The 70,961-nt window shown below is 48.6% G+C and overlaps 2 protein-coding genes across 2 annotated transcripts; one reads left to right on the top strand and one right to left on the bottom strand.

The window, feature by feature from the left end:
* Window positions 1-31,084: 31,084 nt before the first annotated feature.
* On the bottom strand, window positions 31,085-49,864 carry ZDHHC19 (zinc finger DHHC-type palmitoyltransferase 19). Its single transcript, XM_063131418.1, has 8 exons — window positions 49,761-49,864; window positions 48,440-48,561; window positions 40,945-41,072; window positions 38,796-38,968; window positions 37,595-37,700; window positions 35,174-35,244; window positions 32,726-32,984; window positions 31,085-31,159 (listed from the first exon to the last, which is right to left on the bottom strand). Exons 1-8 carry the CDS (start codon window positions 49,862-49,864, stop codon window positions 31,085-31,087), a joined length of 1,038 nt encoding a protein of 345 aa, XP_062987488.1.
* Window positions 49,865-52,392: 2,528 nt separating this feature from the next.
* On the top strand, window positions 52,393-70,733 carry SLC51A (solute carrier family 51 member A). The gene is made up of 9 exons (XM_063131417.1): window positions 52,393-52,652; window positions 54,826-54,920; window positions 56,603-56,757; window positions 60,443-60,516; window positions 61,795-61,953; window positions 63,943-64,054; window positions 65,466-65,612; window positions 65,767-65,872; window positions 70,044-70,733. The coding sequence occupies exons 1-9, from the start codon at window positions 52,408-52,410 to the stop codon at window positions 70,181-70,183; spliced, it is 1,233 nt and encodes a 410-aa protein (XP_062987487.1). The 5' UTR covers window positions 52,393-52,407; the 3' UTR covers window positions 70,184-70,733.
* The last annotated feature ends 228 nt before the right edge of the window (window positions 70,734-70,961 follow it).

Genomic DNA, 70,961 nt, shown 5'->3' with positions numbered 1-70,961 from the left:
GTCACTCTAGTATAGCTCCTGCAGCTTTAACTGGTGTGATGAAAAAGGAATTTCACCAGGTTCTCCATATTGACAAATGACATCTGCTGAAATTCCCTTTTCTATGCAACTGTTAAAGATACAGGAGCCCTGTCCTCCTATTCATTTGGCCACCCTAAACCCAAGGCGGTGTACATAATCCTCCTCCTCTCCACTTTATCCTCATAACAACAACCCTGTGAGGTTGGTTGGGCTGAGCGTCTGTGACTGGCCCAAAGTCACCCAGTGGGTTTCCATGGCCGAGTGGGGACTAGAACCCGGATCTACCGTCTGACACTCTAGCCACTACACAACACTGGCTTATCTATAGGCTCTCTCCAAAGGGGGATCTGATCTGATCTTGGATCAAGATATAGTTTAGTCCTTAGTCTAATTCCCATTTAAAGCCAATCTCAGCCAGAAGGCCTCTTAGGGCACGGAATCCCATACATTCGTTCTACATTTCGTGAAAACCTGAAAAGTTTGTGCAGGTTTATGAAGTGTTTTGCAAGAGCTGTGAAGCAATGCAACGTCCTAACCATTTCCTGAACTGTTGCAGAAGGCAAAAAGGCTCTGGTGGCAGCAATTCACAGCTGAAATCGCTGGCTGGGAAGCTTTTAACAGTTTGCAGTCAAGATAATAAGCCCAACGCCTCCTTCTGCCTCCAAGCGGAGTAATTATGCCGCCATTTCTGATGCTCAGCAAGTCACGTCTCTAACGTGGGAGAGGAAATTGGCTTCTTTTTGCACCTGGGGCAACAAAGATTTACATCAACTGGGTGTTTTGGGGAACCGTGCCGAGAGAGGGCCGGGTGCAGCATGGTGATAGAAACATGATTTGGGCAAATCTTTTTTCTTTTTTTTTAAGATGGGTGTTTCTGTTGCACAGAAATCCTGAGCATCTGTAGAGTTTAGTGCTATTTCCAGAGATTCCTATAGGTTTGTTCACTGCTATTATTCTAAGGTTATAGCCAATGGTTAGACAAGGTGAAGTGACCTAACTGCAGCACCAAGAGATGCGAGAGAGGAAAGCGGAGGTTGGTGTCCGAATGGTACATCGGCAAGACTTATAGAATCATAGAATCATAGAACAGCACAGTTGGAAGGGGCCTACAAGGCCATCGAGTCCAACCCCCTGCTCAATGCAGGAATCCACCTTAAAACATCCCTGAGAGATGGTTGTCCAGCTGCCTCTTGAAGGCCTCTAGTATGGGAGAGCCCACAACCTCCCTAGGTAACTGGTTCCATTGTCGTACTGCTCTAACAGTCAGGAAGTTTTTCCTGATGTCCACCCGGAATCTGGCTTCCTGTAACTTGAGCCCGTTCTTCCGTGTCCTGCACTCTGGGAGGATCGAGAAGAGATCCTGGCCCTCCTCTGTGTGACAACCTTTTAAGTCTTTGAAGAGTGCTATCATGTGTCCCCTCAATCTTCTCTTCTCCAGGCTAAACATGCCCAGTTCTTTCAGTGTTGGCTGCAGCAGGGAAGCTGTCTCGACTGCGCTTCAAGCGGCACAATGTTTTTTTGCAGTAGCACTCAATGAAGTCGTAGAGCTTTTCTACACGAGACTCTTAATTGCTGTATCTACATTCGGCTTCATTGCAGAATTGAGATCAGAGCTCTACGCAGAGAGTTTTTCCTTTCCTGCTTTTCCAGTACATAGCCTCTAAGTGGCGCTGTGCTATAGCGGAATACTGCAATTACTTGAGTAGGAAAATGCATTTTCTTTCGCTTTCAGAAATAACGCTCCATTCTTCAACACTTAAAGAAAAAGAACCAGGAGAGGTCTCTTTAAAAGAAGAAGTGAAACTGGAGCAGCCCCGCTATTTGCGGGGAAGAAGGGACATGACCCCGGGAGCAGGTGCCACACCACCCACGGTCCTCGGGCATCTTGGGAGCGTGGAAAAACAGGAAATCTGTGGTCCCAGTTATCTCAGGGAAAGTCTGGTTGTCCCTGCTTGACCCCGGGACCCCCTGCGCGTCATTTGGACACACAGGGACGACCTAGATACAACCCCGAGATATATGCATGATGTAGACATTCCCCAAGCCTTAGCTAAATCTCTTTGCCACGAATTTGCCAATCGGCTTTAGTAGCTATCTCAGCTGGTGTGTCCTGTGGTAGTGAGTTCTGTAGGGGACATGTGCACTGTGTGAAAAAAATACTTTCTTCTCTCAAAGGCGCCAGGCTGTGAGAGCTCTACGGGCAGTGACCTGCTGGATCCCAGCCAGAACTGCTATGTCTCCTCCTGTCTCTGGCATCGTCCTTGATCCTGTTGCCTCCCAAAGATACGAGCAGGGCTCAAAACAATCCATTAATAGACCAGGCAGAAGCACAACACACAAACCAGGGGTTAGGGCAGGCTGCCAGCCATGCCTGGAAGTTCTACATTGCTTGAGTTTCTCCCATGGGTTGCTGGCTGGCCAGGCTTCTTGGTGGCCTCATCCGTTGGTTTGTGAAACCTAAACAAAGAATTGTTCTGGATCAAATCAAAGGCCCGTTCCAGGATTCTCCGACCTGGCGCTCTCCTGATGGGTTGGACTTCAACTCCCAGCATCCCCCTCTGACAAAGAAAAGCATCGGAATGGACAGTGCCCAGAGTTCACTGCAGGGTAAATTGGGCAGAATTGAGAGGAGGTGAGACTAGTTACATGGCAGAGGTTACGGCTTGAAGACCCTCCCTGAAGGAGGGGTTCGATAAAAGCCTGTGAGGTACGGTGGGAAACCATGACTGCCTTGCTTCGTCAGGCTAATTAAGCTTAGAGGATAGCTCCTGGCATTCACACTCCGTTCAGGTGTGACGAGACGTCTATTTACTGAATAGAACTTTGAGGATGAACAGCAGACCTCTTTAATGACCTGTATCTCAGCAAGAGAGTAGAAGACGGCCATGCTCTCCAAACCGTGCTTGGGTTCTTCCATCTAGTTGGCCACCGTGGAAGGCACCATGATGGCCAGGACAACCTTTCTCAACCTGGTGCCCAGGGCCAGCGCTGCCATAGAGGCAGCTACGGAGGCGGCCTAGAGCGTCAACGAAAGGAGGGCGCTGAACGGTGCCCCCAGAAGCTGCTCTCCTAGAGCGGCTTCCAGGTGCGCTGTTCCGAAGCCACCTCCCCACCCCCCAACCCCAACGTCCTGACTTCGAAGCCAGTGCCCACTCCTGGCTTCGAAGCCAGGATGCTGGGGTTGGGGGGCGGGGCGGGGGCTTCGGAACAGCGCACCTGGAAGCCGCTCTAGGAGAGCAGCTTCTGGGCGCACTGTTCGGCGCCCTCCTTTGGTTGATGCTTTAGGCCGCCTCCTTAGCTGCGCCGGCCCTGGGCACCAGGTTGGGAAGGGTTGTCCTGGCCATCATGGTGCCTTCCACGGTGGCCAACTAGATGGAAGAACCCAAGCAGGGTTTGGAGACCATGGCTGTCTTCTACTCTCTTGCTGAGATACCAACTCCCAGCATCCCCTAGCCATAGGGAGCACATTTTATCACCAGGGAATATTATTATTATTATTATTATTATTACTATTATTATTATTATTATTACTATTATTATTTATTTATTTTTTAAAGGCAAACACTTATTTAATACTCAATCATGAAGGACATTATTTTTATTCGTTTTTTTATTGAACACTGTAAACACTGATGTCGCACTCTGCGTTCAGCTTGCCGGACCGCAGGAGAGCCGTTACAGGGGGAGGGAACGAGGAGATGCTCCTGGCCTCTTTGAAGTGCAGAGCGGCTCCCAGCAGAGTGATTCCTTTTTGCTCCTGCCGCCAGGACCAACGGTGCCCTCTCAGAGGCAGAGGTTCTTCAGCATGGTGGCAGAACAGCTGGAGGGCCATTCCTGCTGAATCTGGATCCCTACTCAATGGCCCCTTCAATTTGTCTTGAGACATTAGGGTGTGCCTGGGCACACCCCGCACACGCCTTGCGCACACCTATGCCCCCAGTCAGGTAGGCACAGTCAGGCAACCCTTGAGTCCCTAACAGAGACTGGCTGATGAGACCACATCACGCCAGTCCTTTTCCAGCTTCATGGGCTGCCAGTCCAGGTCCGGCCAGATTCAAAGTGCTGCATTAACATTTAAAGCCCTAAACAGCTTGGGGCCAGGCTGTCTGAAGGAACGCCTCCTCTCGTATGTACCTGCCTGGACCCTAAGGTCATCCTCAGGGGTCCTTCTCCGTGAGCTCCTGCCAAAGGAAGTGAGGCAGGTGGCTACCAGGAGGAGGGCCTTCTCTGCTGTGGCACCCGGGCTGTGGAATGAGCTCCCTAAGGGGGTTTGCTTGGCACCTACATTATATGCTTTTAGATGCCAGGTGAAGACCTTTTTATTCTTCCAGCCTTTTAACAGTGTATAAATAAATTTTAACTCGCTGTTTTAAATTTGTAATTTTGCATTGCTGCTGTTTTTATCTGGTTGAGCTTTTATATTGTATTTTATATTATGGTTTTATACTGTTGTTTTATACTTTGAATGTTTTTAATTTTTGTGAACTGCCCAGAGAGCTCCGGCTATTGGGTGGTATAGAAATGTAATAAATATAAATAAATAAATAAATAAATAAATAAATAAATAAATCCCTATAGGGGCTGACTGACAAGACATCCCTGGAATTGCTCACCCCTCTTCACCACGGCAACCTACTTGTTCGCCTGCCTTTCGTTCGGGCCCAGACAACGGTGGTGAGAAAGAGGAAGAGGAGATGGTGCGGCCTATTTGCTCATTGGCTCTCCGCCTGTCAACAGCAAAATGGCATCAGTGTTGAGCAAGACCATGAGAATCAAGAGCAGATGGTGACAATAGTGTTGAAGAGGTAGACTCACTGAAGAGGAGGCCCATAGAGGGCATCTTGCAGAAGGGCCTTCAGAAACCTTCAGCTGATGCTGGCTGTCATGTTAAAACATTATTATTATTATTATTATTATTATTATTATTATTATTATTATTATTTCTATTCTAACCCATATGTCATGTCTAGCCCTGCCCCCCTGGGTTGGAAGAAGTTGTTTCAGGTGGTCAGTCAGAATCAGACTTTGGCCACAGCTAGACCTAAGGTTTATCCTGGGATCATCCAGGGTTCGCCCCTGCCTGAGCACTAGATCCCCTGTGTGTCACCTAGATGAACAGGTTTGACCCCTGGACGATCCAGGGATAAACCTTAGGTCTAGCTATGGCCTCTGAAGTAGAGGAGTTGGCACCAGAAACAGGCCAAACCTGTACCAATGGGGGAGGAAGCTCTCACAGGCTCTTCACCAGCTGGGACTGAACCCTCTCCAGAGCTTATCTCCTCAAGGGCAAACAATACACAGTCAGTGGGAAGCCAACATTCTTCGGAAGGGGAGAGCACAGAGAAGTTAGCCGATCCTAGAGTATGTCGCAGACTAAAACGGGCAGAGCGAAAGGAAGGCGAGAGGAAGTCAGCCCAGCTGGCATCCCGTCAGAAGCTGCCTCAGAACTAGTCTCTCTGAAATTAAAGCATTCTGGGAAAGGGCTTTCTGTTCTTCTTGAAAGGACAATTGTCTCGCTTAGTTTGCATAGTTTTGCCTAGGGGAAAGTTCCTAGAGATTAGACTCTCTTCAGGTGGGAAGAGATGTTATTGCTTGAATAAAGCTTTGTGGATTACTTAGCAGGCCTCGTTATTGTCTCCCAAGAAGGCGGGAGGTTTTTCGAGAAACACGACACCCTAGCCGAAGCTCTCTGGGTGGTTAAAAATATTAAAAGTCATTAAAATACATTGTAGTGTAAAACCATTTACATAAAACATATAAACAGACAGCACACCCACAGACAACATATATCTTAAAACGATTTTAAACAATGGACTGTAATACATATATAGAAATAGTCAAGGATACATTCTCTCAGGCTGCCAGGGGGGCGATAAAGGGCACTACACAATGTGGTAAAGTACTGGAAGCCTGAATAAGGAGGTTGTTGTTACAAACTCAAAATGGTGTGCCAGCCTGTTTATGAGACACCAGAGACAGAACATGGTGTCAGAAGTAAAAAAGAGCTAAAAGCTGAAAATAGACTAAAGATGGCCTCCAGCCTCAGCACTTATAGACTTTGATAATGGGAACATTGCTGAAAATTCGGCCCACTGGAGGTACTGGTTCCTCACGTGAGGTACTGGTTCCTCTCTGTTCGGCCCTGGTTAGGCCTCATCTAGAGTATTGCGCCAGTTCTGGGCTCCACAATTCAAGAAGGACGCAGACAAGCTGGAGCATGTTCAGAGGAGGGCAACCAGGATGATCAGGGGTCTGGAAACAAAGCCCTATGAGGAGAGACTGAAAGAACTGGGCCTGTTTAGCCTGGAGAAGAGAAGATTGAGGGCGGGGGACACATGATAGCACTCTTCAAATACTTAAAAGGTTGTCACACAGAGGAGGGCCAGGATCTCTTCTCGACCCTCCCAGAGTGCAGGACACGGAATAAGGGGCTCAAGTTAAAGGAAGCCAGATTCCAGCTGGACATCAGGAAAAACTTCCTAACTGTTAGAGCAGTACGACAATGGAACCAGTGACCTAGGGAGGTTGTGGGCTCTCCCACACTAGAGGCCTTCAAGAGGCAGCTGGACAACCATCTGTCAGGGATGCTTTAGGGTGGATTCCTGCATTGAGCAGGGGGTTGGACACGATGGCCTTGTAGGCTCCTTCTAACTCTGCTATTCTATGATTTTACGATTCTATGCGTTCATGGAACTAATATTTGCAGGCCCAGAAGCAGGCAAGTGGTCTGAAGAACAAAAGGCTGCACAGTTCCAGATCAGCATTGAGCAGAAAGGCAGAAAGATCTGAATAGCCTGGGAGGTGCTAGTGGGAAACTATTTGCATAGGATAGGAAGAAAACTACAGTACAGCCTGTGTTGTTTGAAGCATCCTGCACACCTAGGGGGTATCTTTATGGCGCTGAGTTGGAACCGCATTTCCCCCAAACCCTACGCTTTCACTCCTGTGGGGTTGTGCCCCGTTATCCCCATGCAAAGGAGAGAGCGTGGTGTTAATATGGATCGAGGACGGGGGAGCTGCTACCAACCTTCCTCTCTCCCTGTTTTTTCCCCCCTTGTGGAGATTGAAGACAGGGAAAGGAAGAACCTTCCCCCACCCCAGCGAAAGGGAGACTCTTCTCCCCACGGAAGCAGCGTAGGGGTGTTGTGGCGGTCATTCTGCTTGCCCCCTCACCCCTGCCTGGGTGGACGGCAACCAATCAGGGGTCGCTATCTGCCCGGCCATGCCTCTGATGTGACCCTAGAGCAGCAGCGACAGACAGTGATGTTCTGTCCTCGCCGCGCTCCAGACAAAAAACTTGGGGTAAATCCCCAACTTTTTGCTTCGGAACTTCGGGGAAGGCCCTGGAATGGCTGTGCGGTGGCTTCTGCAGCATATAATTAACCCCATGCCACTGTGCACCATCAGTCAGGGATGCTTTAGGGTGGATTCCTGCACTGAGCAGGGGGTTGGACTCGATGGCCTTGTAGGCCCCTTCCAACTCTACTATTCTATGATTCTATGAGTCTATGGGCCTTGCTAGACCTGCCGGCTTACGCCGGCAGGGAGGCGGGGCCGAGGCGCGCTACCGTTAGCACGCCTCCCCCAGGCTTCCACACACATGACGCGCAGGGACATCACGTCCCTGCGGCGTCCGCCATTTTGTTGTTGTTGTTTAAAGGGGCTGGGTGCGGCCCAAAGACTCCGGAGACGGTGAGCATTTTTTTAAAAAGTTTTTGTACGGGGGGGGCGAAGGATGGCAGGGTGGGTGGCATGGGGGGAGGGGGGGAGATCGCGCCACACGCCACCCAAGCAAGCAGCCGCTTGGTGCTTGCCCGGGCAATGCCTGGCATTTGCCAGGCATTGCCCGGGCAAGCGCCACTCGGCTGCTTGCTCGGGCGGCGCACGGCATGATCTCACCCCCCTCCCCCCGTGCCACCCACCCTGCCATCCTTGCCCCTCCCCTCTCTTTCCCCCCCTGCCGATGGGCACAGCGCTCCTATGAGCACTGTGCCAGGTCCGTGGCTTTTCGCGGCTCCTCGCGAGTAAGCGAGGAGCCACAAAAAGCCGCGGAAGTCTCCACACTTCCCCCAGCCCCGGCCTGAGGCCGGAGCTGGGGAAAAAGCGCGCCATAAGCGCATTCGCTTATGGCGCATTGAAGGAGGCCTCAGCGCGGCCTGCCTCCGGATTCCCCTGTGCATCATCTGGATGCACAGCAGGGAAACCGGATCAGAAGGCGCGCTAAGGCCTCGTCTAGGAAGGCCCTTTGTCTCCATCCAGCACAAACTGTTTTATGAAAGGCATAAGAACCTAAGAAGAGCCCTGATGCTGGATCAGACCGAGGGTCCATCTAGTCCAGCGCTCTGTTCACACAGTGGCCAACCAGCCATCGGCCAGGGATGAACAAGCAGGACATGGTGCAACAGCACCCTCCCACCCATGTTCCCCAGCAACTGGTGCATATAGGCTTACTGCCTCAAATACTGGAGATAGCACACAACCATCAGGGCTAGTAGCCATTGATAGCCTTCGCCTCCTCCAGGAATTTATCCAACCCCCTTTTAAAGCCATCCAGCTTGGTGGCCATCACTACATCTTGTGGTAGTGAGTTCCATAATTTAACTAAGGCAGCAAGGAGCAACTGAAGCAGGAGATGAGTGGGTCACACAATCACGCGCGATAGCTAAAGATTGTGCTTTTCATGACAGTGATGGTATGATAAAGGACAGTAAAGTAACTCAAAAGAGAACCAAGAGAAATTACTGCAGGAGGAAGACCTGAACCTAGAAAAGGCATTAAAAATAGCAAGAGCACATGAGGTGTCCCGAGTACAATATTGCAGAGCAAGTCCCGAGACGTGTATGGAATGAATAGACAAGAAGCAGGTTACAAACAGGCAGGAAGGCCTCACCACAAAACTACTTCTGGCAAGGGGAAGAAAAAAAGTCTGTAAAAGGGGTGGAACATAGCAACATGGAGGAATGCCAAGCATGGGGGAAGATGGGGGGGGAAACAGCAATCATTTTGCACAAGTGTGCAATACAAGGAATAAAAGTCTGAGACAAGAAAATGAGATGCTGGGGAGAGAGAGAACTAGAACCATTAGACGAATCCAGGACCTCATTTAAAAACACTTCATATGCTGCCAGATGCCTGAGAGAACAGGAAGATCTTAACCTGGTGCACAAGAGATAACAATGTTGGTGCCAGGCGAGCCTTGTTGGGGCGATCATTCCACATTGGGGGGCTACCACCGAAAAGGCCCTCTCTCATGTTGCTGCCTTCTCAGACTCCCTCGGAGGAGGAACATGGAGGACGGCCTTGGATGCTGAATGTAGCGTACGGTGAGATTCATGTCTGTTGCAGGAAAAACCACTTGTAGTCTTGTGGCACGTTAAGGACTAAAATCATAGAATCATAGAATAGTAGAGTTGGAAGAGGCCTACAAGTAGGGTGACCATACGTCCGGTTTTGCCCATACATATCCGGAATTGGGAGGGCAAACCCAATCCAGGGGGAAATCTCTGTTTCCCCACTTATGTCTGGACAAAACGCAGGGGCTGGGGCTGCTGTAGTACATGTTCCCAGGTTTCTGGGAATGTGTGCTGCAGCCCTCTCACAGCCGCCCTAGATCGGCGCTGGGGGCTGGGAGATGCATTTCCAGAAGTCCAGAACGCGTCTTCCAGCTCGTCCCCCCAGCGCCAGCGTGCAGGAGAAGCCTAGGTCGGCGCTGGGGTCGGAGCTGGAAGATGCATTGTGGACTTCTGGGAATGCGTCTCCCAGCCCCCCCCCCAGCGTCTATCTAGATGGCTCAGTTTTTTCGCTTCCTGTTGTGGGCGGCTGGGCCTGGCCCAGCCTCCTGTAATGGGGAGCGAAGATGGAGCCCCACCCCTTGCCTCGCATTGCCCTCATGCTTGCGTCATGAGGCAAGGTGCAGGGCTCAGTTTGCTCCTTGTTGTGGGTGGCTGGGCCTGGCCCAGCCTCCCATGGCGGGGAGCGAAGATGGAGCCCTGCCCCGTGCTTTGTGTCACCCTCGACACGAGGCAAGGGGTGGGGCTCAGTTTGCTCCCTGCTGCAGCATGGCCTGGCCCAGCCTCCCGTGATGGGGAGTGAAGACAGTGGCGGAGGTACTGGGAGGACAGTGGTGGCAAGGACAGGTAATGCTTGTGATTGTCCCAGTCCAATATTATGTGTGTAAGGGAGAGGCAGCAGTGGTGAGGGTTAAGGTCTTCTGCACATGCTTACGTGAATCAATCGATCAATCAATGGATGCTGATAATGATAATGGATGCTTATGATGATATTGATAATGCTGCTGCTGCTACTAATGATGGTGATGCTAATAATGATAATGGAAGCTGACCGAGGCCATGCCTCCTTGGGGGGGGGCTGGACATGTTGGGTTGGCCACGCCTCCTGAGGGCAGCCATATTGTCCTCCTTTTTGGTTTCCAAAATATGGTCACCCTAATACAAGGCCATCGAGTCCAACCCCCTGCTCATTGCAGGAATCCACCCTAAAGCATCCCTGACAGATGGTTGTCCACCTGCCTCTTCTTGAAGGCTTCTAGTGTGAGAGAGACCACAACCTCCCTAGGTCATGGCTTCCATCGTCGTACTGCTCTAACAGTCAGGAAAGTTTTCCTGATGTCCCACCGGAATCTGGCTTCCTGTAACTTGAGCCCATTTATTCCATGCTCTGCACTCTGGTAGGACTAACACATCTGCTATGGCAGACACTTTTGTCTACAAGAGCTGACGTCAGCAGATACACTTTTTGTACACCATGCACAATGTTTTACATGTGAGGGGGAGACACTATGTGTGGGGACCCAAATTAGGTTGTCTTTTGTCCTCTCAATGCCTGCATTCCAGGGGGAGGAAAAAAAATCCCCAGGTCATCAGATGTCTTATTCATTCTTTTTCCCTTTTGCTGAACCATGCCTTTTTCTGGTGGTGGAAAGGAGTGGTGGAAAGGATTGCGTACACTCAGGCTTTTGAAACAAACCCTCACACACCATATTTCCATACGGGAGTCCAAACCAAGCGAGGAGGAGATAGCTTGCACTCATCCATCACCCACATGCCATCCTGCAGTTTCTTCAGCTGTTGTTTGGCTTTCCCACTTCCTGACTGAAACCCAGAAATACACAAGAAGATGGATTTGAACTTCCATTTAGGCCAGGGGTGGGTGATGTCCGGGGGCACCTCTGCCTCTGCGGAGTGCAATTTTGCTCTCCACGCACTGTGTTTAAGAGCAGGAATGCGGCTTTTTTACCACTGCCAAATTTTGGTGATAAATTTGGCGTCGAGGCAGCAGGGGCTGCAGAAGGAAAGAGCAGCGAACCACACGTGGTTCGTGGCCCATGAATCACCTACGTCTGACTTAGGCCAAATGGTCGGCTAATTGAGGCCCTGTGCTTTAATCAACCCATAGAATCATAGAATAATAGTAGAGTTGGAAGGGGGCCTACAAGGCCATCGAGTCCAACCCCCTGCTCAGTGCAGGAATCCACCCTAAAGCATCCCTGACAGATGGTTGTCCGGCTGCCTCTTGAAGGCCTCTAGTGTGGGAGAGCCCACAACCTCCCTAGGTAACTGCTTCCATTGTCATGCTGCTCTAACATTCAGGAAGTTTTTCCTGATGTCCAGCTGGAATCTGGCTTCCTTTAACTTGAGCCCGTTATTCCGTGTCCTGCACTCTGGGAGGATCAAGAAGAGATCCTGGCCCTCCTCTGTGTGACAACCTTTTAAGTATTTGAAGAGTGCTCTCATGTCTCCCCTCCATCTTCTCTTCTCCAGGCTAAACATGCCCAGTTCTTTCAGTCTCTCTTCATAGGGCTTTGTTTCCAGACCCCTAATCATCCTGGTTGCCCTCCTCTGAACTCCTTCTGAGTCCTCTTTCCCCTGAACTGCTTCCATTCATAGAATCATAGAATAGCAGAGTTGGAAGAGGCCTACAAGGCCATCGAGTCCAACCCCCTGCTCAATGCAGGAATCCACCCTAAAGCATCCCTGACAAAGGGTTGTCCAGCTGCCTCTTGAAGGCCTCTAGTGTGGGAGAGCCCACAACCTCCCTAGGTCACTGGTTCCATTGTCGTAGTGCTCTAACAGTCAGGAAGTTTTTCCTGATGTCCAGCTGGAATCTGGCTTCCTTTAACTTGAGCCCCTTATTCTGTGTCCTGCACTCTGGGAGGATCGAGAAGAGATCCTGGCCCTCCTCTGTATGACAACCTTTTAAGTATTTGAAGAGTGCTGTCATGTCTCCCCTCAATCTTCTCTTCTCCAGGCTAAACATGCCCAGTTCTTTCAGTCTCTCCTCATAGGGCTTTGTTTTCAGACCCCTGATCATTCTCGTTGCCCTCCTCTGAACACACGCCAATAACATTTGATTTGATCAATTGCGTGTTTTCAGTGTCAATTACACAACTAAAAACTCACAGGCGAGAAAGAAGTTGGGAAAGTAATTTGAAGCGAAAAACAGATGGCGAAAAAAGAATTAGGTACTCCGTTTTCCCACTGCTGCTTCTCCAGTCAAAATCGCTGGGTCTCAAGGCGGCTTTTCAGTTTTAAAATAACAATGCCTTCCCAGGACTTTCCAAATCGTTAGTGAAGGGTTAGGGTTAAGGTCACAACTATAACTGGTGTGCTTATGATAATTTACTTTTTTTTCTGTTTAAATGATTTAATTATTTCAAACATCCTAGACATCCATACCACAAAACCATTACCTAAAATACAAACAGAAATACAAACATAAAATACACATGGAAATACAATAAAAAACATCTAAGGTTAAGGTGTACTTTTAAGAAAAGAGGTGGAATGGATTTTTAGATTAAATTCAACACAGCCTAATTAACATTGAAGATATCTATTTAATTTTGGAATCTGTTTAATACTAAAGATACTCATTTGACCTTGAAATCTGTTTAATATTTCATTAACAAGATATCTAATTAACCTTGTGTTCTGTTTAATGTTTCATATATAGTTTACTTAGTTGTTTCGGCATTATAATAAAAATTGTAATACATTTTCTCACTGTCATAATGACAATATTGTGTGTGTGTGTGTGTATATGTATATATATACCGCCCCATAGGCAAGGCTCTCTGGGCAGTTTACAAAAGTTAAAAACAGTGAACATTAAAAAGAAATATACACAGTTTAAAACCACAAAAAGCATAAATTCAAACAAAAACAGACAATATCCATTTAAAAACTAGAGAGAGAGAGAGAGAGAGAGAGAGAGAGAGAGAGAGAGAGATGTTGTAATTTAAAATTGATACATATTAATAAGCATTGCATACTCCTTATTCATATTAGTAGTTGTGTGCCTTGACACTATTAGTTTAAAATTAAACTCTCAGGACTTTTCTACATGCATTTGTGTGTAAATTCTAGTTTGTTCTTCTTTTGAACATTTAGCCTTCCGGTCTAGTGAAGGAGACAAACTTTTTTTTTTTTTTTAGTTAAACCAAGTAGAAGACCTCAGTCCATTTGCTGAACATATATTTTTAAAATTCCACCGGCCAAAAAGCCAGCAATAACAACCTCGCCCGGGACATAATATTTGAAGTGGCAAAAGGAGAAAGGCTCCCTTGTGTCTTTGAACAAGACTTCTTTGGTTAGGGATTTGGAGTTTGCAGAACAGAATTCCAGGTGTTTAAAGTTTATGAAAATAAAGACCACCCTTTAGTGAAATATTTCCATTAAAGTACACTTGGCCCTCGCTGGCTGGTGACTTGGACCACGTCAAACTCAGGACACACCTCTCCAGGCCCCTTCTTTCGGCCTTGGATTTATTTGAAACAGTGGAGGCTTGTGGCTCTGCACTTCAAAGAGCTCCTAGAGGAGCCTTCCTCAACCTGGGGCGCTCCAGATGTGTTGGACTACAACTCCCAGAATGCCCCAGCCAGCTGGCTGGGGCGTTCTGGGAGTTGTAGTCCAACACATCTGGAGCGCCCCAGGTTGAGGAAGGCTGTCCTAGAGGATCCTGACTGGTTCTGACTGAAACCCAGAGTGGATTCATTGCCCCACTGACATCGGAGTGACCAGCCTCCACTGATCCTAAAGCAGCCTTCCCCAACCTGGTACCCTCCAGATGTGTTCAGCTTTGTGGAGGTTTGGGCTTCATTCACGGGGCCCTCCTCTTGCAGGCTGTAGACCTGGGAGGCTTGGGATGGTGAGGGGAATCCCACCTCTATCCCACTGTTACCTCTGAACATTTGTTGTCCCCGAAATCAGGACTGCACATTTCATCCATTTAAGCTATCTCAGCTGCTTTGCTCATACATTCCTTTACCACAGGGAGCATCTCTATACCAGCAATATATGGCACGGACATGACTGTCTGCTCACGGAAGTTTACGGGTGCTTTGTTGATGACTTTGTTCAAAAGCATGTCCCAGGAGAGGAAAAGGCACAGTTGAACTGAATTGGGGAGGCCACTTCCAGACCAGACCATCCACGCCACGTCTCGCCTTCTCCCTCAGAGGTCCAACCCCACTGTCCTTTTCCAAGTGATTGCTTGAATCACGAGGTGCAGCTACCTTCGACAGCCAGAGGACTTAGAATCATAGAATAGCAGAGTTGGAAGGGGCCTACAAGGCCATCGAGTCCAACCCCCTGCTCAATGCAGGATTCCACCCTAAAGCATCCCTGACAGATGGTTGTCCAGCTGCCTCTTGAAGGCCTCTAGTGTGGGAGAGCCCACAACCTCCCTAGGTAACTGGTTCCATTGTTGTACTGCTCTAACAGTCAGGAAGTTTTTCCTGATGTCCAGCCGGAATCTGGCTTCCTTTAACTTGAGCCCATTATTCCATGTCCTGCACTCTGGGAGGATTGAGAAGAGATCCTGGCCCTCCTCTGTGAGACAACCTTTTAAGTCTTTGAAGAGTGCTCTCATGTCTCCCCTCAATCTTCTCTTCTCCAGGCTAAACATGCCCCAGTTCTTTCAGTCTCTCTTCATAGGGCTTTGTTTCCAGACCCCTGACCATCCTGGTTGCCCTCCTCTGAACACGCTCCAGCTTGTCTGCGTCCTTCTTGAATTGTGGAGCCCAGAACTGGATGCAGTACTCTAGATGAGGCCTAACCAGGGTCGAATAGAGAGGAACCAGTACCTCATGTGATTTGGAAGCTATACTTCTATTAATGCAGCCCAAAATAGCATTTGCCTTTCTTGCAGCCATATCGCACTGTTGACTTGAACTAACTGCAGTGCTGCGACTTCATTGCTGTCAGCCAAGTGGCCCAGGGTGGCCCAGGCAGAGGCCAGAGAATTCCGCAGCACATCTGGATTGTGGGAATCAACCCTGCTGAAGCATCACTCTCCCTCCCCAATGTTCAGGCCACCCTGATGAGCACCCCACCCTCCTGTGTGTTCCTCCATTTGTGGTTTATTTAAGCTGTTTGAAGTTTCTATGTAGCAATTTTTTCTACATAGAAAAAAAAGAAGACGAAAAAAGGAAGTGGTTTTAGAACCAATCGATATTTCCAGTTAATGCTCTCTGCCCATCCACTGATTCATTTGTCACATCCCAGCCCATCATCTCCCTGTCATGTTCCTCAACACTAGTTAAGTGGAAGGATTGATGAGGCCAATCCCGTGTGCCACAGATAGAAAAATTGTGGGCAGTTGCCTTATCCCATGTAGTCAGCCCTCTCTACTCTGAATTGTGGGGGCAAGAACAGCAGGACCTCAACTTCACAACCTCCATCAGCGCCAAACCAAAAGAATGTTCAACCTGCCCCTTCCCAAGGTGGTCAAACCTCTTCTCCAGTGACTTGATAAAGACGGAATTTGACCAGTACTCCGTAGTTGTTGCCATAAGAGTCTGAGTCATGAGTTTCTAATGTGCATTTTCACCTATGTATTGATGCATCCTGATATATTTGCTTTGGCATTGACACGTGTCTCCATAAATTTAATGGACAAAGTAAATGTATTGTGTATGTGCGTACTGGGTCTTTGTTCTGGTTAGATTAGTTTTTGAGAGGACCCATATCGTATTTTTATTTATTTACAGCATTTATTAGGGGTGTGCACGGATCCCCCGCTCCGCTTCACTTGCAGATCCATGATTTTTGGAGCGGGCCACTTCACCCCGCCCCCGCTCCGCCCAGTTCCGCTCCGCTCCGCTCGGAGCTCCGGATCCGGATCGGAGCTCCGTTTTTCCCCCCATAGGGTTGCATGGAAAGCTAAAAAATTATACAACTTTTTTTCTGTTCAAGTTAGAAACCTCATGTTTGGCATCATGACACCTCATGGATATATACACACGCACGCCAAGTTTCAAGGCAATCCCATCATCCCCTGATTTTTGGGGAATTTTTGAAAATTGGGCACCCCATTCAGACCCCTTGGGATAGCTCCGTCAATTTGCATGTTAGAAACCTCAAACTCGGCACCATGAAAGCTTATCCATGTGTCCACATGGACGCCCAGACTCAAGGCAATCCCATCATCCCCTGATTTTTGGCGCGGCTCTAACCTCTAACGCACCACCCATAACCCTAATTCACACCCCTTTCGATAGCTCCGTCAATTTGCACGTTAGAAACCTCAAACTCGGCACCATGATAGCTTATCCATGTGTCCACATGGACGCCAACTTTCAAGGCAATCCCATCATCCCCTGATTTTTGGCACCCCAAATCAAGTCCCATTCTACAACTACGTCAATTTGCATGTCAGAAACCTCAAACTTGGCACCATGATAGCTTATCCATGTGTCCACATGGACGCCAAGTTTCAAGGCAATCCCATCATCCCCTGATTTTTGGGGAATTTTTGAAAATCAGGCACCCCATTCACACCCCTTGGGATAGCTCCGTCAATTTGCATGTTAGAAACCTCAAACTCGGCACCAGGACAGCTTATCTATGTGTCCACATGGACACCCAGACTCAAGGCAATCCCATCATCCCCTGATTTTTGGCACCCCAAATCAAGTCCCATTCTACAACTACGTCAATTTGCAGGTCAGAAACCTATCCTTTGGTCCCATGACAGCTTACCCATGTGTCCACATGGATGCCAAGTTTCAAGGCAATCCCATCATCCCCTGATGTTAGGGGAAGTTTTGAAAATCGGGCACTCCAGTATATCAGGGATTAAAGTTGCAATGCAGACAGCTCAATGGGGCCAGTTCAAAGGAAATCCCAACATGCCATGAGATAACCCTAAATCTTCTTCCACACTTGAAAAATGGATTATTGAACTTGATAAAGTCTAAGTGAGCGCAGGAAGGACTTCTCCCCTGAGTCAAAGCAAGACACCATCCCTGCGAGGCGGGAAGGGGAGAAGGGAGGGAAGGCGAGAAGGGAGGGAAGGCAGGCAGGCAGGCAGGCAGGCAGGCAGCACTAACGCATTGGGCACGAACCGCAAAGCCCATCTCCCAGGCACCAGGCGGGCAGAGAGGCAGGCAGAGCAGGCGAGGAGTCAGTCCTGGCAGATGCCCCACCACAGCAGCACCCCGGGGGAGGCGGGCAGACAGACAGGCAGGCAGGCAGGCTGCGGGCATTTCTGGGGGCACAAGGAAGTGAGGCAAGGATGGCTGGTTTCTAAGCCAGCACTACAGTTAGTCACGCATTGCAAACGCAAACCATCCCAGTGAGTCGGTCACTGAGGAGGACAGGCTAGCAGAGGTGCAGGCAGAGTGACATGTCATAGATCTAGTATTGGGGAGGAGTCAGTCCCGGCAGATGCCCCACCACAGTAGCACCCTGGGTGGGCATTGGAAAACGCCATCTTGTGGGTCCATACTTCCCCCACCCCATGTCCTGCAGGGTTGCCTGCCTAACCCTTGTGGGGATGGGAGATGGATTGCTTAGAGTGGCAGTGCCAGCAGCAGCCTTCGGCTTTCCCCTGGAACCAGTCGCCTTGCCCGCCTCTTTCCCCAGCAAGATCGCCTGGTGCTGCCTCTGAAGATGCATCTTCATGCTGCTGGTTCCATAATGCCCTGTCGATGAACCCCTGCTTAGGGTGAGTTTGCAGTGGCGACAGACAGCAAAGCGGGGATCCGCTCCCACCTCAAAGTGGTCCCACACGATGCTTGTCTTTCGCTTCCGTGGTGACACCACCAATTGCCCGCCTGAGCTCCCTGGTGTTGCCACAGAAACAGGGGTGGCAGCGGAAGAGGGGTGGGATGAGACTGGGGAGAGAGCCTCGGCCTGCTGCTCCTCCTCCTCAGCCCCCACATCCTGGAGGACCACTGCCTCCTCTTCCTCCCCCTCCACTGTGCTGAGGACCTCGTCTAGGTCCATCAGCGGGCTCCCTCTTCTCATGATGACTAATAAAATATTAATACTACTACTAATATGTATAAGAAGAATAAAATATTAATACTACTAATAATATGTATAAGAATATACTATATACTACTAAGAATATGTATAAGAATATAATAATATGTTTAAATGTAGGGAAATGGGACAAGAAGTGTGTGTATGCTTTCCCCAAAATGCTCAATCTGTGGCTGTTGCACTTCACAAAAGCAGTGCACACACAGCACACTCACAGTCCAAGTTACACAGAGAAGAAAAAGAGAATAATATTTTTTTGGTATTTTTTTGTATATAGATAGGAGGAAACACAATCAGGATTTAAGAGAGGGGAGGGGGGAAAGAACCAACCAAACACTACTACTAATATGTATAAGAAGAATAAAATATTAATACTACTAATAATATGTATGAGAATATACTAATATATATACTACTAAGAATATGTAAAAGAATATAATAATATGTTTAAGAATATTACTAATAAATGTAAGGAAATGGGACAAGAAGTGTGTGTATGCTTTCAAAAGAAAGCTTTCACAAAAGCAGAAGGAAGATGAAACACAGTCAGGCTTTAAGAGAGGGAAGGGGGGGGACAACCAACCAACCAACCAACCAAACACACACTCCAAAATTTAAAAATAAAGTTTATATTAAATCAAAGTAAGGGAAAAACACAGGGCAAACTAAGCTAAAAGTCAGAAAGAAGCAAACAAACACACACACACGCGCCAAGCTAAATCCTAATCTATCTCCAAAGTCCAAACACAGCAGCAGCACCTATAACTAAGTGTTCCCTCCACGAACGCCAACCCACAAAGAGACACAAAGCAGAAAGCTCTCAGGGTGGCTCTGCCTTAGTCCCCCCTCCAACGCTGGGATTGGAGGATGATGCTTCATGAGGTGATCAATTCTCATCAGGATTGGGAGTTGAATGTGCCTGTCATCGCTTCAAATAAACCCCGCCGCGCCGCAGCCGGTTTACCCTATCGTTTGTATTGTAAATGTACCCGATTTTTTAAAAAAATATTGCACGTGAACCACAGGACGCAGAAAGTTGAGAGTAGTCTCAAAATGACCCCCATCCACGACTCTCTGAGCACAAGAATTTTCAGAACGATAGCTTCAAAAACAACCCAGTTATCTGCGATTATTTCCCGCAATGCAATCCTATGGGCGAAATGTTTTCAAGATGGCGATCGGAGCGCTCCGCCTGAAATAGGAGCTCCGAAAAATGGCCGCTTCTCTTTGCCTTGCTTCTAGGGGTCCGCGGTCCACTTCTACTCCGCCTCTGGGTAAGGCGGAGCAGGCCAATTCGCTACTGCTTCTCCGCTCCTAATCGGAGCGGAGCACATGCCTAGCATTTATATATGTGGCGCAGAGTGGTAAGCGGCGGTTACTGCAGCCAAAACTCTCCCCACTTCCTGAGTTCGAGCCCAGCGGAAGCTGGTTCTCAGGCAGCCAGCTCGGGTCGACTCAGCCTTCCATCCTTCCGAGGTCGGTAAAATGAGTACCCAGCTAGCTGGGAGAAAGGTAGCCGCGACTAGAGAAGGCAATGGCAAACCACCCCGCTACAAAGTCTGCCAAGAAAATGTCAACAAAAGCAGACGTCCCTCTAGGAGTCAGCAATGACTCAAGTGCTTGCACGAGAGGTTCCTTTCCTTTTCCTTCCACATGTAAACAGATTCCGGAGTGGTGAACAAGAAAAGTTAAAATGATAAAAAAGATAAAAAGGACTGATAAAAACCATGGCTGGTCAGTCAAGGAAGACTTCCTGCAAAAAAAGCTGTTTTCAGGAGGTGCTGGATGCCATACAATGTTGGCGCCTGCCTGACCTCCAGAGGCAGGGAGTTCCAAAGAGAGGAGGGGACACCACACTGAAGGCTCTTCTCCAGACAGACTGCAATTTGGCCGTAGGTTGATGTGGAACCATCAGGAACATGCTTTCTGATTACATCGGTGACTGGGCAGGTTGATAGGGAAGCAGGCGCTCTCAGGTATCCTGGTCCCAAGTTGTTTATGGCTTTGTACACTAGTATCAAAACCTTAAACCTGGTCCGGTAGCGAATAGGCAGCCAGTGCAGTTCCCTCAGCAGAGGAGTTACATGCTGGAAAGAGGCAGCTCCTGATAACAGCTGAGCTGCAGCGTTCTGCACCAGCTCCAGCTTCCGGAGCAGCTTCAAGGGCAGCCCCACATACAGCGCATTGCAGTAATCCAGTCCTGAGGTTACTGGTGCATGTACCACTGTGTCCCAGCTATCTCTGTCCAGGAGAAGCAGTAGTCAGCGAACCACTGAAGCGGGTAAAAGGCACTCCGTGCCACCGATCTATGCGTACCTTCAGACAACGGACCTGGGGCCCGTCTACACTTGTCTAGATGAAACGTAACAAGTTGGCAGAGATGACGTCAGCAGTCACGTGATGCTGTTGTTGTTACGTTTCTTCTGACTTTTAAAACCGTTCCACTTTCTGTTAAAATCGTTTTAAAACTAACAATGTGCCCCAACCTTTCGTTGTTTTCAATGCCGTCTTTCAAAGTCATGTCTCGTGACCATGGTCTTTGCTTCCTGATTAGGACAAGTGAGGGCTTTTCTAGACGAGGGGAGGGAGAGCTGGCACAACGCGATGAGGGGGAGGGGGAGGGGGAGGGAGGGCGGTGAAAGAGGGGACAGAGGCTTAATTTTTTTAAAAAACTGCTTATCTTTCGGGGCGCACGTGGCCCCTTTAAGACGCTGCAGGGCTTCCCTCGTCCCTACGCGTCACCCCGCCTCCCTGCCGGCTTATCCCGGCAGGTCTAGCTCAGAGTCACCGGAAGAAGGAGGTTTACTTCAGAGCCGGTATGAGCATAATGAAGAACGTTCTAAAGAAGAGTGTGCCGGGGTAAAACGATAGAAGAAAAGGTATTTCGATTGACTGGGCTCAAGCTGCATTTTGTAACGTAGCAAGGGAGGACGCAACAATGCACTTAAACAACGGTGTAATGAATAGTGTAGATCCTGCCCTGATCTTTTTTCAGAAGATTGCAACCCCATCCAGAACAGGCAATGGTCCTATCTCCCAGATCTGGGAACCACTCACCCACAGGGCTTCCGCCTTGCCAGGATTCCATTTCAGTTTATTGGCCTTCATCCAGCCCATTACTGAGTCTAGGCAGTGATTCAGGACTTCCTTTTGGAATTGGACCACAACTACCAGAGCAGTGATCCATGCTCTGATAACCTCTCGCTTGGATTACTGCAATGCGTTATACGTGGGGCAGCCTTTGAAAACGGTCCGGAAGCTTCAGCTGGTACAAAACAGGGCAGCCCGTTTACTAACAGGGACTGGCTGGTGAGATAACATTACGCCAGTCCTTTTACAACTTCATTGGCTGCCAGTCCAGGTCCGGGCCTGATTCAAAGTGCTGGTATTGACATTTAAAGCCCTAAACGGTTTGGGGCCAGGTTATTTGAAGGAGCACCTCCTCCCATATGTACCTGCCCGGACCTTAAGATCATCCTCAGGGGTCCTTCTCCGTGATCCCCTGCCAAAGGAAGTGAGGCAGGTGGCTACTATGAGCAGGGCCTTCTCTGCTGTGGCACCCCGGCTGTGGAACGTGCTCCCCAGAGAGGTCCGCCTGGCGCCTACACTGTACTCCTTTCGTCGCCAGCTGAAGACCTTTTTATTCTCTCAGTACTTTAACACTTAATTTTAACTTAAATTTAAATCTTACTGTTCTAACTCTGTATTTTAATTTTATATCAATTTTGCTGCGTGGTTTTTATCCTGGTTGTGCTTTTTATACTGTATTTTGTGCTTTTAACCTGTTGGTTGTTTTATTGTGGTTTCAATTTTTGTGAACCGCCCAGAGAGCTTTGGCTATTGGGCGGTATAAAAATGTAAGAAATAAGTCAATAAATAAGTAAATAAATAAAACTCCTGCGCAAGACCTGTCCGCATGGCCAGTCTGGAGGCAGTGGTTTGGGGAAGGCTGCAGTAGGGGATTGATTTCTGGCAAATCTCAGTTCTTATCATGTGGATGAAAAAGTTCTAAGGACATGGCCAGAGGTTGGAGAGATATCAAATCTGGCTAAAACCCAGTGGGTCACTGCCCCTTGCGCTAACACAGGCTGGCGCCTTGGAGACCAGCTGATTCTCTTTCCAAGGCATGGACCCCAGCTTGCTTTGGAGGTCAGGGTTCATCTGCACTGCTAATATTTTTGCCTAAAGCACAACTGTCCCCACCATGTTTACCTGTGTTTACCACCGGGGGAGAAAGAAAAAAAAACCCTGCACATGCTGCGACAATGGCCTGATATTATGTACATTTATTCGGAAGCCAGACCCACTGTGCCCAATAGTGTAGAGTTGGAAAAAGCGCAGAGAAGGCCAACGAAAAAGTTCCAGAGGCTGGAGCAGGTTCCCTATGAGGAAAGGTTACATCTGGGACTGGCAAGGAAGGGGAGACATGATAGAGCCGTAAAAAAACCATGCGTGACGTGGAGAACGTGGACAGGGAGACATTTCTCTCCCTCTCCCATAATACTACAACCCCAAGGGGTCATCCCATGAAACTGATTGGCGGGAGATCCAGGACAGCTCAAAGGAAGGACTTCTTCACACAGTTGAACTATGGAACTCACTACCACAAGATGTAGCGATGGCCACCCATTTGGACGGCTTTAAAAGGGGGTTGGAGAAATACTTGGAGAAGGCTATCAATGGCTACTAGTCCTGATGGCTATGTGCTACCTGAGGCAGTAAGCCTGTGTGGGGAACAGTTGCTGGGGAACATGGGCTTGAGGGTGCTCTTGCACTCATGTCCTGCTTGAGGGTTTCCCTTGGGCCATTGTGTGAGTATTTTATATTATGGTTTTCGACTGTTGTTTTAGACTTTGAATTGTCTTAATTTTGTAAACCGCCCAGAGAACGTCAGCTATTGGGCGGTATAGAAATGCAAATAAATAAATAAATAAATAAATAAATGGATGGACTAGCTGGACCCTGGGTCTGATCCACGTGTACATACTCTGGGGATGAGTCTATCCACACTCTTTGGAGGTGAGGATTTGGGGGCTGTCATGTTGTGCTCCTGTCCTTCAGAACTTAGACTACACCACGTGCCCTAAGTGATTTTTGGGAACAGGTCAACCAAAAGCTGGATGGTAGCGGAGCAGTACTGCCACCTGGAGACCTTGCTAGGAACAGCAATCAAGACTTTTAGGTTGCAAAGCAGGTGACCTGGTGGGTGAGGCCTGAAATAATGTTTTGCTGCTCTGGAGTTCATCTATATACCAAGCAGGATATTCCACTATGAAAGGGGTATGAAAGCGGTATAGAAAAGGCAGGAGCCACACGACTGCTTGATAGCAGTATTGAAGTGCACTGACAACTGTTGGGGCTCGTGACACATCTACACCAAGCAGGATATAACACTATGAAAGGAGTATGAAAGCGGCGGTGTATGGTCTGTGTCATGGGCCCCAACAGTTGTCAGTGCACTTCAATACCGCTATAAAGCCGTCGTGTGGCTCCTGCCTTTCATATTCCGCCTTCATGCCACTTTCATAGTACAGTATCCTGCTTGGTGTAGGTGAGCCCCTGGTGTCCCCCTTGAGACGTCTGATGCTCGCCTCACTGGAATTCCTCAGAGCGGCAAAAAAGCATGAAGGTGTTCCTTGCAGCTGGGGCTTGTGCAGAAGAACTTCCTTCCAGATGCTGCCCACAGGGAGAGATCACAGAATCATAGAATAGCAGAGTTGGAAGGGGCCTACAAGGCCATCGAGTCCAACCCCCTGCTCAATGCAGGAATCCACCCTAAAGCATCCCTGACAGGTGGTTGTCCAGCTGCCTCTTGAAGGCCTCTAATGTGGAAGAGCCCACCACCTCCCTAGGTAACTGATTCCATTGTTGTACCGCTCTAACAGTCAGGAAGTTTTTCCTGATGTCCGTCCGGAATCTGGCTTCCTTTAACTTGAGCCCGTTATTCCACGTCCTGTACTCCGGGAGGATCGAGAAGAGATCCTGGGCCTCCTCTGTGTGACAACCTTTCAAGTATTTCATAGAATCATAGAACAGCAGAGTTAGAAGGGGCCTACAAGGCCATCGAGTCCAACCCCCTGCTCAATGCAGGAATCCACCCTAAAGTATCCCTGACAGATGGTTGTCCAGCTGCCTCTTGAAGGCCTCTAGTGTGGGAGAGCCCACCACCTCCCTAGGTAACTCATTCCATTGTCGTACTGCTCTAACAGTCAGGAAGTTTTTCCTGATGTCCGGCCGGAATCTGGCTTCCTTTAACTTGAGTCCGCTATTCCATGTCCTGCACTCTGGGAGGATCGAGAAGAGATCCTGGCCCTGTCTCCCGCCCTGTTGCCCCAAATCCAGCACTTCCCCTTGTCCCAGGATACTGGAGAATCGGGCTTCCTGTCCACTTCTGTTTTCCTATTTGATAGCATATTAATACCCCTTTTCAATTCTCAAATAAATAACATAGTTTTTCTCCATGGGCCTCAACCAGAACTAAAAACCTCAACGTCTCTTTCAGGTGTTTGGTGTAACTCCAGGACTTGCTCCCTTTCTGCCCCGCAGCTCATGAACGGGTTTCCTTCGAGGCCTGGTGTAGCCCCCATCCTAGGCCTTGCCCCCCACCCCACCCCCAGCCAGCCCAACAATTCCAAACGAAGGCAAGAGGAACTGAAGCCCTCTGGGAGACCCCAACTTTGCAAATGCTTTTATGTACTTTCCCCATTACAAAAACTGCAGTCACTGGAATAAAGGAGCAGATCCTCCGAGGTTCCCTTCAGATATCGGACACGTAGAGGAGGGTGGCTGCAGATGACGAGGGACCTCGCCGGGTGCTGTGGATCTGGCATTTCCAGTGAGTGTCGCGGTCTGGGTCCAGCAACTCTGTAGAATCCAGAATGTCTGGGACGGGCAGGAAAAATGAGAATAGAGGGATGCATTAATTTTGTCCCAGGTGCTGCGTGCATCCCTTTCACAGCAGGGGCGTCAAGCTCTGCCCACATAGCTCTGCTCACATAGGGTGACCATATGGAAAGGAGGACTGGGCTCCTGTATCTTTAACAGTTGTATTGAAAAGGGAAGTTCAGCAGGTGTCATTTGTATATATGGAGAACCTGGACCCAGAAGCCCAGGATGCCCAAGAAGTAGGGTGACCATATGGAAAGGAGGACTGGGCTCCTGTATCTTTAACAGTTGTATTGAAAAGGGAAGTTCAGCGGGTGTCATTGGTATATATGGAGAACCTGGACCCAGAAGCCCAGGATGCCCAAGAAGTAGGGTGACCATATGGAAAGGAGGACTGGGCTCCTGTATCTTTAACAGTTGTATTGAAAAGGGAAGTTCAGCGGGTGTCATTGGTATATATGGAGAACCTGGACCCAGAAGCCCAGGATGCCCAAGAAGTAGGGTGACCTTATGGAAAGGAGGACAGGGCTCCTGTATCTTTAACAGTTGTATTGAAAAGGGAAGTTCTTTGTATATATGACTGCTGGCAGGTACATCTTACAGAGACCACATAACACTGGTCTTAAAGGAACTGCACGGGCTGCCTATACGCTTCCGGTCGGAATTCAAAGTGCTAGTAATGACGTTTAAAGCCCTAAACGGCTTGGGACCTTGATACTTGAGAGAGCGCCTCTCCTTATATATGCCTGCCCAAAACCTTAGATCTGTTGGAGGAGCCCTTCTCTGCATCCCACCAATGCATCAAATACATTATGATGGGACAAGGGAGAGGGCCTTCTCTGTGGTGGCACCCCGACTGTGGAATGCCCTCCCCTTGGAGGCCTGATTGGCACCAGCATTGATTGCAATTCAATGCCAAGTAAAAACATGGCTTTTTAACAAAGCCTTTGATGGTTAAACTCCCTGGCACATTGTTTTAACTGTTTTAACTGCATCAATTGCTTTTAAATTATATATTGTTTTAACTTGGATTATGGTTTAATTTGTTTTTAACTGTGTATATTTATTGTTTTATACTGTATGTTTTGATCTGTATGCCGCCCTGAGATCTTAGTGATATAGGGCGGGATATAAATATTTTAAATAAATAATAATAATAAATATGGAGAACCTGGTGAAATTTCCTCTTCATCATACCAGTTAAAGCTGCAGGTGCCCTGCCTTCTTTTAAATCTGGTCACTTTAGTAGAGCTCCTGCAGCTTTAACTGTTGTGATGAAGAGGGAATTTCACCAGGTTCCCCATATGTACAAATGACACCTGCTGAAATTCCCTTCTCTATGCAACTGTTAAAGATACAGGAGCCCTGTCCTCTTTGTCATAAGGTCACCCTAGCTCACATAAAGCACTAAACAACTTGGGACCAGGATATCTGGCAAGACCGCTTTCCATTATACAAGCCCAGACAACATGACGATCGTCAGGAGAGGCCCTGCTCATCATTCCAAGACGAGCAGAATGTCGTCACAAAGAACCTCGACAGCGGGGCCTTCTCTGTAGCGGCACCCATCCTCTGGAAAACCCTCCCTTGTATGGTTTGGGAGGCGGAAAATGTAACATCTTTCAAACGCCTCCTGAAAACACATCTTTTTAGGCAAGCTTTCCTTGGATTATAACTTTTCCCGGTTTTATGACTTTTAAAAAATATATATATTAAAGTTTTAAATTCTGACTTCTGTATATTGTGGTTTGAATTGTGGCCCAGAGAACCTTGGTTGTTGGGCAGTATAAATATGTAATAAATAAATAAATAAATAAAAATAAGCCTCAGCCTTTTGGGTCAAATCCAGCCTGCGATAGGGTGACCACATGGAAAGGAGGACAGGGCTCCTGTAACTTTAACAGTTGTACTGAAATGGGAATTTCCGCAGGGGTCATTTGCACACAGGCAGCACCTGCTGAAATTCCCTCTTGATCACAACAGTGAAAGCTGCAGGAGCTATACTAGAGTATATACTGTATTTTTATACTGTATTTTGTATTTGTGCTTTTAACCTGTTGGTTGTTTTATTATTGAGGCAGTAGCTAAATCTTGTCGATTTTTCCTGTATAATATTGCCAGGATTCGATCATTTTTGTCTGTCTCTTCTGCCAAGACGCTTGTTCATGCATTGGTTATTTCTCGGTTGGACTACTGCAACCTTCTTCTCACTGGCCTTCCTTCTTCTCACATCAGTCCGTTGGTTTCTGTTCACCACTCTGCTGCTAAGATCATCTTCTTGGCTCGCCACTCTGACCATGTTACTCCGCTTCTGAAATCTCTTCATTGGCTTCCAATTCACTTCAGAATCCAATATAAACTTCTCCTGTTAACCTTCAAAGCTTTTCACGGTCTAGCTCCTTCCTATCTCTCCTCTCTCATCTCACACTATTGCCCCGCTCGTGCTCTTCGCTCCTCTGATGCCATGTTTCTCGCCTGCCCAAGGGCCTCTACTTCCCTTGCTCGGCTCCGTCCATTTTCTTCTGCTGCCCCTTACGCCTGGAACGCTCTTCCAGAACATTTGAGAACTACAAGTTCAATCGCAGCTTTTAAAGCTCAACTAAAAACTTTTCTTTTTCCTAAAGCTTTTAAAACTTGATGTTGTGCAGACTTTATACTGTTAGTTTTACCCTACCCTGTGCCTGCTTACCCTACCCTGTGCCTGTTTGCATTCTCTTCCCCTCCTTATTGTTTTACTATGATTTTATTAGATTGTAAGCCTATGCGGCAGAGTCTTGCTATTTACTGTTTTACTCTGTACAGCACCATGTACATTGATGGTGCTATATAAATAAATAAATAAATAAATAAATAAATAATAATAATAATAATAATAATAATATGGTTTCAATTTTTGTGAACTGCCCAGAGAGCTTCGGCTATTGGGCGGTATAAAAATGTAATAAATGAATAAATAAATAAATAAAATAAATAGAGTGGTCAGTTTTAAAAGGAGGCAGGGCCAGCGTCCTTCGCATTTGTGCTCTTGATGCTCTGAAAAGCAGTTCCGGTCCTGGCTGGGGCATGCTGGGAGTTGTGGTTCAACATATCTGGAGGGCACCAGATTTATAGAATCATAGGATTGTTGAATTGGAAGGGGCCACAAGGATTATCTAGTCCAACCCTCTACCATGTGCAAGAAAACCAATTAATGAGAGATGGCTGCCCCAGTGCCCAGCCTCTTCTTAAAACTGCCAGAGATGGAGAACCCACAACCTCCAGAGGTAGACTGTCCCACTGTTGTACAGATTTTACCATCAGGAAGTTTTTCCTTATATTTGTTTGGAATCTAGGTAGGTGTAACTTATACCCATAATAATTTCGGGTCCTGGTTTCTGAGGCCATGGAAAATAGTTTTTTTTTTTAATAATATTTATTAAACTCTATTTAACAAAGCAGTTTAAAAAAGTTAAATATATATAAAAAAACATACAAGTCAGACAGTGTTTCTAATAAATACACAAACACGATTTCTGTAGATGCCGAACCGAGCTTGTTTCCTTCAATTTACTGTGGTCAGAGGAAGATTTGTTAAACCAGAGTTGGATGCCACATCTGTACCATTGATGTAATCGAGAAAAGGAGACCATATTTCATTGAATGGGTCATAGCTAAGTTGGCCCGACGAGACTCTGCGGTGGTAGGTTAATTTTTCAGAGCAGGCTATATCCCACACTTTCCCTTTCCATCCAGTGAGTGTAGGGCCCTTCGGATCCTTCCAATGTTCGGCGATTTCTAAATGAGCTGCCGTAAGGAGGATAAATACCAATTCTTTATGGATAAGGGAGGGGTTTAGAGCGTTGGGCAGGGACAGCAGGGCCAGGCTTGGTTCTGGCAAGATTATCTGATCAGTGGCCATCTTCCCTGTGGTAGCCTTTTACGAACACTGCTATCATGTCTCCCCTCAGTCTTCATTTCTCCAGACTGAACATCCCCAATTTTTTCAGCCTGTCCTCACAGGGCGTGTCCTCAAGTCCCCGCGTCATCTTTGTTGCCCTCCTCCAAACCTGCTCTAACCTGTCGACGTCCTTCTGGAAATGGGATGCCCAGAATCATACACAATACTCCAGGTGTGGCCTCACTAGTGCTGAGTAGAGAGGAATAAGGAATAACTGTGCACCTCCTCGCACAGTTTATTTAAAACGAACCAAAACGTAGCGCTTATCTCTGCCTGCCGTGATATCTGTCCCTTTACTGCACTGTGTTTTGTTATCCCAGGTCACACATCCTTCAAATCTCGTCCCCTTTAGTCGCAACAGGGCGTTGAGTATAGGCGGGCTTTTGTCGTCGCCGCTAATGACGTCCCCGAAAGTCCCCGTATTTCCTCTTTTTTTCATGTTTAACTGTTTATGCGCATGTGCGTTGTTGCGCAGAAATTAAATTTTAAAAGGATTTTAAAAAAAAGATTGTTAAGGGAATACTACTGATTAAGTGGGAAATAAAAGGACTAACTTCAGCACAAGCACGAAAAGCAATGAATCAAAATGGTTCCGGTTCCTGCCGAAAATGTACTGAGCAGTCATTGGTTAAGACGTTCTAACAGACAGGTGACCATATATGGTCAACAAATGATTTAAGACGGGGAGGGGAGGAAACAGTGCAGGATTGATACACACTTTGTAAGTAGCAAGGGCTTACCGTCACCATAAGACCAGGTAAAAAAGATCGGTCATTCAGCGGTTAGGGGCACATTTGAAGAAAGCATATGTGAATCGAGAAGGCTTCCATGTGCACTACGGGTGCGAGGAAGCGCCTCGACGACAACGTGTAGATTCCCCCTAGAGCAGCAGTCCCCAACCCTTTTGGCACCAGGGACCAGTATCGTGGAAGACAATTTTTCCACGGACCGGGGATGGTTTTGGGATGATTCAAGCACATTACATTTATTGTGCACTTTATTTCTATTATTATTACATTGTAATATATAATGAAATAATTATACAACTCACCATAATGCAGAATCAGTGGGAGCCCTGAGCTTGTTTTCCTGCAACTAGACCAGTGGTTCCCAAAGTGGGCGGTACTGCCCCCTTGGGAGTAGTGGGATTGCATAGGGGGGCGTTAAGAGGCAAGGGGGCAGCAGGGGGGCACTCGAGGTGGTCTTTTCCGAGAAGCGCCTCTCCAGAAGGTCTTAAAACCCTAGGGACATTTTTACGGGAGAAGGTAGTTTGGTCCCATGCCATATAGGGGAAGAATCCACACATGTATTTATACCTTTTAAGAAGAGTCTTTTTAACGGTGAACTGAAATGTTTCAAAAGCACCAAAATGCTAATGAAGAGATATACCCTGCTTGGTGTGCCCCGCCACGCCGGCTGCAAAACAGAGGCGTTCACTCTCTTTTCCCTCCCTCCCTTGGCAAGCCTGCGGAGGGTGCTTTGGATTTTGAATAAATATTCAATTAATTGTTACTGTTTTGAATTTTACTGTTATTATCTTCCTTAGTGGGTTGTTGAAAACTGCTATTCTGAATAATGATTTTTATAGAGTAGGGTAGGGGGCACTGGTCATGAGTTTGTGGAACCAAGGGGGTGGCTACCTGAAAAAGTTTGGGAACCACTGAACTAGACGGTCCCATCTGGGGGTGATGGGAGACAGTGACACCCAAAGTGTGTCGCTTATGTCCAGTCTACTCCGCAATCTCCTTTTGGTTGTTGTCAATGCAGAAATTGCATTTTTTGTCAATGAGAACGTGGCCCGGTTCCTAACAGGCTACGGACCGGGACCGGTCCGGGACCCGGGGGTTGGGGACCCCTGCCCTAGAGCACTTAAACGGAGTGTGTCCAGCTCTCTCTCCGCCCCCCTTCAAATGAGCTGTTGGAGAGGCAAGCTGGAGAGCCGACCGCCCCAGGTCTACTCACTGGGGATCTCCACGCATTTGTCCGCGGCGTTCAGCTTCCAGCTGGTTTTCTTTTCCTTCTTGCCGACCTGCGGGGAGGGAGCGTGGAGCTGTCACCAAACTGGCAAGGCATTTCCGCCCCTCTAAGGCACGGCAGGGCACACCTGTGCTGCCCCCCTCCTCAATTTGCCCCCCTCCCAAAGAAAGAGTGGCAATTTTGTTTGGCCATGGCTGGGGAGACTGTAGCTTTTCATCTTCTACATATGATCCCGCCGCCACCCGTCCCTGTTCAACAAGCTTATATACTCATTTGAAGCAGCTCTTCAATGAATCGGGGCAGTGCCGGCACCAGAGTTTGGGCCCACTCCATGGGCCCCCTCCCTCAGTGAAGCTACCTTCTGTGAATAATCCCGTACACTACGTTCAACATCTAAGGTCCTCCTCCAAGTGCCTACCCCGAGGGAACCTTGGGCCTTAGCTAGACCTAAGGTTTATCCCGGGATCGTCCCGGGGTCATCCCTGTTCATGTAAATGACACACAGGAGATCTGGGGAGCAGGCAGGGACGACCCCGGGGTAAACCTTAGGTCTAGCTAAGGCCTCGGAGAATGGCAACAAGGGAGAGGGCCTTTTCAGTGGTGGCCCCTCAATTATGGAATGATCTCCCCGACGAGGCTCGCCTGGAGCCAACACTGTTATCTTTTCGGCGCCAGGCCAAGACTTTTCTCTTCTCCCAGGCATTTAACAACATTTAACAAAATATGCCGAGTTTCTTAACTGACCCCAGAATAGTTGTTTTCAAATGGATATTGTCTGTTTTTGTTTGTATTTTGCGCTTTTAATGGTTTTAAATTTTGTATATTTCTTTTTAATATTCACTGTTTTTAACTTTTGTAAACCGCCCAGAGAGCTTCGGCAGTGGGGCGGTATATAAATGTAAATCATCATCAACCATCTTTTTTTTTTCTTAACAGATTTTTTCCCCAGTATGAAAAAAGATGGAAACAGCAGTGGGAAAACCCAGGAGTGCAGGAAATGGAAGACGTCGTCAACTGGACATCCTGTAAAACACCCTCAATGTGGCAGTGCATTTGCACAGTAAAAGCCTCACTGGAAAGTGGCCTCTGTCTCCACTGATCTCCTTGCTCCACTCTTCTCCCCCTCTTGCTTTGACATTTAATTTGTAAGTGTTTTGGGACAGGGATCTGCTATCACTTCTGTTAGTCAAGCGAGCGAGAGAGAGAGAGAGAGAGAGAGAGAGAGAGAGAGAGAGAGACTAGAGCTAAGGTTTATCCTGGGATCATCCAGGGTTCGCCCCTGCCTGAGCACTGGATCCCCTGTGTGTCACCTAGATGAACAGGTTTGACCCCTGGACGATCCAGGGATAAACCCTAGGTCTAGCTATGGCCATGGTGGGAATTATGAGGATACCCTTATGTTGCTGAACCTTGACACTAGCGCTATGTCCTCTCTGTTCACTCCTTCACATCCCTCCTTTCTGGAATATTATTCTGCTGTTTCCCCCTTTCCCCCTTTCTCAATCCATTCTAAGCTAAAATGCCCCAACAATCCAAGCCACGGCACAAACGGAAGGTGTCATCCGATACCCAGGTCCCTTTAGGCGGCTCGACCTGGGCTTTCTCACGCTTTGCTCACCTGCTTTGCCACCTGCTCGGCCGATACTCCCAGCCTGGGGTCCTTTCGAGGCACGAGGCTGCCCACGGCGGTCAGGAAGTGGTGCCATGCCTTGCGGGCCTTCTGCTCTCTGGACAGGCCTTGGGGGCAGCTGTGCGGGCAGGAACCTGGGACCGCCTGGCTGGTGCTGGAAGCCCAGGGGACGCGCTGGAACTCAGAGGTCTTAGCGGCTTCCAAAGCTGAGGCTCCTGGGATCGGCATGGCCGACCTTACTCTGTACCTGTGAGAAGAATTGCAGGATGGAGGGAGGAGTTGATGAAATTATGGGCATAACCCAGGGGGTCCATCATCATCATCATCATCAACATCATCATCATCATCAACATCATCATCATCATCATTGAATCATAGAATAGCAGAGTTGGAAGGGGCCTGCAAGGCCATCGAGTCCAACCCCCTGCTCAATGCAGGAATCCACCCTAAAGCATCCCTGACAGATGGTTGTCCAGCTGCCTCTTGAAGGCCTCCAGTGTGGGAGAGCCCACCACCTCCCTAGGTAACTGATTCCATTGTCGTACTGCTCTAACAGTCAGGAAGTTTTTCCTGATGTCCAGCTGGAATCTGGCTTCCTTTAACTTGAGCCCATTATTCCGTGTCTTACACTCTGGGAGGATCGAGAAGAGATCCCGGCCCTCCTCTGTGTGACAACCTTTTAAGTATTTGAAGAGTGCTCTCATGTCTCCCCTCCATCTTCTCTTCTCCAGGCTAAACATGCCCAGTTCTTTCAGTCTCTCTTCATCATTATCATCACCCCACCTTTTCCCCTAATACTGGGACTCAAAGCAGCCTTACAAATCAAAACAAGTACAGTTAAAACAATCAAAACATGAAAACACGTACACTTAAAATAATTAAACATGCTACAATATTAAAACATTTAAAAACATTTAAAATACGAATATATATATATTTTAAAAATCCAATATATAAACAACACATAAACAAAGGTCCAGACTACCCCTTCCCCCCCGCCAAAGGCCAGCCGGAACAGATGTTTTTTCACCTGCCCCCGGAAACACACCAGCTTAAAGCTCTTATTGCTGGTAACTCTTAGGAGAAGTTTCTCTGCTTTTAGGATGGGGAAAAACCTGCACAAAAGCCCGGAAAGCACCAGATGATTGGTTGACACAGGGCAGGGCTATCTGGAGGGTTGGATTAGACCCCTGGGCCTGAGGTTCTGCAGCTCTGGACCATCTCATCCAGCATTCTGTTTACGGGGTGGCCAATCAGCTGCCTGTGGGACGCCCACAAGGAGAGCAGTAGTGCAGCAGTATTATATCATCTACCAACTCAGATTTTCATTGAGTAACAGCCCCTAATGCTCAGCGCTTCACTAAACGAGCGATTTACAGTATGCTCTAATTGGCCACTCACTGAAGTTTGCGGGTCCAATTACACGATGCTGTCAGCATCCAGGGCGCCTCCCACGCTATCCCTTGGAAATTGTGGATTTAAAAAAATAAATAAATCCAGAGATAATGCGGGAATGTTTGGGAAATCATGCAATCTCCCAGTGTGTGAGTTCAGCGTTGCTCTATCATTACACCACTAGATGGCACTGTCTCAATAATGTGAATGGAACCAATGGAGCACTGTTAGGGTGACCATATTTTGGAAACCAAAAAGGAGGACAACATGGTCACCATGTTAAAATTATTTTAAAAATAATAATTTTAAAACCTCAAACTTAAAAAAAAATCCTAAAACTCAATGGTTGGACAGATCTGTTTCAAACTTGGCATAGCTAAAGTCCTTGTTAAGAGCAATCATGAAGCCAAGTTTCATCTCCTTATCTTTAAAAAAAAACATATTTTTTTAAAAAATTAAATCCTCAAATTTTAAAAAATTCCTAAAAATCAATGGATGAACAGATCTGTTTCAAATTTGGTATGGCTAAAGCTCTACCTAAAAGCTATCATGGTGCCAACTTTCATCTCTTTATCTTTAAAAATGACGATTTTAAAAATAATAATTTTAAAACCTCAATTTTTAAAAAATTCCTAAAAAATCAATGGATGAACGGATCTGTTTCAAATTTGGTATGACTAAAGCCCTTCCTAAGAGCTACCATTGTGCCAAGTTTCATTACTTTATCTTAAAAAATGACAGAGTTATAGGCATTTTTGTTAATTCCCATTAGAGCTGCTCTTTGGGGGAAAAATCCGGATTTCCCTCCAACTCCCGGATTTGTCATCAAAAACCCGGGCAAATCCGGGCAAATCTGGTCATATGGTCACCTTAACCTTGGCCACTCTTGCAATGGCGCTGATCATAGCCCCGCAAAAGAAATAAGATGTAGAAAGGCCTGGGAAGGCAGTGTGACTTTTTAAAAAAATGTAGAGAAGCTCTGAGGCAAGGGCAGTAATCGGCAAGGAAAGATTTGCTCAACGAATTCCCCAAATCACTCACTTTGCTCCCTGCTGCTTGCAAAAAGCTAAGTAGTACCGGTCCCGGGCGGAAGTCTGGCTGGAGGAGAGAGCCTGCAGAAAGCAACATGGAGGCGTAAAGACGGATGTTTTTAGGAAACAGGTCTCCGGACGACATACAATAAAAACACAAACAGACTCCAACAGCGAATCAAATGAATACAGCGAATTAAAAGCGGTATAATAACACGATCCGTTAAAAGCAGGAGAGGCTGAAATAACTGACATCGCACGACAAGATCTAAAAACATAACAATGATAAAATGTGTTAAACTTAAAGGCATGAGCACAGCAGGAATATGCAGAGGATTAAAAGGCCTGAGAGAATCATAGAATCATAGAGTAGCAGAGTTGGAAGCCCTATGAATAGCAGAGTTGGAAGCCCTATCTGTCAGGGATGCTTTAGGGTGGATTCCTGCATTGAGCATCGAGTCCAACCCCCTGCTCAATGCAGGAATCCACCCTAAAGCATCCCTGACAGATGGTTGTCCGGCTGCCTCTTGAATAAAGAGCTATTTGCTTGATGCTGAAAAGACTAGGGATGTGCTCCGCTTCTCCTTGGACTGGAGAAGCAGGAGCGGATCGGGGGGCTTCGCCTCCGCTTAAGGCGGAGGTGAAGAGGATCAGGGGAGCTGCGGAGCGTTGTGGAGCGGATCGAGGTGAAGGCGGATCCTTCGCCTCAATCCGGAGCTCCACAAAAAAGGTAAGGGGGTTTTACTTGGCCCTGCCGCTGTCACTGCTGCCCATGCGGCGACGGTGGCAGAGCCAGGTAAGGGGGAGGGGGGTCTTACCTGCATCCTTACCCGCGGCTGCTTCAACTGAGTCAGAGGACTGAAACAGGAAGACTAGGCCACAACTGCGGCCTGGTCTTCCTGGTTGAGGCCTCGGGCTCAGTTGGAGCAGCCGCGGGTCCGCAGACGGATGCAGGTAAGGGAGAGGAGGGAGGGGGGTTTACCTGGCCCTGCCGCCGCCGCTGCCGCCACCCGTGCGGCGACGGCGGCAGAGCCAGGTAAGGTAGGGTGACCATATGAAAAGGAGGACAGGGCTCCTGTATCTTTAAAGTTGTATAGAAAAGGGAATTTCAGCAAGTGTCATTTGAATGCTTGTAGCACCTGGAGAAATTTTGCCTTCATCATAACAGTTAAAGCTGCAGGAGTCCTGCCCTCTTGACCAGATACAAAGAAGAGGAGGGCACCTGCAGCTTTAACTATTGCGATGAAGAGGGAATTTCACCAGATGCTGAATGCATACAAATGACACCTGCTGAAATTCCCTTTTCTCTACAACTGTTAAAGATACAGGAGCCCTGTCTTCCTTTTCATATGGTCACTCTAGGTAAGGGGGCAAGGGGGAGGGGGATCTTACCTCCATCCGTCCACAGTCCCGCGGCTGCTTCAACGGAGCCCGAGGACTCAAACAGGAAGACTAGGCCACAACTGTGGCCTGGTCTTCCTGGTTGAGGCCTCGAGCTTCATTGAAGCAGCCGCAGGTCTGTAGAGGGACGCAGGTAAGGGGGAGGAGGGAGGGGGGTTTACCTGGCCCTGCAGCCACCGCCGCCCATGCGGCGACGGTGGCAGAGCCAGGTAAGGGGGAGGGGGGTCTTACCTGCGTCTGTCGCCGCCCATCCCAGCTTTACTAGAGCCTGTGGCTCAACCAGGAAGTGTAGGCCGCAATCGGGGCCTACAGTTCCTGGTTGAGCCGTGGGCTCTAGTGAAGCTGGGATGGGCCGGGACGGAGACAAGTAAGGGGGAGGAGGGAGGGGGCCTTACCCGGTGCCACTCCCTGCCACTGCGGAGCTTTGATTTGGAGCCGGAGCTCCGCAGCGGAGCAGAGCGGCCCCTAGGCGGATCGAGACAGATCAGGCCCGATCCACAATTTGCGGATCGGGCGCGAAGAGGATCGGGGGGTCCGTGCACATCCCTAGAAAAGACAGCAGAGTAGGGGCCAGATTTTATTTTATTTATTTTATTTTATTGATTACATTTTTATACCGCCCAACAGCCGAAGCTCTCTGGGCGGTTCACAAAAATTAAAACCATGAAGAACATAATAAAACAACCAACAATCTAAAGACACAGATACTGGGGGCCCAAGCCGTGATGGGCCTTGTAGTCCAACGCCAGCGCTTTGAATTGGGCCTGGAAACAAAATGAGAAGCAGCGAACATGGTACAATGCTGGCATATTATGAGTGTGATTATTATTATTATTATTATTATTATTATTATTTATTTATTTATTTATTTATATAGCACCATCAATATAGCACCATCACAATGAGTGTGATGCGCTGTCTGGGTCAGTACCCAAGCCGCTATGTTTTATATTAACTGAAGTTTCCGGGCCTTCTTCAAGGGTTCCCCCCTCCCTCATATGTGCCCCGATTGAACCCAGCCAGGTGGTACCTTGGACTTGCACTGGTGCTGAGCGGCCAAGAAGTTGCTGACCTGGTTGCAGAGCAGGATAAGTAAAGGCAACAGGTAGAAGGCGGCAGGGATGGTCACCAGCACTCTGGGTGCAGGAGGGTCAGTCAAGGAGAAAGACGGAGGTGAAGACCTGATCAACAGGCCTTCGGTCCTGGGGCAGGGGCAGAGACGGAAGGACCACCAGTGGGGACATGTTGGAGGGACGGAGTGAGGTGGTCCACGGCTGTCACTGGAAGTAGGTACGTACTATGCAACATGCCAGTTTTGGAAGTAGTTTTGCATGTCCACAAGCATCACAGGCGTCATGCAGGGCGGCCACTTATGCGTCACACCAACAAAAAGAGGAAACGCATCGCCAAAAAAGAGGACACCCGTTTGCACAACATTTGCACATGCAGTTCTTTATGTATAGGTGCTGAATTAGAAATCATAACTATTATTTAAACAGAAAGACAAGACACTCCTCCGTAGTAGTGGCTAAGGTGTTGGAGTGGGAGTTGGGAGATCTGGGTTCTAGTCCCCACTCGGCCGTGGAAGCCCATTGGGTGACTTTGGGCCAGTCACAGACTCTCAGCCCAGCCCACCTCACAGGGTTGTTGTTTGTGAGGATAAAGTGGAGAGGAGAAGGATTATGTACGCCGCCTTGGGTTCCTTGCAGGAAAAAAGGTGGGATATAAATGCAATAAATGTAATAAATAAATAGTGTCCTCCATCTGCTGTCAAGGTGCTAATTGTGGACAGTCAGCTTCGTGGGCTGTGCTCTGCTCTCCCTCCTTATGGCTCTTTCACTTGAAACCAGGCTTGGACTTGGACAGCTCATCAAATAAAGGATACCTTCAAATAGAAGGCTGCCCTCCGCCAGCTCCCCAAAACAGAGGACTGTCCTCAGTAATATAGGTCACCTGGCCACCGCTATGCCGCCTATTGTTTTGTGAGGCCAAACAGTCCAGACTGGTTGTCTAGTGAGAGGTCATAATTAGGAATAAGACAGATGTACCCAATATTTTGGGCTCATTTGTTTTTTTAAGTCCTGGGGTGCCGTCACAAAATGGCTTCTGTGGGGGCGTGGCTTGTTGCAAAATGGCTGTCAGGGGGTGGCCAGTCACAAACTGTTGGGGAACACACACACACACAGAGAGACACAGAGCTGGAACCAGAATGCACTCTGGGCGAAGGATACGTGCAAATCTTCTCCACGCTGAAAACCTGCTGGGCGTTGAGCGCCATGTAGACCAGGCAGGAGGCCAGCACGGCCAGGTCGTAGCCACACAGGAAGACCACAAAGAGGATGAAGAAGCGAAGGTTGTGGCATCCGATACAATTGTTAATCCACATGCAGTGATGATCAAATTCCTGCAGGTGGGGCCAGAGCGTTACGGAAGGGCCCCCTGTAGGATACAACATCCCGGGGTCCCCAAGGCCAGGTTGAACTGCCCTGGCACCTTTCCGACTTGCATTAGCTGTGATCCTAACAGTAGGGGTGTGTGCGTGTGTGTGTGTGTGTATTTTCCCAACAACAATATATTGTTCTGAGCTCTCCCTGTTGTAATGCAAAGTATTTTACTGTGGCTGGGTCCAGGGCCGGCGCTGCCATAGAGGCAGCTCAGGCGGCAGCCTAGAGCGCCAAGCAAAGGAGGGCGCCGAACGGTGCACCCGGAAGCCGCTTTCCTTTGCAATGTTCCAAAGCTGCCGCTCCGGCCGCCCCCCAACTCCAGCGTCCTGGCTTCGAAGCCAGTGCTAGGCCAGAAGCCGCTCCTGGCTTTGAAGCCACGACGCTGCGGTTGGGGGGGCGGGGCAGCAGCTTCAGAACGGTGCGCCCGGAAGCCACTTCCGGGTGCGCCGCTTCAAAGCCTCCGCCCCGCCCCCCAACCCCAGCGTCCTGGCTTCAAAGCTACATCTATGCTTCAGGCCGTGCTGAGGAGGCGGAAGTGGCGGCAGCAGCAGTGGTGGGATCAGGAGCTTGTTGCAGTTGGAGACGAAGCTGAACAAGGTAGTCAAGCTCCACACGGGCAAAGGGTGAGGAACGCGGGCGACAGTATTACTTTCACCCCTCCCTGCCCTCCGTTCTAATGGCCACTGTAAAATAATGTGCGACCTGCCTGGAGCGCCCATCGATCGTGATCTCTTTCCTCCGTGCCCTCTGGCCAACCAACTACACGCGGTGCTGTGCACGTGCCCCCTCTAGAGGGGTGCGCCGCTTTGAAGCCTCCGCCCCGCCCCCCCAACCCCAGCGTCCTGGCTTCGAAGCCAGGAGCGGGCGCGGGCGCGGGGGGCGGGGCAGAGGCTTCCGTATGGCGCACCTGCCTAGGGCGCAAAATAGTCTGGCGCCGGCCCTGGCTGGGTGTGGAATGGACAATTAAGACCCCTTAGGTTTACAAGAGACCTGCTCCTGGTGGAGATTAAAACTGTTAGTACTGGTTTGTTGACTTTGGGATAACGTCAGCAGGTTCACACCTAAAGAGAGGCCACCCGGCAAAAATTTCCCAGCAGGGTTTCTCGTTGCAGTGGCCATTTTGAATATTTGGTGGTGCAGCCAGACGCTCCACAGCTTTTCATTATGTGCAAACCTGGTGAGGATCAGTTGTTGGGGTGGTTGACAGCCCCCCCCCCGCAACCCTAAAAGAGCCCCATAGGTTCTGGGTGGCTTGTCAAACACCCCAGCAACCCACCTTGCACGTAATGAGAAGTTGCACCGGTGGGGGGTTGGATTACCAACCTGGCGTTTGAGGACGCCGCAACCCGCTGTCTATGGCTAATGAACCACGATGGGTTGCAATGATTGTGAGAACCAGGTCAAAATGCTTCACCCTGGTGAAGTGTGTGTGTGTGGGGGGGGACTCCCCAAAAACCCTGAGCTGGTAGCCTTATAGGGCCTGTCTATACACAGGGAAAGCCCCGCAGTGGCTGTGAATCTGCACTGCGTCAGTTATACGATGCAGCTGCAACTTCGCAGCCACTGCGGGGCTTTCCCGCAAAGCTGCGCATTACCCCGACTTTTTCAGTACGGCTTTTCCGCTGTCTGATCTTGTTCCCGGGCCAATCTGGGGTGTGGGTGGGTGTGGTCCTAGTGGAAAGCGAGCGGTGATTGGTCGCCTTCCAACAGGAAGAGGACGGGAGCGGGGCAACACTGATACCCAATGACTGCTGGAAACCCTGTCCTCTCCCCCCAGGTGAGTAAAACGACAGGATTTTGGAGAGAGGCGGACTCTCCTTGAGGGCGTGGCTTTGCAGACTGGCATGATGAGTGCCTGCACTTCAATATTTACCATTATACCACAGGTTATAACGTATGTGTATGTATTGCCTTGAGCGGCCGTGTCATACTTTACCTCCACACAAGTATTGCACCAGGAGCAGTGGAAGGTATGCGGCAAACAGTAGAGCTGGCATTTGTTGCACCAATGCTGGTTGAGATCGCTCATGGTAACAGACTGGTTCACTAACTCTTCTTCGATGCCTGGTGGTGGAAGGGAACACAGGGGGAACGTGAGAAGAAGATGGTGGGTTCAGCCACATCCACGCGGCTGGAGCCATGAAGACGGGCGGACCTTGTGTTAGGACAGCCTTCCTCAACCTGGGGCGCTCCAGATGTGTTGGACTGCATCTCCCAGAATGCCCCAGCCAGCTGGCTGGGGCATTCTGGGAGTTGTAGTCCAACACATCTGGAGCGCCCCAGGTTGAGGAAGGCTGTGTTAGGACACGAGTGGCCAACCAGCAGCAGCAGACGAAAGGTAGCAACGGTTGTGGCTTTTCAGATTAGAAAAAAGGTGAGTAACAGGAGGTGTACACAATTTTTCACGGTGTGGAGAAAGTGGAGACGGTTTTTCTCCCTCTCTCATACTACTAGACCCCAACGGGGTCGTACCGTAAAGCTGAATGGTGGGAGATTCTGGACAGAATAAAGGAAGCACTTTTTCACGTGGCGCATAGAAAAACAATGGAATTCACTTCCACAAGGTATATAGTGATGGGCAACATTGAGCAGGGGGTTGGATTTGATGGCCTTTTAGGCCCCTTCCAACTCTACTATTCTATGTTTTTATGATTCTATGGTTGGTTTCATGGGGAATAAGTCTATCAGTGCTATTAGACTTGATGGCTATATACTACCATCAGTGGCATCAGAGACAGCATGCTCCTTAATACCAGTTGCTGGGGAACATGGGCAGGAGGATGTCGTTGTGCTCATGTCATAGAATCATAGAATCATAGAATCGTAGAGTTGGAAGGGGCCTACAAGGCCATCGAGCCCAACCCCCTGCTCAGTGCAGGAATCCACCTTAAGGCATCCCTGACAGATGGTTGTCCAGCTGCCTCTTGAAGGCCTCTAGTGTGGGAGAGCCCACAACCTCCCTAGGTAACTGATTCCATTGTCGTACAGCTCTAACAGTCAGGAAGTTGTTCCTGATGTCCAGCCGTTATCTGACTTCCTGTAACTTCAGCCCATTATTCCGCGTCTTGCACTCTGGGAGGATCAAGAAGAGATCCTGCTTGTGAGCTGCCTTTTGGGGCATCTGGTTGGCCACTGAGGAAGAGAATGCTGGTCAGGAAAGGCCAATGTTTGTCCAGTTCTGGGCACCACACTTCAAAAAGGACGCAGACAAGCTGGAGCATGTTCAGAGGAGGGCAACCAGGATGATCAGGGGTCTGGAAACAAAGCCCTATGAAGAGAGACTGAAAGAACTGGGCATGTTTAGCTTGGAGAAGAGAAGATTGAGGGGAGACACGATAGCACTCTTCAAATACTTGAAAGGTTGTCACACAGAGGAGGGCCAGGATCTCTTCTCGATCCTCCCAGAGGGCAGGACACGGAGTAACAGGTTCAAGTTAATGGAAGCCAGATTCCGGCTGGACATCAGGAAAAACTTCCTGACTGTTAGAGCAGTACGACAATGGAACCAGTGACCTAGGGAGGTGGTGGGCTCTCCCACACTAGAGGCCTTCAAGAGGCAGCTGGACAACCATCCGTCAGGGATGCTTTAGGGTGGATTCCTGCATTGAGCAGGGGGTTGGACTCGATGGCCTTGTAGGCCCCTTCCAACTGTGCTATCCTATGATTCTATGATTCTGTGACTTTAAGGCCAGAGGGCTCCTGACAGTTCCCAATCATCTCAAGTGTTGCTCTCTGTCTCTTTCATCACAATGACTTAGTCTTGCTTGCTTTTTTGCAGGAGCTGCTCACTCTCAGCAGGGGCTTTCTAGTTTTGCCTTGTTGTTTGCTTTGGCGTGGGCCAGCTGCTGCGATCTGGGCTACTGGGGGAAGCTTCAGGGGTGGGGAGTCGGGAGACCTGACCGTTGTCAGCTATAAATGGCTGTGGGGTGTGGGGGAGAGGAGAACGCAGGAGCAATCAGCCCATTCGGTGTGCTGGAGAAGGATTCGAAAAGAGGCAAAGATCAACATGACTGGCGACCGTCCAAGCAAGCAAAGCAGACTTTGCCTGGGAGATTTTGCAGCGCTCCCTCGGGGGTGAGGAAGAGATCCAACCCAATCCAAGGACCAAGGGAGCCTGTTGGAATTTGCCTGCCTGGTGACAGACTTGATGAAGCTTCACATGAAAGAGGATCATAGAATCATAGAATAGCAGAGTCAAGGCCATCGAGTCCAACCCCCTGCTCAATGCAGGAATCCACCCTACAACATCCCTGACAGATGGTTATCCAGCTGCCTCTTGAATGACTCTAGTGTGGGAGAGCCCACAACCTCCCTAGGTAACTGATTCCATTGTCGTACTGCTCTAACAGTCAGGAAGTTTTTCCTGATGTCCAGATGGAATCTGGCTTCTTTTAACTTGAGCCCGTTATTCCGTGTCCTGCACTCTGGGAGGATCGAGAAGAGATCCTGGCCCTCCTCTGTGTGACAACCTTTTAAGTCTTTGAAGAGTGCTCTCATGTCTCCCCTCCATCTTCTCTTCTCCAGGCTAAACCTGCCCAGTTCTTTCATTCTCTCTTCATAGGGCTTTGTTTCCGGACCCCTGATCATCCTGGTTGCCCTCCTCTGAATACGCTCCAGCTTGTCTGCGTCCTTCTTGAATTGTGGAGCCCAGAACTGGACACAATACTCTAGATGAGGCCTAACCAGGGCCGAATAGAGAGGAACCAGTACCTCACGTGATTTGGAAGCTCTACTTCTATTAATGCAGCCCAAAATAGCATTGGCTTTTCTTGCAGCCATATCGCACTGTTGGCTCATATTCAGCTTGTGATCTACAACCATTCCAAGATCCTTCTCGTTTGTAGTATGTGGAGGAGAGATGTGGAGGAGAGAGTCCCCAAAAGGCCTCCAGCCAAGTCTGATGCACAGCACTGCTTCTTGGGGAGAGGCCCCCTGGCCTGAGAAGAGGCCTCCAAGTGGCCTCAGTGGTGGTGACAGGAGCTAGAGCAGCTCCTGATGAAAAAAAATAGTGAAGACTGCTGTGATAGGCATTTGCATGACTCTTATAAATGGTGGCCCAGGCCAAGCTGTGAGTGAATCTTGCTAGAGATGTGAAGGGCCAGAAAAAAACCGGAAAAATTCAGGAAGAAAACTCTCCCCCCTCCCATTTTTTCCGAAGCTTTTTTTGTCCCCCACACCCAAAATTGGAAAAATTGGAAAAAATGAAGAAAAAACGGATTACAGGATGTTTTATTTTAGCATGATGAATAAAATGTTTAAGACAAGGTGTTCAGATATTTACTTCTCCAGATGATTTCTAAAAACTGTACAGTATCAGATTATTACAATGTCTGTGCACCGAGGACAAGCAAGTCCTGGGTTGCAAACTGAGACTACAACTCTCAAATGCAAGAGCAAGATACATTTCTGCCTCTAGGGGGCAGCACTGCCATGGAAGCAGAGACTGAAACTAATACTGACAGCTATAGGTCAGAAAATGTGTCTGATTAAATTTCATGCATATTCATTGAATCTTGGTCCCTGCCTTTTTCTCAGTTCTTTTTATGGGAATGGGGGCTTTATGTCTTGACACTGGAGGACTAGCAGAGACATAAATAATTCTCCTTGTTACTAATATTGGTGGTTTCTTCAGTTGTTTTTTAAAATAGTTTTTTGCCTGTTCCTCATAAACCGGCAGAACCAAAGAGGTTCCTAACAGTTCAGGAGGTTGTAGCCCCATTTGTTACCCCAAAAAAAGTTTTAAAAAGTAAATTAAATTTGTAATAATTGTTTGAATACACTACTTTTAATATACCAAACGTAATAATTTTATGCCAAACCAACTTGGACATAATTACATTTTATGTTCCTAAAGTAACAAAGTGACTTTCAATCTGTAAAAAGTGCTAATATTGCATTATTTTAATTTCCGTTTCCCCAGGAAAAAAATGGAAAAAACCCGGTTTTTTTTCCATGGCTTCAAAATTTCCGGAAATTTTACATCTCTAATCCTGACCTTCCATCTCAGCATTTTTTGTGGCTGGTGACAGAAGCAGCAAGAGAAGATGTTGCTGTGTTGTCTAGACCAAGCCAGAAGGTGAGGGCCCGGCTGGACCGTGTTCAGAGGAGGGCAACCAGGATGATCAGGGGTCTGAAAACAAAGCCCTATGAAGAGACACTGAAAGAACTGGCCCTGTTTAGCCTGGAGAAGAGAAGATGGAGGGGAGACATGAGAGCACTCTTCAAATACTTAAAAGGTTGTCACACAGAGCAGGGCCGGAGTCTCTTCTCGATCCTCCCAGAGTGCTGGACACAGAATAACGGGCTCAAGTTAAAGGAAGCCAGATTCCGGCTGGACATCAGGAAAAACTTCCTGACTGTTAGAGCAGTATGACAATGGAATCAGTTACCTAGAGAGGTTGTGCGCTATCCCACACTAGAGTCATTCAGGAGGCAGCTGGACAACCCTCTTTCAGGGATGCTTTAGGGTGGATTCCTGCATTGAGCAGGGAGTTGGACTCGATGGCCTTGTAGGCCCCTTCCAACTCTGCTATTCTATGATTCGATGATATCCAGGCCTGGCCAATCCGGAGGGTTCATCCTGTTTGCCAATTGCAGGGTGTGATGTTGTTACACTGAAGTTCATGATTAAGCTAGGAGCTTCATCACACCAGCATTATACTGTGCATTCACTGTGAATTACATACAAAGGACTCTGATGCTTTTCTACTTTATAATCGGCTTTTATTGCGAAGTACTCCGATGCATCCTGCTTCCCTAAAAGAAGCGCCGGAAATAGAATCACGGAAAGAGCGACTCTTCTTACTCGCCCACAATCCCGAGGCCAATTTTAACATACTTCCTTGTCCTTCTACGAGCGGCCACTGGTAGGGTGACCATATGAAAAGGAGGACAGGGCTCCTGTATCTTTAACAGTTGTATTGAAGAGGGAATTTCAGCAGGTGTCATTTGTATATATGGGGAACCTGGTGAAATTCCCTCTTCATCACAACAGTTAAAGCTGCAGGTGCCCTGCCCTCTTCTAAATCTGGTCACTCTAGTATAGCTCCTGCAGCTTTAACTGTGGTGATGAAGAGGGAATCTCACCAGGTTCTCCATATATACCAATGACACCTGCTGAAATTTCCTTTTCAATACAACTGTTAAAGATACAGGAGCCCGGTCCTCCTTTTCATAGGGTCACCCTAGCCACTGGGGGCGCAGAAGGATGGTTTTGAAACTTCAAATTAAACAAATGCTTATATCTGCGTAAATTTTAGAGATAAAGACATCAAAATCGGCACAGTAATAGATATTAAGGAGGGCTTTCAGCATAACAAATTTGAATCGGATTGGGTCATCCGTTGATTTTTTAAATGATTTTTTACATTTCCTTTTAAACCCTTTCCTGGTATGCAAAGGATCTTAGGAGCGCTGCTGCCCAGGGTGTGATTTAGCTAACAACAACAACAGCTTTATGCTATGGAGATAATTCGAGTTATTTGAAGAGTGCTCTCATGTCTCCCCTCCATCTTCTCTTCTCCAGGCTCAACATGCCCAGTTCTTTCAGTCTCTCTTCATAGGGCTTTGTTTCCAGACCCCTGATTATCCTGGTTGCCCTCCTCTGAACACACTCCAGCTTGTCTGCGTCCTTCTTGAATTGTGGAGCCCAGAACTGGACGCAATATCTAGATGAGGCCTAACCAGGGCCGAATAGAGAGGAACCAGGACCTCCCGTGATTTGGAAGCTATACTTCTATTAATGCAGCCCAAAATAGCATTTGCCTTTCTTGCAGCCATATCGCACTGTTGGCTCATATTCAGCTTGCGATCTACAACAATTCCAAGATCCTTCTCGTTTGTAGTATGTGGAGGAGAGATGTGTAGGAGAGAGTCCCCAAAAGGCCTTTTAGCTAACAACAACATTTAGCTAACAACAACAACAGCTTTACGCTATGGAGATAATTCGAGGGAAACGGGTACGTGGGGTGAAGCTCTAAATGTGGAGGAGATGATGGACCTCCCTGGTCAGATCTCCCAAGTCTTTGGGGGCGCAACCCTATGCACGTTTAGACAGAGAGAAGACTGGCTGTGCATGCTGGTAGTTGTAGGCCCTTTTCCGCCATCTAAATATGTGAAGGATTGCACCCTTAATATGTTTTCAAAGAAGCCATGTGGGATGGAAGGAGTGGATTGGAAGGGGCTTATTTATTTATTTATTTAGTATTATATTATATTATATTAATATTTATTTATATAGCGCCATCAGTTTTCATGGTGCTGTACACCACTTTATTACACTTATATGTCACTTTATTACACTTATATACCACTTTATTACACTTATATGCCACTTATATTTGTGGCATCACTTAATTTTTGTGAACTGCCCAGAGAGCTTTGGCTATTGGATGGTATAAAAATGTCATCAATCAATCAATCGCCAAAATGGTTGGCAGGCACTGCATTAATTATCTCTCTATCTGTCATGTCATGACCCTGCTTGAGGAGTCCTCTTCAGAGGAGGAGTTAAGAGGACCCAGAAGCCCAGGATACTCTAGAAGTAGGGTGACCCTATGAAAAGGAGGACAGGGCTCCTGCATCTTTAAAATCTGGTCACTCTAGAATAGCTCCTGCAGCTTTAACTGTTGTGATGAAGAGGGGATTCCACCAGGTTCTCCATATATACAAATGACACCCGTTGTAATTCCCTTTTCTATGCAACTGTTAAAGATACAGGAGCCCTGTCCTCCTTTTCATAGGGTCGCTCTACTAGAAGTGAAAGCCCCAGACCAGGGACTGCCATTAGCCTCACAGAAGCCTGAGCCCACGGGGGAGGTGGTCGCAGGGCCATCCCTGGCAGGAGAAAGTGACTTGTCCTCTGAGGCAGAGGCTGAGCACCCCCCTGACCCCCAGGAGCACCGTCACCTCAAGTGACAGGCTAGTAGGGCTCCTATGTGACCAAGTGCTCGCCTGCAGAAAAGGTCTCAGGAGAAAGGGACTCCTCAGGAGTAGGGCTCTGAAAGGAGAGCTCTGAGGACTGCAGGTGAGCTCTGGGTGGGGTCTAGCAGGCTTCATGCTTAAAAGCCTGCATCAGAAATCAGCCAGTGTTGGAACAACTTTAGTCCACCCTGCCTTGTCTCCTGAACCGTGCCTCTGCCTGATACCCTGTTTCTTGACCCTTGGACTGCCTAACAACTCTGCTCTTGGACTACGTAACATACTGACTGTGTACCTGTGATCTGACCTCTTGCCTGCTCTTTGTGACCGCTCTTGTTGTTGCTTGCTCCTCTTGTCCGCCGGCCCTCCTGTGCTCTGACCTCAGCTTGGAATTTGACCACTGCTATTGTAAGCTGAGCTGCAGCGAGGACAGGACACTTGTCTCTTTTGCCAAAGCATCTTTGAGAGATTGCGCTGGGCACTTTCAGAGGGGAGGCAGCCAGCCGTCTTACCTTTGTGGAGAATTCCCGTGTCTGTGAAACTGGTGAGGAGGAAGTAGAGGATGGTTGGGATGAAGAGGTGGCCACAGATAACGGGAAAGGCCCAGGACACGTGGAGGGCAAGCCAGCTGCAGCTGAAAGAAAGCAAAAGGAGGTTGGTGCCAGACTCTGGATTCAGAAGGGAATGGCCTTCAGAATAAAACTTCATAGCTTGCTGGATCAAATAACTTAATTTTAGGTAGGGCTGTGCACAGACACACACACACCCGATCCGCTTCAGATCCCAATCTGCAACTTTCGGATCGGGTCTGCTCCGTGCCGATCTGCCAGTGGTCTGCTTCGCTTCGCTGTGGAGCTCCAGATCTGAATCGGAGCTCTGCAGCGGTGGCGCCGGCGCCAGGTAAGGCCCCCTCCCTCCTCCCCCCTTACCTGCATCTGTCCACGGTCCACCGGTGGCTTCCACTGACCCGAGGACTCAAACAGGAAGACCAGGCTGCTGCGGCCTGGTCTTCCGGTTTGAGTCCTTGGGCTCAGTTGAAGCCACCGGCGGACCACGGACGGACGCAGGTCAGACCCCCCCTCCCCCCTTACCTGGCTCTGCCACCGTCGCCGCACAGGCGGCAGCAGCGCCAGGTAAGGCCCCCTTAACATTTTTGCAGAGCTCCGGATCGAGGTGAAGGATCCGCCGTCATCTCGATCCGCTCCGCTGCCCCCCCAATCCTCTTCGCCTCCACCTTAACGGGAGGCGAAGCACCCCGATCTGCTTCTGCTTCTCCGATCCGAAGAGAAGCGGAGGACAGCCCTAATTTTAGGGACCTTGACCCAGATTTTCCAGTAAAAAGGAAATGCCTAAAGTGGATTACAAAAGTAAAATGGATTTATTTAATAAATATTTATTTAAAAGATGTTTAACTTGCCTTTTGAGGTGCATTTCAAGCAAACAAACAAACAGCAAAATACACAGTACTCCCCCCTCACAACTGTTATTGACACACACCAGCAAAATCAACAAATATCTATCAGTTAAAAGGCATCCTAAAAGCTCTTTGGAATAGATGTGTTTTTGCTGTTCGGTGAAAAGTGACAAGAGCAAATAGAGCGAGGGAGAACTCTTTTGGAAGGACATTCTTACACAATCTTGGTGCCACAACAGAAAAGGCCCCACTCCTCATTTCTATTGGCCCCACTTCTGAAGATGAAGGAACATGAAGCAGTGTTCCCGATATTGATCTTAATGTTCAAGCAGGCTCAGTTGGGATTAGATGGTTCTTAAGGTCACCTGGTTCCAGTTGACCTTACGGACAAGTAGCTAGAACCCGCTGCCATGACTTACGGAAAGGTAAAAAAGAGGCAGCTGAGACCCATGAGGGTGCTGAAATGAAAAGCGGCGAAGAGACTGGACGTGAGAGAGTGGCATCCATCTTGGCTGGAGCCCATGTCTCAAGGAGAGGACCCAGGAGAAGCTGATGGAGCAATCCGTAGGCCTGGCCTGGATGGAACCACACTCAACCGGTTGCCATGGTGATGCTATGACATGGCTGGAGGTGGTGGCGGAAGGAAGGGGGGGAATCTCTTCTGCTGCATTATGTCGCCATGGCGGTGGCACAGAATGACCACTAATGAGCTCAAGGTGCAAAGGATGCTGGGAGCTGACTTCATATGGCCCTATTTTTCAGTGGCATCCCACATGTGAATTCATGCATGCTCCCAGACAAGACATGCCACTTATTCTTTTCTCATAGGAGCACCAAAAGATGGATTTATGTTTATTATAACGAGAGCCAGAGGCCCTGTTCAGAAGACATGTTAAACTACGGCTTTAACCACGGTCGTTAAGCCAGAAAGCCGGGCTGTCTTCAGAAGACACGTTAAACCACGGCTTTAACCATGGTGAATACAGGCAAAAACCCTTCTTCACTGTGGTTAAAGCCATGGTTTAAGGTGTCTTCTGAACATGCCCCCAGCTTTCTGGCTTACCTTAAGCCATGCTTTAACCATGGTGGCTGTCTTCTGAACGGCCCACTGTGTAGTATAGGGATTAGAGTGTTAGGCTGGAAAGAGAAATAATGGGCCCAGGACACACTCCAGATGCAGTTTTCAAACCGTTTTCAAAGTGTCATATCCTGTTTGGTGTAGATCTGGCAGCCTTTCCTCCAATGAGTCCAAGGCAGCATGCAAAGCTCTCTCTACCCCCATCCCACCCTGACAACATCCCTGTTAATATTAGGAATAATTCTGAATAGGTTATGAAGAAAGTCTGTCTTCATGAAGAAATTTATTTCATCATCATCATCATCATCATCATCATCATCATCATCACTTTATTATGATCCATAGATCCATCAATATTTATTTATTTATTACATTTATATACCGCCCCACAGCCAAAGCTCTCTGGGCGGTTTACAACAGTTAAAAATAGAAACATAGAATCATAGAATAGCAGAGTTGGAAGGGGCCTACAAGGCCATCGAGTCCAACCCCCTGCTCAATGCAGGAATCCACCCTAAAGCATCCCTGACAGAGGGTTGTCCAGCTGCCTCTTGAAGGCCTCTAGTGTGGGAGAGCCCACCACATCCCTAGGTAACTGATTCCATTGTCATACTGCTCTAACAGCCAGGAAGTTTTTCCTGATGTCCAGTTGGAATCTGGCTTCCTTTAACTTGAGCCTGTTATTCCGTGTCCTGCTCTCTGAGAGGATCGAGAAGAGATCCTGGCCCTCTTCTGTGTGACAACCTGTTAACAGTAAACATTAAAAAGTATACAAGGTTTAAAAAAACCATCAGAAACATAAAAACAGTATAAAAAAACAACAGTATCCATTTATATATCAGCGGCACTTACTTCCAGTTAAGTGAATATACTAGATTGTGGCTTGAATGGTGGCAGATTATGCATTGTACGGCTGATTAGTGGCCAATAGTCCAGCATAGACAGCTGATGTGTCATCGGTGAGATTTAATGTAGGGAAGGCGGGCGTCTCCTGTTAGTTGGCAACTGCTCACCAGATTGGAAGGATGTGCCCACCAGACCTTGAACAAGGTGACACATGAACACCTGGGTTCTGGGCCAAGTCCTACTAGAACCAGCACTCATCTTAACCCTTCCTTAGAATCATAGAATAGTAGAGTTGGAAGGGTCCTCTAAGGTCATCAAGTCCAACCCCCTGCTCAGTACAGGTATCCACCCTAAAGCATCCCTGACAGATGCTTGTCCAGCTGCCTCTTGAATGACTCCAGTGTGGGAGAGCCCACTACTGCTCTAACAGTCTGGAAGTTTTTCCAGATGTCCAGCCGGAATCTGGCTTCCTTTAATTTGAGTCTGTTATTCCGTGTCCTGCACTCTGGGAGGATCCGGAAGAGATCTTCCAGGAATTTGTCCAACCTCTGGCTTGCTTTTGGATCCATCAGTGTCCACTCTTCGTTTGGGCAGCCTCAGCCTGGCCCGTGCTCGCTCTCCTCTCTGCTCTTGCGTACGCACTCCTCCCTAACCTCCTCATCCTGCCCCACCTGTTTCTAAAACAAGCCACCCGGGACGTGCTTCTTCCAGGTAATCAATCACCCTGACGACTGCAGGGGTTTTACTGCAGCAGGGCATTGAAGCCACTGTCCAAATAGTCACCCAGCAGTGTGACGAGCAAGCAGCCGCAGAACTGTCTCCAGATCAAACCACCTCCAGCCCCACTGCTGGTGTCGTGGCAAGCTCCTTGTTAGGGGGGGGGTTGCCCCTCTCCACCACCCCCTTCTGCTGCCACTGAAAGAGAGAGAGAGAGAGAGAAAGAGAGAGAAAAGAAGAAGGAGGAAGAGGAGGAACTGGGAATGATCGTCCCTGATTTCCTTGGCTCGCTGCCTGCGTGACATTGGAAGCACCCTTTGCCCCTGATTGCAGCCCTGGCCCCTTCCTGGATCATTAACCCAGGATACACAAGTTCGCAGATGACCCGGCCTCTCTGTCAATGACCCTGCCGGGGCAGCCTTTGGATGAAGGGAAAGGATGGGAGAGAAGGCGAGGGCTGGTTCAAAGCGAATGAGCCAAAACGCGGTGGACTCGGAGACCCTCCCACGGGCAGCAGTGCACCGGAGGACTCTGACCCGGCATGGCAAACACTGCCGGAGAAGAGGCCGTCATCAGAAGAACGCTGCTCCTCGAGTGATCAGGGATTGGGGGAAGCTGTCCAGAACGGAGGAATCATGGACCCCTTGGAAGATCTGGTGCAAGACCTCAGGTAAGCAGCAAGGAGGTTTGTTTTTGTACAGTGCCATCCAGCCCAGAGGCACTGGGGTCCGCTCTGTAGGATTTCAGGCATGGGATATTCGGTCCCTGCTGCCTGCCTGAAAGCTGGGGTAGGAGAGGAGAGAAACAGACCAAGGCACACATGATGCAGGGCCTAAGATGAACATCTGCTGTCCTGCTGTCCGGCTGGACATCAGGAAAAACTTCCTGAATGTTAGAGCAGTACAACAATGGAACCAGTTACCTAGGGAGGTTGTGGGCTCTCCCACCCTAGAGGCATTCAAGAGGCAGCTGGACAACCATCTGTCAGGGATGCTTTAGGGTGGATACCTGTACTGAGCAGGGGGTTGGACTTGATGACCTTAGAGGACCCTTCCAACTCTACTATTCTATGATTCTAAGGAAGGGTTAAGATGAGTGCTGGTTCTAGTAGGACTTGGCCCAGAACCCAGGTGTTCATGTGTCACCTTGTTCAAGGTCTGGTGGGCACATCCTTCCAATCTGGTGAGCAGTTGCCAACTAACAGGAGACGCCCGCCTTCCCTACATTAAATCTCACCGATGACACATCAGCTGTCTATGCTGGACTATTGGCCACTAATCAGCCGTACAATGCATAATCTGCCACCATTCAAGCCACAATCTAGTATATTCACTTAACTGGAAGTAAGTGCCGCTGATATATACGGATGTGCCTTGTAAGAGAATCATCACCAACATAGATACGTGTTGCTTCTTGGCAATAATGTTCAGCAGCTATCAAAAGTGGAGATGCCTTAATTTTATGGAACCCAGTTTCTATGCTGCAATGCTAGGGTGACCCTGTGGAAAGGAGGACAGGGCTCCTGTATCTTTAACAGTTGCATAGAAAAGGAAATTTCAGCTGGTGTCATTTTCATAGAATCATAGAATCATAGAATAGCAGAGTTGGAAGCGGCCTACAAGGCCATCGAGTCCAACCCCCGGCTCAATGCAGGAATTTTGTATCGGGTCACTTTAGGGCAGGGCTCCTGCAGCTTTAACTGTTGTGATGAAGAGGGAATTTCACCCGGTGCTGCCTGCATATCAATGACACCTGCTGAAATTCCATTTTCTATACAACTGTTAAAGATACAGGAGCCCTGTTCTCCTTTCCATAGGGTCACCCTAAGTTGCAAGGAAGCAAATATCAGTATGGTTAACAGTTGTTTCGTTGTTCGCTGAGTTTCTGTGCTCCATAAGTCAGTATTGTGCTACTGTGACAGAACTGTTTTTTTAACAGTAACAAACAGCAACAACTCAAACTAAGATGATGGGTTCAGTCCAACTGCTGTGCAAATCTCGTTGTAATGAATGGGAGGTGTGCGTATGAACAATTCAGATGCTTGCACAAACTCTCATTCCTTTCAGTGGGAACTGTGGAGCAGAACGTCCTGGTGGAATCATGGCCATGATGATTTATTATTATCATGTATTTATCTCTTTAAAGATGAGAGTAACGTTGACTCAATAGGGTGACCATATGAAAAGGAGGACAGAGCTCCTGTATCTTTAACAGTTGTATTGAAAAGGAAATTTCAGCAGGTGTCATTGGTATATATGGAGAACCTGGTGAAATTCCCTCTTCGTCACAACAGTTAAAGCTGCAGGAGCTATACTAGAGTGACCAGATTTAAAAGATGGCAGGGCACCTGCAGTTTTAACTGTGGTGATGAAGAGGGAATTTCACCAGGTTCCCCATATATACAAATGACACACGCTGAAGTTCCCTTTTCTATGCAACTGTTAAAGATACAGGAGCCCTGTCCTCCTTTTCATAGGGCCACCCTAGCATTGACTCACTGATAATTGGAAGGATTTCTGTTTCCAAAACAGCACCCAAAATAAGATATTCACTAGCTAGTTACCTGCTTTGAGCATTCAAGATTGGATCGATAGCAAACGTTGCCAGTTGTACCTGATAAAACACATCTCCTGGTCAATCTAAATCAGGGCTGGCAAATTCCTCCCCCCACCCCCCAGTTAGTAGCTTAGGTGTGAAGCCCTGCACTAGCGAGCCTGTGGGCATTTCTTGGAGAAGACAATTCTGGGCGATGCTGGGGGGCTTGGAGGTGGGTGGTGGCTAAGACATAGGCGTGAGGGCCACCCTGTCTCACTTGTGTGGCTGTTCTTCCATTTTACCTGCAGGTTCCCCCCTGAAGTGATCCGTCTGCTGATTTACAATTTCAGCATCCCAGTCGCCTGCTTCTCCCAACCGCCAACCGCGCTGCAACTACTGCGTCGTAAGTTTGCTAGCTGGGCGTTGTAGGACTCCTTTCTGTGTAAACACCCGCAGGGTTGCGCCTTTAACTGGCTTACCTAGTGCAAGGGTGCCTGTTTCCCAGTTATTTAGAGGGCGGTTGTGCAGCATGTTTTGCAGTTGGAGATACTCTTTTAAGCAAATTGTATATATTGTACTGTATTATATTATATAGTACAACTATCTACGTCTGCATGCCAGCTGTAAAACGATAATTTCTGGATCTGCTAAAGAGAATTATTGGGCGTACTATATAAAGCAAAAAGCAGTCTAGACCCCAGATAACAGAAGGAAGACCTTCTCCTACACAAGCCTACCCACGCCTTAAAACAGAGGGGTCGAACCTTGGGCCCGCCATTGTTCCTGGCAGTAAGAGCTTTAAGCAAAAATATGTGGGTATTCCAGCCACGCCCCCTTGCCTTTGCTCCACCCCCTTTGCCTCTGGGACTGCCCACCACTGGAATGCCAGCTCTTGGAATTGTTGAACATGAGCCAACGTTGTGATGTGGCTACAAAAAAAGCAAATGCTATTTTGGGCTGCATTAATAGAAGTATAGCTTCCAAATCACGTGAGGTACTGGTTCCTCTCTATTCGGCCCTGGTCAGGCCTCATCTAGAGTATTGCGTCCAGTTCTGGGCTCCACAATTCAAGAAGGATGCAGACAAGCTGGAGCGTGTTCAGAGGAGGGCAACAAGGATGATCAGGGGTCTGGAAACAAAGCCCTATGAAGAGAGACTGAAAGAACTGGGCATGTTGAGCCTGGAGAAGAGAAGATGGAGGGGAGACATGAGAGCACTCTTCAAATACTTAAAAGGAGGGCCAGGATCTCTTCTCAATCCTCCCAGAGTGCAGGACACGGAATAAGGGGCTCAAGTTAAAGGAAGCCAGATTCCAGCTGGACTTCAGGAAAAAGTTCCTGACTGTTAGAGCAGCACAACAATGGAAGCAGTTACCTAGGGAGGTTGTGGGCTCTCCCACACTTGTCACATACTGGAGGGCCAGGATCTCTTCTCGATCCTCCCAGAGTGCAGGACACAGAATAACGGGCTCAAGTTACAGGAAGCCAGATTCCGGCTGGACATCAGGAAAAACTTCCTGACTGTTAGAATCATAGAATCATAGAATAGCAGAGTTGGAAGGGGCCTACAAGGCCATCATGTCCAACCCCCTGCTCAATGCAGGAATCCACCCTAAGGCATCCTTGACAGATGGTTGTCCAGCTGCCTCTTGAAGGCCTCTAGTGTGGGAGAGCCCACCACCTCCCTAGGTAACTGGTTCCATTGTCGTACTGCTCTAACAGTCAGGAAGTTTTTCCTGATGTCCAGACGGAATCTGAGCGTTACGACAATGGAACCAATGACCTAGGGAAGTGGTGGGCTCGCCCACTCTAGAGGCCTTCAGGTGGCAGCTGGACAGCCATCTGTCAGGGATGCTTTCAGGTAGATTCCAGCATTAAGCAGGGGTTTGGACTCGATGGCCTTAGAGGCCCCTTCCAACTCTACCATTCTATGATTCTGTGACTGCAACCACTTCTTCAAAACGGAATTGGCTCTCCATCTGGAAGAGGCTCCACAATCCCGTGGGGAGTCTTGGCATGGAGTCAGCTGCCTTTGTACATTCAGGAGCTGCCCCTCGCAGTGACATCAGCTCTCCTTTCCTTGCAGAGCAGAGCTCAGTGGACCTCGCCGTCACAGGCATGGTGACCTTCCTGACGCTGTTGTCCATCGTCATCTTTGTGGAAGATGCCCTGTATCTCTCCAAGAAGGTCCGCTGCTTCGTCAAGATGAAGACCCTCATCTGGAGTAGCTCAGCACCCACTGTAAGTGTCCATCTCGTACCTTCTGGATGGTGGTATTATTTATTAATTCATTGCATTTTCATACCTCCCAATAGCCAAAGCTCCCTGGGCGGTTCACAAAAATGTATCTTACCACACGTGTCTATCTCTGGGAACCTGTGCTGCTACTTTTTTAAATTTCCGTACCAAGCAAAGACCTTGTCATTTTCCCAGGCTTTTTTTTAAACCTTGATCTGGTTGTTATACAGCTTTTAAAGGCTGTTCCTGGTGTTTTATTGTTGATTTTTATGGTTGCGATGAATCATTTGACCTACCAACTACCGTGGGAACTGCCATTGAAAGGCTATATAAAAAAAATACTATTTAGAAAGAAACAAACAAAAAGGCAGGTCCCAGGAGAATTATTTTGGTTTTTTTGTTTCGTTTTAATTTAAATATTCTGCCCTTTAAATATCAAAATTTAAAGGGCCAGGCACTTAAAGTTCCAATACCGCGCTCTTTTAAACACCTGTTGAGGTGTTGAACATGGTACATTGATGGTGCTATATAAATAAATAAATAAATCATCATCATCATGTTGGAAGAGCCGTATTTAAAGTTTAGGATGTTTTTAGGATGTTTTTAATTCAGTTTTCTGTATTTTATACTTGTTATTCTATCCAAATGGAGAGGTGGGTAAGAAATGAATTATTATTATTATTATTATTATTATTATTATTATTAATAATAATAATAATAATAATAATAAATTTATTTCTTACCCACCTCTCCATTCTGATTGAGGTGGGGAACAACAGTAAATATAAAATACATAAAATTGTTATTATTATTATTTATTTATTTATATAGCACCAACAATGTACTTGGTGCTATATAAATAAATATAAAACTGAATTAAAACATAATATACGTTGTTAAAACATCCTAAAATCATTTTAAAACATCCTAAAATGATATTTATTATATAAATTTGGGCTTTTGAGCACTAAGAGCTGAAGAAAACCTCCCCTCTCCAATAATAATAATAATAATAATAATAATAATATATTTATTATTTATATTTATATTTATTTATATGACGAAATCGACCTTCGGGGAGCTAGGGGTGGCAAAGGCCGACAGAAAGCTCTGGCCTGGTCTGGTCTATGAAGTCATGAAGAGTCGGAAGCGTCTGAACGAATAAACAACAAGGATTTATTTATTTATTTGTTACCCACCTCTCCCTCTGGATCGAGGCGGGGTACAACACAAATAAAAACACCATAAAATACATAAAACTAATTCAAACGTTTAAAACCAGTGCATCATTAAAAGCAGCACACCATCTCTTCTCGATCCTCCCAGAGTGCAGGACACGGAATAACGGGCTCAAGTTAAAGGAAGCCAGATTCCGGCTGGACATCAGGAAAAATTTCCTGACTGTTAGAGCAGTATGACAATGGAACCGGTTACCTAGGGAGGTCATGGGCGCTCCCACACTAGAGGCCTTCAAGAGGCAGCTGGACAACCATCTGTCAGGGATGCATTAGGGTGGATTCCTACATTGAGCAGGGGGTTGGACTCGATGGCCTTGTAGGCCCCTTCCAACTCTGCTATTCTATGATTCTATGATTAAAAAAGGCATCTTAAAATTCAGCTGGGTAGGCCTGCCGGAAGAGATTAGTCTTCATGGCTTTCTTAAATTCTAGAAGTCTGTTAAGTTGACGAATCTCTCCCAGCAAGCCATTCCACAAACTGGGGGCGGCAGAGGAAAAGGTCCTCTGGGTAACAGTTGTTAATCTAGTTTTTGCTAGCTGAAGTAGATTCTTCCCAGAGGACCTGAGTGTGCAGGGCGGATTGTACGGGAGAAGGCAATCCCGCAGGTAGCCTGGACCCAAACCATGCAGCGCTTTAAAGGTGATAACCAACACTTTAGACTTTGCCCGGTAACTAATTGGCAGCCAGTGAAGTGATTTTAAAGTTGGTATAATATGGTCACCCCTAGGTGTACCGGTGACCAGCAATGTCCTCAATTTGCTTTGCTGCCCCACCACGAATAGCAGCGGCCCTTTTCCCCTGCAGCCCGACTCTCCAATTGGGCTGTGGGGAAGAGCAGGTGGTTGCCGCACGACTTGGAGCCAACGGCCGTCTGCGGCTTGCGCTCCCTGCCCCACTGTAGGCCAAACACCTAAAGCTTTTCACCTGTTGTTGGAAAGTCATCACGGAAAAAGGCACGTGCCATGACACAGGCTCTGAACACCAGGCCCAGCCACGGACACTCCCTGCTCAAGCGAAGCCCCACCACTTGAGGAACCTGAGGCGAGGGACAACCACTGCCTCCCTCCAAACTATGTGGAGAAAGGGGTTAAATTGGAAGGATTTCAGTAATAAATTAAAGCCCTGTGAATTATATGTACTGAGGTGAATTATTGTCAGAGCGGGTGTTAAATGTAAACAACTGCAGAGGATAAATGCCAAACAGACACGTGGGATTTTTGTGGTAGTTAAAACAAACTGATTAAAATTTTAGTTTAAAAGTTCACAAGCTTTGTTTCATAATAAAACATTTTTAAAAAAACCCTTTTTAAAGCCTCTCATCCAATCCTTTCACTTTTCTCATACACGCTTTCCTTTCTCTCACACATTCACTCTTGAACTTTCTTTATTATCGGTATTGATGAATATACACCCATTGACTATCTGCACACCACCCTCAAAAGACACCCCTCTCTACACTGAACCTCAAACGCTCCAGAACCCAAGTACTCTACACACCAAGAGCTAACATATAGAGAGCCTCCAATCTCCTCTGCCATTCAAGGATGCTTGTCTGCATCCTTCTTGAATTGTGGAGGGCTCCACAATTCAAGAAGGATGCAGACAAGCTGGAGCGTGTTCAGAGGAGGGCAACCAGGATGATTAGGGGTCTGGAAACAAAGCCCTATGAGGAGAGACTGAAAGAACTGGGCATGTTTAGCCTGGAGAAGAGAAGATGGAGGGGAGACATGATAGCACTCTTCAAATACTTGAAAGGTTGTCACACAGAGGAGGGCCAGGATCTCTTCTCAATCCTCCCGGAGTGCAGGACGCGGAATAACGGGCTCAAGTTAAAGGACTAATTTGATCTCATTTTTTGATCGGGTAACCTCCCTTGTGGAGTGTGGGAATGCTGCAGACGTCATATATCTTGACTTCAGCAAAGCTTTTGACAAAGTACCACATGACATTCTGATTAACAAACTAGCTAAAAGTGGGCTAGATGGAACAACTATTAGGTGGATTCACAGTTGGCTACAGAATCGGACTCAAAGAGGACTTATCAATGGAACCTTCTCAAACTGGGGAGAGGCAACGAGTGGGGTGCCGCAGGGCTCAGTCCTGGGCCCAGCCATCTCTCAGGGATGCTTTAGGGTGGATTCCTGCATTGAGCAGGGGGTTGAACTCGATGGCCTTGTAGGTCCCTTCCAACTCTACTGTTCTATGATTCCCTTATATATCACTCCTCCCCCTCCCAAGACATTCTAACTCCGCCCACTCAGGTCAACATTCTAAACACACCAGACTTACAAACACTAGACATGCTTTAGGGGACTGACTTGTGGGGTGTAACGCCACAGCAAGGAAAGACAGGATTGCCCCACAGAGGGAGCCTCTCTTGCTGTGACCTCCGCACGTCCTGCGTGCCGTTCTGCTGTGCTTCAGTCTGGGCTGCCTTTTCTTTTTCCAGGTAGTCTCGATATTCTGCCTTTCGGGGCTCTGGGTCCCGCGCGCCATGCCGGTGGTGGAGATGGCCATTGCCTCGTGAGTATCTCTCCAGGGAGACAACCCTCCTTCCCCCCTGCTCTGCACAAGGCAGGGCAAAAACGGACACTGTCCCTTCAGGTTAATACCAGGAGGAGGGGGTGGTGATGAACCCCATGCCCATGCATAAGGTGACCATATGGCAAAGGAGGACAGGGCTTCTGTATCTTTAACAGTTGGATGGAAAAGGGAATTCCAGCAGGTGTCCTTTTTATGCAGGCAGGACCTGGTGAAATTCCCTCTTCGTCACAACAGTTAGAGCTGCAGGAGCCCTGCCCCTTTTTGTATCTGGTCACTCTCGTATATCTAGAGCAGCTTTAAGTGTTGTGATGAAGAGGGAATTTCACCATGTGCTGCATGTATAAAAATGACACCTGCTGAAATTCCCTTTTCGATACACCTGTTAAAGCAGTGGTTCCCAAAGTGGGTGGTACTGCCCCCTTGGGGGCGACGGGATTGCATAGGGGGGCGTTAAGAGGCAAGGGAGCAGCAGAGGGGCGCTAAGAGGCGGGGGGGCTCGAGGTGGCCTTTTCTGAGAAGCGCCTCTCCAGAAGGTCTTAAAACCCAGGGACATTTTTATGGGAGAATAAAATGGGAGAAGGTAGTTTGGTCCCAAGACATATAGGGGAAGGATCCACACATGTATTAATACTGTTTAAGAAGAGTCCTTTTAACGGTGAATTGAAATGTTTCAAAAGCACCAAAACGCTAATGAAGAGACATACCCTGCTTGGTGTGCCCCGCCATGCCGGCTGCAAAACAGAGGTGTTCGCTCTCTTTTCCCTCCCTCCCTCGGCAAGCCTGCAGCGGGTGCTTCCCATTTAAAGGGGCCGCGCGCAGGGGGCACTGGGCATGAGTTTGTGGAACCAAGGGGGCAGTTACCAGAAAAATTTTGGGAACCACTGTGTTAAAGGTACAGAAGCCCTGACCTCTTTTCCATATGGTCACCCTAACCGTTCCTCCCCTTTGTGATGAGGGTGGGCAGGGAGCAGGAAAAAACAACCACAGGGGAAGTATTGGCTGCTAGTCCTGATGGCTCTGTGCTACCTTCTACCATCAGTGGCCCTCTGCCTATGTACACCAGTTGCTGGGGAACATGGGCAGCAGGGTGCTGTTGCACTCATGTCCTGCTTGTGGGTGTCCCGTGGGCAGCTGGTTGGCCACTCTGTGAACAGAACGTGGGCTGAGATGGGCCCTTGGTGTGATCTAACGTGACTCTTCTTATGCCCTTACTTAAAAAATGAACCCTACCTCTGTCCTCTCCCGTTTCACCGCCAGGTACTTTGGCGTCTGCTTCTACCTGACCATGCTGGTGATGGTGGAAGGCTTTGGGGGCACGGCGGCCGTGCTCAAGGCCTTGAAGGATACCCCCGTGAACATCAACACCGGGCCGTGCTGCTGCTGCTGCCCCTGCTGTCCTCCCATCACAATGAGCAAGTGAGTGGCGGAAAAGGCGGCTGACAAAATTGCCCAGTGGCCCCGGGTAAAGGTAGCCCTCTAGGGTCGGCCCATGATCCAAGCTAACCTACATGTGTACATCACTTCTTTGGGCCACTGGCCACCCTTCGCTAGTTCACACGAAGGAGGGTGGGATTCCTGTGCTCTCGAGGCATCTACTCAGGAGTAGGGAGGGTGTTCCAGTGCCCATTAGGAAGCACCTCGCTCATCCTTCCTTCACTGTCTCAATTTGGCACCCTGGTCAGCATCTCCCAAATGGCCTTGGCAGCATGGGGGAAAACACCCGACCCTTGAAGGGGCGAAGAGGGAAAGTCATCGCGCTCCGTGATCCAATTGAGCAAGTTCATGCAAGTAAAGATGAAATGGGGGGAAGGGAAGTAGTGGGGGGACCCAATAAATGGGGAAAGCACATCCTACGTCAGAACTCCCATGCCAAGGAAGCTAGGAGAGCAACTAGACTTACATCCAGGTCCTTAGTCAGCAGTCCTTAGTGCAGGGGTGCTGGACTTCTTTCAGCCCAAGGGCTGCATCCAATTTCACAGAAGCTGTCGGGGGCCGCACGTGTCAGCTGGGACACCAGCAAATGATTGGCTTTGGTGGGAAATTGGGTGGGGCCCAGGAAACAGAAACCCGGATGGCTGGACTGGGACGGCCAAATTTGGCCTATTTATTTATTTATTGCACTTATATACCGCTCCCATAGCCAGGGCTCTCTGGTCAGTTTACAGAAATTCTAAAATTAAGATAAAAACGAGTATACAAAATTTAAAATTTAAAATTCAAAGAACATACACACATAAAGCATTAAAAACCGTTAAAAAAAAAAACTAAACATGTGGGTGATTAAGATGTGCCGCCATATGCCTGGGAAAAGAGGAAAGTCTTAACCTGGCGCTGGAACGATAGCAGCGTTGGTGCCAAGCGAGCCTCGTCAGGCATAGTCTGGGGGCCACCACCGAAAAGGCCCTGTCCCTCGTTGCCACACTCCGAGCCTCTCTGGGAGTAGGCACCCGGAGGAGGACCTTAGATGTTGAACGTAGTGACTGGGTATATTCACGTCGGGAGAGGCGTTCCATCAGGACGGCCAAATTTGGCCTATGGGTCTGAAGTCTGACATCCTTGCTCAAGAGCATCTTGCATTCATCAAGGTGGACGGAGAGTGACCAGGAATGGACAAATGGGAGATGTTGGGAGTAGTAGTTAAGTAGATTTTGTGGGCGCTCAGTCGGGAGAAGGTTGCTCTAGAGCAGCCTTCCTCAACCTGGGGCGCTCCAGATGTGTTGGACTACAACTCATCTGGAGCGCCCCAGGTTGAGGAAGGCTGCTCTAGGGTATGGGGACCGGACCATTGAGTTGTGCTCAAGGACCAGGCTAGACATTGGTCTGTTCATACTTCATGACTGCCCACCGTAGGCTAATTTACCCGCGGGTGCTGCCACATCATGCAGACCGCCATTTTGAATATTCAAGGTATGACCACAAGTTATTGTTTGACGTGAACACGGCGATGATGGATTGTTGGCGTGCTTAACAAACCACCGAGAACCTATGGACCGTTTGGGGGTTGTGGGTGGTTCGTTAACTACGCCTTGCCAGGTTTGCACAACACGACAAGCCACACTCATGGCTTGAATATTCAAAAACTGGCCGGCACGCAGGCCACAGCTTATTTCCCTCACCATGATCGCGTGAACCTAGTCATTGTGGGCAATGATTGAATGGCTCAAATGGTGAGATGCACATTTTAATGTTGTGAGTTTCATGGGAGGGGCAGAGCGGAAGAGGCTGGCCAGGGGGTGCATCGACCCCTGAATTGGGGGCAGGGAGGAAGAGAGAGCAGCTCACTTAGGCCCGGTCCAGCAAATGCTCAAGAACCTTCCGCCTGTCTCTTCAAGCACAGTTTTGCTCGTACTTTGGGATGCACGGATTTCCTAGGAGCAAACACCTGCCACCTTTTTCTCATTACAGACAAAAACTTAGGCTCATGCTGTTGGGCACGTTCCAGTACGCTTTCCTCAGGGTGGCCTGTGCCTTCCTTGGGCTCGTTTTGACCACAGAAGGCCTGTATAACACGGCGGATGTAAGTGATCTCGATGGCCGTACCCTATTAAAATAAAATCGATGGGAGATGTATGCACGGGGCTGCTCTCTCCAGGGCGAAACAAGCCGGGGGGGGGGGGCTGTCAGTAGGTGCTTTGGAGGCCAGCAGAAACCTTCATGCACAGAGTGGGAAGAAAAAACATTGCACCTATTCTAGTGTCACTTTCCTTCCTGTGTCCCTTTAAGGCCGGGAATGCTGGATCACCGGATGATTTTGACCGTGTCGATTTCTTGTGAATAATCCTCTTTCTCAGCCTTCCCCAATATGGCACCCTCTAAATGCCTTGGACTACAATGCCTATCATCCCCAGTCAGCATGGCCGATGGTGGCCCTGGCTGTGGACGATGGGAGTTGTAGTCCCACACACACATCTTGAGGGCGCCAGGTTGGTAATCACTGGTTCTATGTGGTTCGGTGTGGTAATAGCTCATTCTAGCATGCCTGGGGAGCTTTTGGCTTCTCAAATGGCTCTCCCAACAAGGTAAATGCAAACGGACCCCAGAAGCATGTGTTTGCATGCATTTTGCATGTATGTGTGTGTGTGTGTGTGTGTACGCATCTTATTCTGCTTTTGCTGGCCGCAGGGAGACGTATAGAATGGCTTGATGTCGCATTGCGACAACCGTTTTGAGGTGAGGAGGCAAGAGATCTTTTATTGCTTCTGTTAAATTAGGGTCTTCTGTATTCTCTGGGTCTTCATCTGCACTGCAGAAGGGCAGGTTAGCTGGCAATCTCAGCTTTAGCTTTGCTTTTGAAAAAAAGGAGGTTCTAGGCTTTCTAATTTGATAGGTGCGAAAGTGTCCCGTATCAGAGGCAGTAAGCCTATGTACGCCAGTTGCTGGGGAACATGGATGGGAGAGTGCTGTTGCACCATGTCCTGCTCGTGGCTGGCCATTGTGTGAAGAGGGTGCTGGACTAGACAGACCCTGGGTCTGATCCAGCATGGCTCTTATTAAATTGTCCAGATGTCTGCCCAGATCTTACAAGCCAGGAGGGTTCTCAGTTCTCAGAGAGCTAAATCTAAATGAAAAGAAAGCTACTATGAATATTTATTTCTCAGCTATCCCACTACCTAACCCAATAATAATAGATTCTCTCTCGGCAATTTAGTTCTAGGGTTCCTCCTTTCGGTTATAAGTAAAACCACGCCAATTTAGGTAGTATGCCTACTGCAATCTTCTCCAACCTGGTCTCCTCTATATGTGTGTTGGACTCCAGCTCCCATCTTTCCCAATCATGCTGCCTGGGAATGCTGGGAGTTCCCGCCCAACCCATCTGAAGGCACTAGGTTGGAGTATTCAAGGTGCTTCCATCGAGGAGCCCCACAGAAAATTCAGCCGTCGCCCACTTGCTGTTGCTCTCCCTTAACCCTTTCCTCTCCCACCTCTAGATCTCGGCCACCAGTGTGGCTCTTTGGATAAACACCTTCCTCGGAGTGTCCACCATATTTGGCCTGTGGGCGCTGGCGGTCCTGTTCCGCCAAGCCAGGACGCATCTGGCCGAACAGAACTTGGGGGGCAAGTTTGCTTGCTTTCAGGTAATCCGGTCCGAAGTCAACTGCTGTGAACTGCTTCCGCAACCGGGCGCCCTCCAGACGGGTTGGACGCAACTCCAAGAACTTCCTGGAGTTGCCGTCCAACATACCTGGAGGCCATCCTGGAACCACCTCAGCATCTCCCTTCTGGTTTCAGGTCCTCCTCATCCTGACCGCGTTGCAGCCGTCCATCTTCAGCATCCTGGGCAATGGTGGCCAGATCCCCTGCTCCCCGCCGCTTTCCTCTCGGGCGCGGTCTCAGCGTGAGTATCCCAGCCCTGCCTGCCTGGGCTTCAACGCAGCACGGGAGAACCCTGTGGCCCTCTGGCTGTTAGTGGCCTCCTCACTGCCATCAACTCCAGCCAGCCTGGCCCATGTTCAGGGATAATGGGACTTGTGGTTCAATGACATCTGGAGAGGCAAATGCTATTTTGGGCTGCATTAATAGAAGAATAGCTTCCAAATCACGTGAGGTCCTGGTTCCTCTCTATTCGGCCCTGGTGAAGCATCATCTAGAGTATTGTGTCCAGTACTGGAAGGATGTCACAATTCAAGAAGGACGCAGACAAGCTGGAGTGTGTTCAGAGGAGGGCAACCAGGATGATCAGGGGTCTGGAAACAAAGCCCTATGGAGAGAGACTGTAAGAACTGGGCATGTTTAGCCTGGAGAAGAGAAGATGGAGGGGAGACATGATAGCACTCTTCAAATACTTCAAAGGTTGTCACACAGAGGAGGGCCAGGATCTCTTCTCGATCCTCCCAGAGTGCAGGACACGGAATAATGGGCTCAAGTTAAAGGAAGCCAGATTCCAGCTGGACATCAGGAAGAACTTCCTGACTGTTAGAGCAGTACGACAATGGAACCAGTGACCTAGGGAGGTTGTGGGCTCTCCCACCCTAGAGGCCTTCAAGAGGCAGCTGGACAACCATCTGTCAGGGATGCTTTAGGGTGGAGTCCTGCATTGAACAGGGGGTTGGACTCGATGGCCTTGTAGGCCCCTTCCAACTCTGCTATTCTATGATTCTATAGGGCCACTCTGATCCCCACTGCCTGGCTTGAAGCGAGAAAAATAGAACAGAGATCTCTCAAGGGAGAAAATGGGAGCAGATTTCAGTGCAGAACTTTCGGAACTTCTAGTTTGTGGGACGGTCCAGTCCAGCGGGCACAGCCTTTTGGGGCCCCTCTAACGGGCAGGGCAAAGGTTTCCTCAACTTGCCGCCCTCCATATGGGTTGGACTTCAACTCCCAGAATTCTTGACCATTCATCATGCTGGTTGGGGCTGACGGGAGTCGAAGTCCAAAACAACTAGAGGGCACGAGCTTGCAGAAGACTGGTAAATGGCCGAGACAACAAATGGCCCATGCCTTTTCTTGTAAACCAGAAGGATGAAAACAAAGACCAATCTGGGTGCAGGGGAAGCGCCATAGCTCAGTGTGATGGAGCACGTGCTGTGTATGCACAAGGTCCCAGGTTCGATCCCTGCATCCTCCAGATAGGGTGAAGGAAAGAATCCCGCATGAATCATAGAATCATAGAATAGCAGAGTAGGAAGGGGCCTACAAGGCCATCGAGCCCAACCCCCTGCTCAATGCAGGAATCCACCTGAAAGCATCCCTGACAGAGGGTTGTCCAGCTGCCTCTTGAAGGCCTCTAGGGTGGGAGAGCCCACAACCTCTCTAGGTCACTGATTCCATTGTCGTACTGCTCTAACAGTGAGGAAGTTTTTCCTGGTGTCCAGCTGGAATCTGGCTTCCTGTAACATCAACCCGTTCTTCTGTGTCCTGCACTCTGGGAGGATCGAGAAGAGATCCCGGCCCTCCTCTGCGTGACAACCTTTTAAGTATTTGAAGAGTGCTCTCATGTCTCCCCTCAATCTTCTCTTCTCTTCTCCAGGCTAAACATGCCCAGTTCTTTCATTCTCTCTTCATAGGGCTTTGTTTCCGGACCCCTGATCATCCTGGTTGCCCTCCTCTGAACACGCTCCAGCTTGTCTGCGTCCTTCTTGAATTGTGGAGCCCAGAACTGGACGCAATACTCTAGATGAGGCCTAACCAGGGCTGAATAGAGAGGAACCAGGACCTCACGCGATTTGGAAGCTATACTTCTATTAATGCAGCCCAAAATCGCATTTGCCTTTCTTGCATCCATATGATGAGAGCTGCTGCCAGCCAGTGCTGACAGTACTGGGCTAGATGGACCAAGGTTCTGACACAGTATAAGGCAGCTTTCTGAGTTCCTGTGTTTATTCCTACTCCCTACCCCCTGCCAGTTGGGAACTCCAAGTCCAAGGCAGGAGAGGTTGTCATCCCATACAATGCCTGAATCAGCGCTATGCATGACCTAGTATATAGGCAGCAAGCCGACATAATACCAGTTGCTGAGAAACGTGGGTGGGAGGGTAAGAACATAAACAGAGCCCTGCTGGATCAGACCAAGGGTCCCTCTAGTCCAGCACTCCGTTCACACAGGGGCCAACCAGCTGTTGACAGGAAACGCACAAGCAGGACATGGTGCAACAGCACCCTCCCACCCATGTTCCCCAGCAACTGGTGCATAAAGGCCCACTGCCTCGGATGCTGGAAGTAGCACATAGCCATCAGGGCTAGTAGCCATTGATGGCCTTCTCCTCCAGGAATTTATCCAACCCCTCTTTAAAAACATCCAAATTGGTGGCCCTCACCACATCTTGCGGTAGTGAGTTCCATAGTTGAACTACGTGCCGTGCGAAGAAGTCCTTCCTTGTATTTGTCCTTAATCTCCCCCCAATCACCTTCATGGGATGATCCCATTGGGTTCTAGTATTATGGGAGAGGGAGAGAAATGTCTCCCTGTCCACATTCTCCACACCATGCATGATTCTGTACACCTCTATCATGTCTCTCCTCAGCCTTTCCCCCCCAAATTAAACAATCTCAGCTGTTGTAACCTTCCCTCATAGGGGAGATGCTCCAGGCCCTTGACCATTTTAGGGTGGTGTTGCACTGTGTCCTACTTATGGGTCCCTGATTGACAGCTAGTCGGCCACGGTGTGAACAGAGTGCTGGACTAAATGGTCCCTTGGCCTGATCCAGCATCAAGGCTCTTCTGATGTTCCTATGTTCTTGTTCTGGGGTGATGAGAAAGTAGACCACCGGCTGCTTTGGCCTTCCGCTCCCAGCATTCCTGACCATTGGCCATGCTGGCAGGGGCTTCTGGGAACTGAAGTTCCAAACTGCTGGAGAACTACCTTCTGTCCATCCCTGATACAGTTCGCATGATGGTTAGAGTTCTAATGCACCCACTGCAAAAGCTCCCCCCTCCCAAAAAAAGCTCTATGGACTCTATGAACTGGGCATGTTTAGCCTGGAGAAGAGAAGACGGAGGGGAGACATGAGAGCACTCTTCAAATACTTAAAAGGTTGCCACACAGAGGAGGGCCAGGATCTCTTCTCGATCCTCCCGGAGTGCAGGACACGGAATAACGGGCTCAAGTTAAAGGAAGCCTGATTCCAGCTGGACATCAGGAAAAACTTCCTGACTGTTAGAGCAGTACGACAATGGAACCAGTGACCTAGGGAGGTTGTGGGCTCTCCCACACGAGAGGCCTTCAAGAGGCAGCTGGACAACCATCTGTCAGGGATGCTTTAGGGTGGATTCCTGCATTGAGCAGGGTGTTGGACGCGATGGCCTTGTAGGCCCCTTCCAACTCTGCTATTCTATGATTCCATGATTCTATAGACAGTGGTGTTGTAGAACCAGAGCTCCTGACTCTCCGAGCTCAGCTGTGGTCTTCATTGAAATTGAGGGTGGTGTTGGTGGGTGGGGGTAGATATTGATTTCCCAGTGAGGATAATCCATAGCAGACAACATCCTGCTGCAGTCACCCATTCCGCTGTAGGCTGAAGCCTTTCCAGCTGAGCAAATGTGACATGACATGTCAAGTCACATTTGCTCAGCTGGAAAGGCTTCTGCCTGCACACTGGCAACACGATATTACTGAGACCTACCCCTGTTTTAAGGCAAAATTCTTTGGGGCGACTTGGTCCCAGATAGGCGATTCAGAGCCACGAGCTTTACAAAAGACCTGCTCCCAGCAGTTGAAAACGCCCAGGACGGGTTTCTTGGCATGGATCGAAACAGCTGCTTGCAGTTTGAGACCCTCCTTGGGGGGGACGTGGCAACAGGGAATGTCACGATGAGCCCCGGCACATTCAACATCGACCTGCGCATCACTGCCCACAGAGCTGCCTTCCCCCAACCTGGTGCCCTCCAGATGTGCCAGACTGCAACCCCCAGCATTCCTAGCCAGCGTGGCCACGGATGGGAGTTGCGATCTCACACCTCTGCAGGGCCCCGGGTTAGGGAAGGTGGGCCGTGGAAGCAGGCCACGGAAGCAGCCACAGGCCTGCTGGAAGAGGGTCCCACATGCTCTTGTCTGATATTTTGCTTGCAGAGATGCACGCGCAGCTGCTGATCTTGGAGACCTTCATCATGGCAGTGCTGTCAAGGATGTATTACAGGAAGCCAGATGACAAGGCAGGCTGCTGTCTGGATGGATCGCCAGAGAACAAGACAGAGATCATCGAACACTAAAGCCGGACGCAGCAGGGCCACTGACCAAGAGACCTTCCAAAGCTGGCAGGATCACGGGAAGCATAGGACGCTCGTTCTTAAATCTCAAGCTTGAAAAGACAGCAGCCATTTCCTGGAGGTCATTTTCAGCTCGCTGGAGAGTGTGGAAAGACCCAGGCTTCAAGTCGATTCACGGCCGGCACGTTACATGGACATGCTAAATTAACCAGGGCTTTATATGATGACAGGGATGTGGGCACCTATTATTAAAGTGCCCAAGGTTTCATAACAAGGATAGGCAGCCTGGGGTGTCCGTCGGATGTTATGGACTGCACGTCCTATCATTCCCGACCCTTAGCCATGCTGGCTGGGACAGATGGGAGTTGTAGTCCAAAACCTCGGGGGGTGGGGTGAGTCTATCGCTGCTTTCTAGGTCGTAGGTGTCATTGGGATGAGAGAACTCCATGGGTGAGAGGTCTCAGGGGTTACTCTGCTCAATGGCTGCATCTGTTATTTCCATGGTCAGACGGAAACCGCGTTGTATAAATAAATACAAATTTAGAAGCCTGCACCCACACCATCCAAACATCTGCGTCAAAAATACAAACCAAAATCCAGAATTCTTCAACCTGCAGAACTCATGTAACTCTCCCCACAGCCTGAGTTCGATCCCAGCAGAAGCTGGTTCTCAGGCAGCCGGCTCAGGTCGACTCAGCCTTCCATCCTCCCGAGGTCGGTAAAATGAGTACCCAGTTAGCTTGGGGAAAGGTAATCACGGCCAGGGAAGGCAACGGCGAAC

Source organism: Elgaria multicarinata, chromosome 8, assembly GCF_023053635.1.
Source record: "Elgaria multicarinata webbii isolate HBS135686 ecotype San Diego chromosome 8, rElgMul1.1.pri, whole genome shotgun sequence".
Lineage (NCBI taxonomy): Eukaryota > Metazoa > Chordata > Lepidosauria > Squamata > Anguidae > Elgaria > Elgaria multicarinata.
Note: the sequence above shows the minus strand (reverse complement) of the source record. Positions and strands in the feature narration are given on the sequence as shown.

Excerpts from the sequence above, each read along its gene's own strand:
- ZDHHC19 (XM_063131418.1), bottom strand. The coding sequence starts at position 49,864 with ATGGGCTCCAGCCAAGATGGATGCCACTCTCTCACGTCCAGTCTCTTC. Across the intron at positions 38,969-40,944 it reads GGTGCAATACTTGTGTGGAG|GAATTTGATCATCACTGCAT; the intron begins GTAAAGTATGAC and ends CCCCACCTGCAG. Across the intron at positions 35,245-37,594 it reads AGCACCAGTGCAAGTCCAAG|GCTCTCTCCTCCAGCCAGAC; the intron begins GTACCACCTGGC and ends TGCTTTCTGCAG.
- SLC51A (XM_063131417.1), top strand. The coding sequence starts at position 52,408 with ATGAAGGGAAAGGATGGGAGAGAAGGCGAGGGCTGGTTCAAAGCGAAT. Across the intron at positions 52,653-54,825 it reads GATCTGGTGCAAGACCTCAG|GTTCCCCCCTGAAGTGATCC; the intron begins GTAAGCAGCAAG and ends TTTTACCTGCAG. Across the intron at positions 61,954-63,942 it reads CCTCCCATCACAATGAGCAA|ACAAAAACTTAGGCTCATGC; the intron begins GTGAGTGGCGGA and ends TTCTCATTACAG.